Here is a 66,193-nt window from a genome sequence, read left to right as displayed (position 1 = left end):
CTCGGGTGGCAGAGCTCTCACTCAGTTAATGTCAACCGCAGTATCTTGCAGCGACCAATGGACCAACTAACTGAATGAGAGGAGAAAAATTCAAACATAATTACTAAGCAAAGCTGTCCGTGCTATGTTGGCTAAAGCCAGTTAATACAGAAGGGATAACTAAGGGAAGACAGGAACAACGAAAAGGGTCATAATTGATGGAGTAGTTGTGCACCCCGTTTGTCTAACAGTTTGAAGAATAGGTAGCTACAGAGAAAAGGAAGGAGCAAGAAAGTGGGTGGGGGGGGGGTTGGAAAAAAAAATTGAGCAGGAGAATGAAACACTTGTACACTGCTTTCTATCACCTAGACTTTTTCTCCCGAAAGTTTTTTCCCTTTGCATACTCCTCCATCCAATGGATGTCCGAAGCCAAGCACTTAGGAGAAGGTGGAGCCTGATCCAACAACACGATGGTACTCCCTCTGCCTCACCCTCCTCAACAAGGCGAAGCGCTGCCTATTCCTCTGAATCTCGATCTGATCCAGGTCCGGCATCTGGCGACGAAGGCTATCCGAGGGTCTAGGTCTCGAGCGCCCATGGTCGACATTGGCAGTGACCGCGGTGGTGAGGGAGGTAGGTGCGGGGACCGGGGCGGGGGAACCCCCTCCCTGGATGGAAAGGACGGGACCCCCTGCTTGGATGGGAAGGCCGGAACCCCCTGCCCGGATAGAAAGGACGGGACCCCCTGCTTGGATGGGAAGGCCGGAACCCGAGACTGGACCGGCAGGGGTTGTGGAGGAGATGGGAATCTCGATTATTGGTGCGGAGTGGTTGCCTCGGGTGGAGGAGAGGACTCTATACGGGTCGGGCATGGGGCGGTTGAGTAGCCCGGTGGTTTGGTCGTGGTCGAGTTCTGCCTGTGCCCCCGGGTTAAGCGTCGTCAGTTTTGTATTGTGGGTGGTTATGATGACGGCGAGACACTCACAAGCTGATTCGCCAAGAGAGAAAGACTACCGACAAGACCGCGAGCATGTCCCACCGCACGATTAATCGTAGCATCGGCAGCGCTCGCAGCCCCACCCTCCAACCTAGTGGGAATGGGCCTGGGGAAAGCGCCACCTGCGTGCTCGTTTCCGTAAGCCGAGCCCTGAACGCCGGCCCACCCGCGGCGCCCAATCATTGCTCGGTAGAGGTCCGCAAGCTCCCCGTCGGGAGATTGCGCCTCCATCATATGGATGACGACGGGGCAGTTGAGGTGATTGGCGTGCACTCCCAACTTCCCGCAGAAGCAGCAGGATTGAGCGGAGCATCTCATGCAGGTCCCCACGCCGCGAGAGTCGATGCGAGCTTGAGGGATGAAGGACCTACATTCGTAGATTGGGCAGTAGAGTGGGCGCTCCTGAAAAAGCCCCTCGTGGTCCGGACGAACTATGACCCTGCTAGACATGATAAATCTGTTTGTCCTTCGGGGGGGTTTTTTTTTTGAAGTTAGAAATTGTATCGCAATACGATAGGGTCTTTCAGAATGGGATTTCATACACTGAGTGAGAGAGTGTGCGTGTGCGAATTGGTGGAGCGGTTATATAATAAATGGATAATAGACTTTCTAAAGGAGCGGAGTATATGAACTCAGTCAAGGATGGTAGAGAGGGATGGTAGAGAGGGGTGGGGGTGGAGGTGGATGTGTCCAACGAAACCAAGGGAAGGAAGGGAGGAGGAAGACAAGTGAATTGGGGCGTAAATAATTTCAGGAGGTGGGGCAAAGGGTTTTTTCCCTTCTCCTCCTTCTCGTGTTTTGTGGCTAGGCTCTGCGAACGCGTGCCCTTTGCCTGATAGACAGTGGAGGCTATCTCTCGCGAATCAAGGCCTCACACCCATGGTCTGAGTGACAGCACGATCTGGGGCTTCACCACTGGGGCCTACTTGAGCCCCATTTCTCGCAATGTAATGATCTCATAGTGGAGTGAAGGCCTACTATGATCAAGGCTTCGCTGAGAGCTGGATTTTGTGAGAATAAGCCCACACCCGCCTGTGTGAACTTGTGTCAACGAGAGCAGATTACAGTAAATGGTGCCCCAATTCATAGTGCATAAAGGGAGCTTTGGAGCACGGTAAGGAGCAAACGGCAATTTATTTGAACCCTATTACCGCTATTATCCACGAATCGTCGTTTGCTGGCCTGGTTCATTGACGCTGCCTATCGCTGAGGCTCTCCATACATGTCCCGAACTCGGGGCCGCACCGCACAGCTTGACAGGCTCAACAGGCGTGAGGAGTACTGCACAGTTCAGATAACCGCGATGGAGGGGGCTTACCGTAGAAGGATTTGATTTGATTTGATTGCTGTGATCTTGTTGCGCATAGAATAGAGTATTCATGGATATCTGAGATTCTACCGTCGGGGCTTAAGCAAACGCTACCGTATGCAGGGTGTCTATTTCTTTGTCCTCTGGAAACCTCACCATTACCAGAACATCGCTGCACCAACCAAGCTGGAGTCTCGGTATGAGGAATATATCCTCTTCAGTTCATTCAGAACCCGTCCGGGGATACTCCGGCTCTAAAGTCCGTGTGCACGTTTTCCTCATTACTCCCACTACTTTATGATAATATTATTGCTACCGTAATCCGCAGCTGCCCTACCAATGATACAATTTTCATGTTTCCATATCTAGCTAGAACCACACCTAGTCCAACAGATGGGGGCTTCCGATTTTACCCGAGCGCACATCTGCGGCTGGCGCTTCACACAGCCCATTTCGTCATTCCAGAACAACAACACAATGTTACCGTTACTCTACAGTACTCTCACCCACACCCACAACACAAGGTCCAACCTCGCCTCATCACCACAACCCACGCACCCGCACCCCACGGGGAAGGAACAAACAAACGAGGAACAATGTCCCACCAATCCCCACCGGTAGAAACGGGCGCGCAACTGATCGCTCACTCGCTAAGATCCCTCGATGTGCGAATAATCTTCGGCATAGTCGGCATCCCAGTCATCGAAGTGGCGGAAGCCTGTCTAGCCCTGGGAATCAAGTTCGTTTCCTTCAGGAACGAGCAAGCAGCTTCGTACGCGGCAAGCGCGTACGGATACTTGACCGGCCGACCGGGAGTTTGTCTTGTTGTCGGTGGGCCAGGTGTGTTGCACGCCATGGCTGGTGTGAGCCGCCCATTTTCCCGCCTAAGAGTCTACAACGGGCGGCGGAGAACTAATTGATAAGCCGGCAGGTCGGGAATTCCATGGCGAACGCGACATACCCACTCCTGCTCCTCGCCGGAAGCGCGGAAACCAGCGCGGGGCCCACAAAGGGTGCGTTTCAGCAGCTGGACGCGGTATCGCTGCTAGCGCCGCACACGAAATTTGCCGTTCGGCCACCGAGCTTGGAGGGCCTGCCGCAGGCGATCTGGGATGCGTACCGACTCGCTTTCTACGGGAGACCGGGGGTTGGGTTTGTGGATTTGCCGGCGGACTATATCCAGGGTGTGCCGAGGGAGGTTGTGCGGATTCAACGGGTGGGGGAGCAGCCTCGGGTTCCTGGCGACGAACGGAGGGTAACGGCAGTCGCAGAAGCGTTGAAGGGGGCGGAGAGACCGTTGGTTGTCATCGGGAAGGGAGCGGCGTACGCGAGGGCCGAGGGGGTGTTGAGGGAGTTTATCGATGCGTAAGGATTTACCACCTCCCACCATCTATCTGTCTATCGAAGGACTTATGGGGCTAATGAAGACGACAGGGCCAAAATCCCCTTCCTCCCAACCCCTCAAGGGAAAGGCGTCCTCCCAGATGATCACCCACTTAACACCTCCTCGGCCCGCTCCGCCGCCCTTGCAGGCGCAGACGTTGTCCTCCTCGTCGGCGCCCGGCTAAACTGGATCCTGCACTTTGGTGAGCCGCCAAAATGGTCCGCGGGGGTACGTATAGCCCAGATCGATATCTCCCCCGAAGAGCTCGACCACGGCACAGCCGATCCCACACTCTCAATCCACGGGGACATAGCTTCCGTAATCGCACAGCTGAAAACCCAACTCTCGAACTACCACCATGTCTCCTCCTCCTGGAGCAACGCACTCTCCACCTCCGCTGCTAAAAACCTAGCCATAGCCCGGGTGAAAGCCTCGACCCCAACAAACCCACTAACATACCATCGCACCTTCGCCCTCATCAAGTCAACCCTGGAATCATTATCCCCGGGCGGCGCCGAGAACCTAGTCTACGTCTCTGAAGGCGCCAACACAATGGACATCTCCCGCAGCATCTTTACCGTGTCACAACCCCGCCAGCGCCTGGACGCAGGCACCTACGCAACAATGGGCGTAGGCCTTGGATACGCCATAGCCGCTGAAATGGCCTATAACTACACCCACGAAGCCGTTCCCTCCACCCCATCTATCAGAAAAAGGATTATATCCCTAGAAGGCGACAGCGCCCTCGGTTTCTCCCTCCCGGAAATCGAAACCATGTCCCGCTACCGCCTCCCCATCATCATTTTCGTCATGAATAACGGGGGCGTGTACCACGGCATATCCGACAACACGCCCACGTGGGGTGCGGACTGGTGGGACGGGGATAAGGAGGGGAAGAGGCGAGATGTTCTCCTCACGAGTACCGCGCTGGGTTTCGAGACTGGGTATGATGTTGTTGCTAGGGGGCTGGGTGGCAGGGGGTGGAGGGTTGTGGATGAGGAAGGATTGGTCGAGGCTGTGCGGGAGGCGTGGGATCATAGGGATGGGCCGAGCGTGGTTAATGTTATTGCTGCTTCCGGGGTTGGGGAGAAGTTGGAGTTTGGGTGGTTGGGGAAGGAGAAGGGGGGTGGGAGTAAGTTGTAGGATTGAGGGGGTACGTGGTTTATATATGGGTGGAGTTTGTCTCTAGCCCTCACTCTCTAAGTGGTAATTGCTAGTCACCATCCTGCATATGATCTCGCCCTTTGTATGATACCATGGTAGAAGAAATCTCGATACTAAAGTTTATTGAAACCGCCATCCCATATAGAAATATTCATCACACTAGAAGAGAGGAAACATCACCGGTATAGTACTCCCAGAACTTTACACGACCGATAAAACATCACCTACAAGCACAAGTAGAACCAAAGGAAGTGGCAGTCCGAAAAACAAAAAAAAACCCAAAGCAGAGAAGAAAAGCAAAAAGTCGACGATGCGTACAATATAAAACTACACTCAAGCAAACCTACTCAAGGCGCCAAAACATCACCAAATCCTGAGGTATGGCACGTGACAATGAGCACCACCCACACCGACAGCTTCAACTTTCGCACTAAAGCCATGCTATATATAACTAGGGTTGCAGTGAGGGGAAATAAACAATTCAAGTCAATCAGTATCCGTCACCCCTGTGATGGGAGCGGGTACTGAACAGCGCGGCGCGAGGTGAGGGACCAAGCCAGCCAGACAACCAACATTGCCAAAACAAATCGAGACCATAGGGGCAGCGTGAAGGGTGATAAATAGTGTTGGAAAGGGGGAGGGATTTCACAGTAGAGCAAAGACCAGACGATAACTACGGCGGCCATTAATATGGCAGCAGTGCCGGCTATGGGGGGAATTAGGGGCGTTCGGGAATCATGAGGGTGAGGGTTTGCATGGCCTTGGAGCAGCTTTACTATTCCAGGATACCCATTCTTTTCAGCCAACAGGACCGGTGTGGAGCCATACTGATCCGATGACTTGGGGTTGACCTCGCTCCGGGCTAGTAGCAGCTTCACTATTTCCTCATGTCCATTCTGGGCGGCCAATAGTAGGGGTGTATAGCCATACTTGTTGGGCGAACCGGGGTTGACTTCGCTCCGGGCCAGTAGCAGCTTCACTATTTCCTCATGTCCATTCTGGGCGGCCAATAGCAGGGGCGAATAGCCATGTTCGTTGAATGAGCCGGGGTTGACTTCGCTCCGGGCCAGTAGCAGCCTCACTATTTCATCATGTCCATTCTGGGCGGCCAATAGCAGGGGCGAGTAGCCATACTTGTTGGATGAGCCGGGGTCGACCTCGCTCCGGGCCAGCAGTAGCCTCACTATTTCCTCATGTCCATTCTGGGCGGCCAATATTAGCGGTGTATGGCCATCCACATGCCGTGAGTCGGGGTTGACCTCGCTCCGGGCCAGCAGTAGCTTCACTATTTCCTCATGTCCATTGCGGGCAGCCAATATCAGCGGTGTGTGGCCATCTACATGCGATGAGTCGGGGTTGACCTCGCCTTGGGCCAGCAGCAGCTTCACTACTTCCTTATGCCCATGCTGGGCAGCCAACAGCAGCGGTGTATAACCATACTTGTTGGATAAGCCGGGGTTGACCTTGCTCCGGGACAGCAGCACTTTTACTGTTTCCTCATGCCCATTCTGGGCAGCCAATAGCAGTGGTGTGTAGCCATCTACAGGTACTGAGTTGGGGTTGTCCTCGCTCCGGGTCCGCAGCAGCTTGGCTAGCCAATTCTGGGCAGCGAACAGTAGTGGTGTGTGGCCACTCACTTCCAGCGGGCCGGGGTTGACCTCGATCCGAGCCAGGAGAAGCTTCACTACTCCCTCATGCCCATTCTGGGCAGCTAATAGCAGCGGTGTATGGACTGACTTATGCGATGAGCCGGGGTTGACCTCGCTCCGGGCCAGTAGCAGCTTCACTACTTCCTCATGCCCATTATGGGCGGCCAAGAGCAGGGGTGTATGACCTAACTTGTTCGGTAAGTTGGGGTTGACCTCGCTCCGGGCCAGGAGAAGCTTTACTATTCCCTCACGTCCATTCTGGGCAGCCAATAGTAGCGGTGTTTGGTCATACTTGTTTGGTGAGCTGGGGTTGACCACGCTCCGGCCCAGTAGCAGCTTCACTATTTCCTCATGCCCATTCTGGGCGGCCAATAGTAGCGGTGTGTGGCCATTAACATGCGGTGAGTCGGGGTTGACCTCGCTCCGGGCCAGCAGCAGCTTCACTATTTCCTCATGTCCATTCTGGGCAGCCAAGAGCAGCGGCGTTTGGCCTGACCTGCTCAATGAGCTGCGGTTGGCCTTGCTCCGGCCCAGTAGCAGCGTGACTAACCCATTCTGGGCTCGGCCATTTTCATCCGATGAGCCGGGGTTGACTTCGCTCCGGGCCAGGAGAAGCTTCACTATTCCCTCACGTCCATTCTCGGCAGCTAATAGAAGCGGTGTAAGGCCTAACTTGTTCGATGTGCTGGGGTTGACTTCGCTCCGGGCTAGAAGAAGCTTCACTATTCCCTCATGTCCATTCTGGGCGGCTAACAACAGAGGCGTTTGGCCATTCTCATCCGATGAGCCGGGGTTGACCTCGCTCCGGGTCAGGAGAATCTTCACTATTCCCTCGCGTCCATTCTGGGCAGCCAATAGCAGTGGTGTATGGCCTGACTTGTGCGATGAGCCGGGGTTGACCTCGCTCCGAGCCAGGAGAAGCTTCACTATTTCCTCATGTCCATTCTGGGCAGCTAATAGCAGTGGTGTATGGCCATCTATATGTGGTGAGTCGGGGTTGACCTCGCTCCGGGCAAGCAGCAGCCTCACTATTTCCTCATGCCCATTCTGGGAAGCCAATAGCAGGGGCGTTTGGCCACGCTTGTTGGCAGTGCCGGGGTTGACCTCGCTCAGAGCTAGGAGTAGCCTCACTATTCCCTCATATCCATACTGGGAAGCCAATAGCAGCGGTGTAAGGCCTGACTTGTCCGGTGATTCGGGGCTGACCTCGCACCGGGCCAGGAACAGCTTCACTATTTCCCCGTGTCCATTCTGGGAAGCTAACAGCAAAGGTGTTTGGCCATTCTCATCCGATGAGCCGGGGTTGACCTCGTTCCGGGCCAGGAGAAGCTTCACTATTCCCTCGCGTCCACTCTGGGCAGCCAACAGCAGCGGTGTATGGCCTAACTTGTTCGATGAGGTGGGGTTGACCTCGTTCCTGGCCAGGAGCAGTTTCACTATTTCCTCATGTCCATTCTGGGCAGCCAATAGCAGCGGTGTATGGCCATCCACGTGCGGTGAGTCGGGGTTGACCTCGCTCCGGGCCAGCAGCAGCCTCACTATCTCCTCATGCCCATTCTGAGCAGCCAATAGCAGCGGTGTTTGGCCACGCTTGTTGGACGAGCCGGGGTTGACCTCGCTCCGGCTCAGGAGCAGCGCCACCATTCCCCCATGCCCCCTCTCGGCTGCCCATAGCAGTGGGGTGCGGCTGAAGGAATCCGCCGTAGACGCATCACGACCCTCCGCCTCCAACAACGAGGTGGCAATATCTCCAAGTCCCAAGTATGCAGCACAGTGCAGCCCAGTGAAGCCCTTAGGGTTTTCATACGACCCAAAACCCTCCCGGTAAAATAGAAGCCTGGCTGATATATGTCTATCGAACCCATCAAGAAGCCGAAGCGTGAGTAATTTCACGCCTTCTGTCATTCCACTCCTTGCAAAGGGTCCCCAGTGACTGGAGGCGTATTGGAGGAAGGAGGCCTCTCTGGGGGCGTGGTTGAGAGTAGGCGAAAGTTTTCTGATGGAATCATGGTTAAGATATGTCAGGCAAACTTCCGCCATTGTTGAGTAAGAGTTCTCGAAGTGTTCGGAATGGTTCTTGAGGTATTCCTGGAGAGTGAGATGCACCAAGCGGACCACGGATTCCTCATCCACAGTGACAAGTCCCAGGCAAGAGTCCAGCAATGTTTTTATGGCAGGGGTGTTCTGAAAATTGATATCTTTTGAGCCAACTTCCATGCTAAGGGCGACGCATAGCTCTTCGGTCGTCATTGCTCGCTCCGATCGAGAGACCCACATCAAAGCATCCATGGCGAGTTTCGATTGACCGTCACCTTTATTCCTTATCATATCCAACGTCTCACGATAGGCGTTGTCCAAACCGTGACCACCGCTTGTCATCACCTCGAGCTTTTCCCGCCTCTTGTCGATAGTTGTTTCTCCTAATATCGCAGCCATGCTCAGAGAAACAAGCAGAAATCTAGGAACATTGTCAGTGACTCCTCCAAGCGTTTGGTGTGAAAATGGCGATCACATACGAATCTGAACATTTTTCCGGAATAAGTCTCATAATCTCGGCCTCGAGCGCAGGGTTCATTGCCTCGGTTGTCGAATCCTCCCCCAATGCTTTCGTGAGATGTTCCCTTACATCCTCCCTGGTCAGGCTGATAGGGATAACTTGCGCACTCCCCGGAAAATATTTCTCCAGCGCACCCTGAATATAGGGTCTCCCAGTAACGAACAACCGGACGCCCGGCAACCCTTGAGAAACGGCACGCAATGAGCTTAGGAGTCCGGGCAAAGCCTCCTCCGGACATTGATCCAGGGCATCAATGCAAATGAAGGTCCGCAAAAGGGGAGCAAGGGCGGCCCGCAGGAGATGAACAACATCTGGAAGTTGAAAGCCACCTCCGTCACCGAGTTTTTCTTTCTTGAACGCTTCATCGATCCCAGCAGGAACCGTTCTCAGAGCACGCACAAGTTGCTTGGCCAGAGCTCCTATCATGTTTGTAACGGTTTGCTCCTTTTGGCCCAGAAAATCGCAATAGAGGTAAGCGACGGCGACGCTATTCCTCTCGACCTGATCGCATAGCGTATCAATTACTAGCGAGCTGGGATCATACAAGAATTAGTTGGCGGCAGCCGTCACTCGTAAGGAGTCTCCTACCTGAGGTAGGTTTTCCCAACACCTGCATCCCCGGAACAGAACAGAATAGCCTTGCCCGATCGGCTTTTGCCGTCACGCCATTCGATAAAATCATTGTTTTGCAAAAACCAATCCCCTAAACCATCCTGTCGGCGGGCGCGCAAGTCCCGGTGACGGATATGAGGTTCTAGCGGCGATAGCCATCTCAGGACGCGGAGCTCCTCGTCTGTATGCGTGGTGCTGTATGGGGTGCTGTAGCGATCTGTTGCGTCGGAACTGCTTTTATGGCCCGCTCCGGCAGCACTCGGTCGTGGGTTTCTTGAGTGACTCATGTTGGTGGGCAGAAGTGTGCTGTGGTCGTTGTACTGCTAACTGTCGGAAGGTTGGGGGGGGGGATAGAAGGATCACAGAGTTGTTGGACTTGATGAAAGCGGGGCCATAATGCTGCATTATCTAGCATGGTGTGAAAATTGGAATAAAGTCGGGGCTGAAGTAAAACATTCGATGTAGTATGGGGGAAGTCCAAAATAGGGCTGTTTTTGGCGATAAAAGGTTTAGCTTAACTTACCTATGGCTCGTCCGGTCGCGCAAGGCTGAGTGTTACACGGGGTGAGTTGGTTTGGGTGCCAAGACTCCACCCTTGACAATAATATTATCATCATAAAGCAAGGCATCACGGCAAGGTTCCGTCTCCTTATAGACTATCAAGTCCCGTGCCAAAATCAAACTGACCAAACACCAGTAGAGTACGAGTATTGTGCTTGTATGATAGCACCGCACCGTACTTGTAAGAGCCCGCATGAACCCACCATGTGCTATGCGGTCCAAAATTTCCTCCTCTGGGAAAGGGGCGAAAAGCACATCGAAAAACCTACTTCCTGAGACAAAATTTAATTGAGACCTTACGAGGAGAGGCAGCTCCAACGTCCTAACACGTGGTCCGATTATTCGAGCTTCTTGTCGTGTAATCGGGTTATTGAGACCTTTAATCGAGTTACCGCGAAAAAAACAACTACATCGCTCTTCCTAATATCCCCCAAGCTGTATTGTAGCGATGTTTTCAAACCCATTCCTTCCTTCATTTAGCGGAAGTGTAGAATGGATTGAAATCACTAAAGATCCCCGTGTATTAATAGTTTTTGGTCCACGGGAGCCATAAGTGGGGGACGCTTTATTGGGAATTCGAGACTGAACGCGTGGGTGACGCTTCTCTCAAAATAAATACCAGCATTTGCAGTCTTTCCAGGTACAGTACAAGGCGCTTGTGCGTCTTTATTGGCAATGAGAATGTACCGTACGTACAGCACTTCGGGTGGCTTACTTGTATGTAACACCCTAAAGCCTCAGAACCGGTGTTGTGGCAGCACAAGGGTGCTGATTTGGGCCTCATTCGGCACACCAAATTCATGGATAAACACTATCCCGGTACCGGCACATTAAAAGACCATCAATCTGATTCAGAAGAGAGAAACGATCAGCCCTTGCGTTCTTGATGGCAAAAAGTGTACCCGAGTATGTATGGTAAGAATATTTGGGGCAGCGAGAGGTTTTTCATTGCTATCATAAACCAGGTATGACACCGTACCAGTTTACTACAGCCTTAGAGGCATTCAGCCGCGCCGGCTTTTCAAGTTGGGACAACTTGGCACGGTTATCATCCACACGATACGTATGATAAGTTACTCGTATTAAAACTCAACACATCAACCTAGGCTTGGCACTCGAAAAAGCGGCTTTTGGCCCTTCGCAGACCCATGCCGATTACCATTGGACTATGATACCCATCCCTCCAGCCCAAATGAACGAACGCCTAGGCTCACAACTCCCAACCTCGCCCCAACTTGAGCCAAGAAAAAGAGTGCGAATAAAACCAAGCAGCACCCGTACGCCCCCAGTTATACCAACCTCTCCTCCCGATTATGACCAAAGAGATGCCACAAGATAAATTGCGCAATTCCCTTTGCACACATCACCCCATTTTAAAATACCAGGCTGAGTTCCAATGGAGTGAGCTAATACGGTATGGTAAACCACGTTCGCCTTACCAGTACCATACTGTGCTTGGAGATCCATAAAACCTGCGGACATCCGGAAGGTGAACTCTATTATACCGGCACACCTAAGGCCTAGGGTGAATGGATATGATCCTTTATTATTAACGCCGGGTATGAACGATACCCACATATATACTGGGGACGCTTGGGTTTCCCACTGCAGCAGCACTCACTGGTCGGTACAGTACATGTATTCCACGACATAAAAGTAGCGCGAGCGAGGCCGATGCAGATTCGAGCGGTACGTACGATACCGCAGGAACTTGAATAATTGGGAATCTCGCTTGGACGTTGGAGTTGCCTCCTTGAGTAAGGTGTGTTGCCCTCTCTTCTCGGAAAATTGAGGTAACGACCACGAATCCGAAAGCAGGGGCACTCACTACCCATCATGAGACACGGCACCGTGGAGCGTGGGGAGTACTATTACCCTCATGCTCGGTGCAGTAATAGTGTGTACGAGTAGTAAGGCGAACAGCATGCGCCCGTTCCTATGCCAGGGTGCCACTGATCGATCAGCCAAGACAATGAGTGGCTGTTCACGATCGTGGTAGTGAATGGACACAGACTCCCGACACGAGAATGAAATGGTCTATCAAGTACTATTAGGCGGTCAACTCATTCTACGCCCTTTTTTTTTATTTGCTACTCTATCCCTCACCCAGACCTTATATGGAATACTTGTTTTTTCCGCTCAATTGTGACTTGATTTTTCGACTTAACTTTAAAGAGGGTTTCTCCATCATTTCTCCCCCCCACATTCTTCGTTGTCCTGGATAGCGCTCAGGATTTTGACCACTCAGGGCAAAGGGGGTACGTCTGTAACTAGTATTGTTTTCTTTGATTCCTATGTTTGCTATATAAGCTAATTGTCACTCTTTTTTTCTCCACAGCCCCCATCTGTCCACCATTATTCTTGAGAGTTGATCATTAACAGCGCTCAATGCAACCCGCCGGGCACCTCATTGCGCAATCGCAATTAAATAGGTCCCAGATCGCGAGAACCGCTGCCGGGTTTCTGTACCAGCCGCAAGCGTGTCTTAAGCGCAAAGGAGAACAGCACAGCCGGTGAGCTCTTCGGGTGGGCACCAGTGATCGCACCCATAACGCCCTGTTTTGCGTAGGGAATTGATGAGGTGGGAGGCTTGGAGGAAGGATTTATATCCTCGTATCTTTGGTGCGTCCGTCCGCTTCAATACAGTTCACTACCCTTGTACTCCCGACCCGGCCACCAAGCAAGGAACCCACATCCAGAACGAGTACGCCCTTCGGCAGGGCGATGGGTTTAAGAGCTTGAGTAGCGCAATCAGGTTTTTTCCTTCCTTTTTCTGTTCTTCAGCAAGCAATACAAGGTTGGGATCACAGGATTATAGAAGGGGGTGAATTGCGTTGGTAATCCCTGAGAACGGTGTCCTGTAGCTTGCTTGTGGAATGCAATGCATATTATAACTCTCGCCCAGAGGGTGTCTTGTGTTGTATAACATGTTGGTTTACAAATGTGCGTCCTTCCTCGTAAGAGCTCATTTTATGGCCTACGGAATTGCTTGGGCGCTATTGGCCTCCGGTATGGGTCGTGTAGAGCGCCGGGCAGAGTTCACCCTTTAATTGCGATAGCTGCGCTTGTTGTTGACCCCTGGTACACTTTTCTAGAAGGTCTATAATAGTCCCTTTCGTGGTAATATGTAGCATGTACCTGAGTCTACTTGAGGAGCATTGGGTATCGTAGAAGGCTTCTTTACATAGCTAGCACCGATTCGTGGCTGAGTGGGAGAACACCACCGCCTTACCCATGTATCCGACAACCTCCATCTTACAAGGATAGACGGTGTGAAGAAAACCGTTGGTACAATCGACCCTGGCTAGTGCGTTAGGCTATCGGCGGGCCCGTCATAGTGCAAATCATTGGATCCCTAATTAATCCAATTTAGCTCTAGTCAAAGAAATTGAATTACTTAGCACCACCAAGAAGCAAGAAAGTATCATATGATAACCGGACGTTATAAAAGCTAGATATTTCGGAAAATAAAAATAAAAAAGTAAGGAATCTGATGTATAAGGAAATGGCCAATATGATTTCATTCCTGAGTAAACTTAAACCCTTCATTTCTGTCATGATGCCTCGCCCGCGGCACTCGTCGCCCGGGCCTGGAGAAATATCGAGAGGAGGTTAAAATTTTTTAGGGTGGTAGGGTGGCCTTGCCCTAGAGCTCTCTCCGCCTCCGTAACTGCACGTCGATACATAATCTCCGCTTCACCGTACTCCCCCTTCTCGTGCAGTACAGTGCCTAGCTTAATGAGGCTGCGAAGGGTGTGCCGATGACCCAGCCCTAGAATCCTCTCTCGTCCCGTTAGTGCACGGCGATGCATCATCTCCGCCTCGCCATACTTCCTCTGCTTGTGCAACACCCCAGCCAGGTTATAGATGCACATTAGAGTATCTCGGTGGCCAAGCCCAAGCGTCTTCTCCGCACCGATCATTGCACGTCGATAACTAATCTCCGCTTCGTGGTGCTTATTCTGATTCCTCAGTGCCAAACCAAGGTTATTGGCACTTAATAGGGTATCTCGATGATCCGGGCCAAATTTCTTCTCTCTACCCACTAGCGCACGTCGGCACACAACTTCGGCTTCGCTATAATTTTTCAGATCGAGAAGCGTCTCGCCTAGCGTATTCACGTTGTCGAGCACATCTGGATGATCGGGCCCCAGAGCTTTCTCCATAGCCCCTAGGGCATGCCGATACACGACCTCAGCTTCTCCATACTTTTTCCGATCAAGCAGCGTCACCCCTAGGCAAACGGCACTTAGTAGGGTATCTGGATGATATAGTCCAAGCACCTTTTTTCTACCGGCCTGAGTAGATTGAAATATCATCTCCGCTTCTTCGTACTTTCTCTGATGATACAGCGTCCGGCCAAGGTTATTGGCGCTTGTAAGGGTGACTGCATGATCTGCTCCTAGAGTTTTCTCTCTGCCCGCCAATGCAAGTCGACACATAGCCTCCGCTTCGTCATATCTTCCCAGATCGAGCAGCGTTTCGCCAAGCGTATTCATACTGTCGAGGGCAACTGGATGATCCGGCCCTAGAGCCTTTTCCATAGCCCTTAGGCCATGTCGATATATGACCTTAGCTTCTTCGTAGTTACTCTCAGCGAGAAGCGTTACAGCTAGTCCAATAACACCTAGTAGGACGTCTGGATGATTTGGTCCAAGCGGGTTCCCCCCACCTTCTGCTCCATGTCGATGCGTATTTTCCACTTCGTTGCTCTTCTTTTTCTGATCATGCGGCGCCGCACCTAGAGTATTTGCACTATGTGACCCCAGCGTTTTATCTTTTCCCGTAAATGCGCGTCGGTGCATAACCTCCGCTCCGCCACGCTCTACCTGACCCTGCGGCGCCACACCCAGGTCCCCAACACTCCGCGTGGTGTCTCGATGGCCTTGATCGATCACCTTCTCTCTGCTCGCTAATACACGTAAGTACATGATCTCTGCTTCTTCGTGCTTTCCTTGACTTCGTAGAGTCGTAGCGAGATTTTCGACACTTCGCAAGGTATCTCGGTGATCTAGCCCGAGCGTTTTCTCCGTACCCGCCAATGCACGTCGATGCATAACCTCGGCCTCGTCATACTTTCCTTGCTTATGCAGAGTCGTACCGAGATTGTCGACACTCTCTAAAGTATCTTGATGATCCAACCCGAGAGTTTTCTCTCTACCTGCCAATGCACGTCGATGCATAACCTCAGCCTCGTCGTACATTCCTTGACTGCGCAGAGTCGTACCGAGATTGTTGACACTCCGTAAGGTATCTCGGTGAATTGCCCCGAGCGTTTTCTCTCTACCTGCCAATGCGCGTCGATGCATAACCTCGGCTTCGTCGTGCTTTCCTTGACAATGCAGCGCCGCGCCGAGATTATGGACACTCTCTAAGGAGTCTCGATGATCGAGCCTGAGCATTTTCTCTCTACTCGCTAATGCACGTCGGTGCATAATCTCGGCTTCGCCGTACTTTCCTTGACGATGGAACACCGCACCGAGATTATCCACACTCTCTAAAGTATCTTGATGATCCGGCCCCAGCGTTTTCTCTCTATCTCCCAATGCACGTCGATGCATAACTTCGGCCTTGTCGTACTTTTCCTGGAAATGCAGCGCCGTGCCGAGATTATTGACACTCTCTAAGGTATCTCGATGATCTGGCCTGAGCGTCTTCTCTCTACCCACCAGTGCACGTCGATACAAAATTTCGGCATCGTCGTACTTCCCCTGACAATGCAGTGCTGCACCGAGATTGTTGACACTCTCTAAGGTATCTCGATGGTCTAGGCCAAGTGTTTTCTCTCTGCCCGCCAGCGCGCGTCGATACATAATCCCGGCTTCGTCGTGCTTTCCTTGAAAATGCAGCGCCACACCTAAATCGCCAACGCTCCGTAAGGTAAGTGGATGATCTGACCCGAGCATTTTCTCTCTGCCCGCCAATGCGCGTCGATGCATAATCTCGGCTTCGTCGTATTTTCCTTGACTGCGCAGAGTCGTTCCAAGATTATTAACACTCCGCACGGTATCTTCATGATCCGGCCCAAGCGTTTTCTCTCTGCCCGCCAATGCACGTCGATGCATAACCTCCGCTTCGTCGTACATTTTCTGGTAATGTAGCGCTGTGCCAAGATTATTGACACTCTCTAAGGTATCTTGATGATCTAGACCGAGCGCTTTCTCTCTACCCGCCAATACACGCCGATGCATAACCTCGGCATCGTCGTACTTTTCCTGGCAATGCAGCACCGTACCGAGATTATTGACGCTCTCTAAGGTATCTCGATGATCCAGACCGAGCGTCTTCTCTCTACCCACCAGTGCACGTCGATACATAATCTCGGCATCGTCGTACTTTTCTTGACATTGCAGTGCCATACCTAGGTCCCTAACACTCTGTAAGGTATCTCGATGGTCTGGCCCGAGAGTTTTCTCTCTACCGGCCAATCCGCGCCGATGCGCAATCTCGGCATCATCGTGCTTTCCCTGACAGTGCAGTGCCGCGCCGAGATTATGGACACTCTCTAGGGTATCTCGGTGATCTGGACCGAGCGCTTTCTCTCTGCCCGCCAGTGCACGCCGGTACATAATCTCGGCCTCATCGTACTTTCCCTGTTGGTATAGTGCCACACCTTGGTTATTGATCCTCTTTAAGTTATCCGGATGATCTGGGCCCAGTATCTTCTGCACTCCTGCCCGCATAAACCGACGCATGCTCTCTAATCTGCGGTACGCCCTCTGAGTTATTATCAAGTCTCCCCTCTACTACTCCCGGCTTGCGCTGAACGTGTTATCGCGGTCGTCCCGAAAGCGAATTTCCTCGTCTATTAGGGGACCACTGTTGGCTTGTTTCTCTAAAGTACTTGAGTAGGCCTTAGGCACGATCGAGAGTTATCCTTGCTAGAGCTTGACGTTTGGTACTATAAAGCACAAGTTTTAGGGACTAGCTAGAATCAAGGATTGCTCTCAGTCCAAGGTCTACACTTACTTAGTTCGCACGGTTATTCCTCGGCTTATATTGTTCTGTTTCTTTCTCAGCTTATTTCCGATTTTCCTGATAGTTTTTCACTCGAACCGGGAGTCTATTTGGCTTGCAACGTGCCAACACCTAGCGTCAGATATGAGTGGGATCTGCATCAATAGTGAGGACCAAACCTATTAAGATGTAAAAAAGAATCCGAGATTTTTCGCATAAAATAATAGAAGGGGGGAGAGTTCTGGTAAAGAGCGCGATGGATATGAAAATCGTTGATTAGGATTAATATTGACTGCTTGACATGCTAGGCTGAGGCTGAGAGGTGGGGCGCAACAACCAAAATCAATCAGGTGATTCTCCGCTTATTCTTCTGATAGGCTACCAGCGTCTGATTAAGGCACACAATATAATACCTAGTTGGTTTCAACCTGCGAGAACAACGGAAGGTGGTAAGCTTGTTAGAACGGCAAAAGTAAAAAATATTAAGGTCAAATGAGAAACAGAAATTTGAGGAAACAATAATAGCCAATTGTGCGATGTTCTCAATCGCTCGGAAGATCTTGGAGCTGAGGGGGGATGGTGGGTAGTGGTCGGTGGTTGTGGTTATGGGAGTGTTGTAGGTGGTCCCTTCTTTTCTGAAGTTATTGTGATTTATGGAGGAGGTTCTCCAGATCTGTCTTTTCTTTGTTGTCACAGGAGTATATACAAGGAAGTGGGGACATGCATGGAGGAAGAGAGATAATTGACTCGGGACATCTGTGTTTCTTATTTTGAAAGGGATGGGAGAAAGTGCGAATAAAACAAAAAACACCTTACTAAGAAGGGAAACTTAGACGTCCCGAGGCAAGTGTCTCTTGTTCAGGGTAATACGGTACGGTATTCGCGGAAGGACCAGGATGATTTTGCTATGGCATCCTCTCATATATTATGCTCCTGTATTTGCTGTTGGTTTAGAGAGTGCCGAACAAGGGAGCGAAGCTTATGACCATACCTTTCCTATATCTACTCCGTAATGCTCAATCCCCCCCCCTTTTTTTCTCCGCTCACTGTGCTGCTGCGCTACCGATATTCGAACGAGGGTGCCAAGGGAAGAGTGGTTTATTCAGAAAGAAGATTATAAAGTCATAGGCGCTCACATGCCCGGACCAGAATATTTTAACTACTTTTCAGGGCCACCCAATATTTCGAGCAACTAGGGCAATTTTCTGGAGGAAGAAAAAGAAAGTAATTAAACTCTTAGTGGCAGCCATGCCTCTTATGGGTGTTTTTGGAGTTTATGTTTCGCTACATACATCTCTAGATCCATTATCTACTATTGAGGGGAAGAATAAGGGTGAAATGGAGATTAATTGACTTGGACACTTGCACTATTGCTAGAAGGTGTGGAGAGAAAATCACAATCAATTTCGTCAGTCGAGGATTTTCGAGAGGTATGATAGCTTAGGGATGTGAGACAAGTTTCATTAACATTTCTGCCGGGTGGCTGTATGCTGATAACTGATATGCGAAAAGCCTATATAATTTTGGCACTTGTCCCGTGCATTAGGCGGTGTGGGATACCTAAAGTTTGCCATCATCTTTCTAGTATGAAATCTAATAATGCTAAGATACTGTAGGGGAATTCCATTATTATTTCTACCGAAACTAGCTTGGTGTTAGTTATCTTGGAGAGATTATATAATAAATAGAAGATAAAGGATAAAGTAGAGAGATGGTGGGCGCTCGGAGAGTTTGGTGAAACGCCAAGTAGCTGGTGTACGAAGGGTTTCTCGGGAGTAGGCTGGAATCAAAAAGGGTGTTGAGTTTTGGTCTTGGAAATAAAAACCTGCGAGTTCATTTGGAGGCGGGTTGAGATAGCTCTTTCATTTCAGCTCAGATGGGCACTGTTATTCCCCCCTATCCGCCAGTATGGGATGGTAACTCTTACATTACAAAGGCGCCTTCGCCGCTCTCCCTTCGTGCCTACTTGTTCGCGGTGATAGGACAGGGGAATACATCCATAACCCGGAGAAAGGATTAATACGAGTCCCCAATTCCCGAAATCCCGGGGATTAATTTGATTAATTCACGTATCATACCTAAGCCGACGTGAGTGGATATAGAGAAAAAACGACGGGAGCGGAGATAGAGCCTTAAGGGAGCCCTGGAGCAACTTCTGAAATCTCGATGCTAGTGATTTGAGCATATGGGGTAGCTCTTTGAAGATGGCTCAAACTTGGGTTTGTGAATGGGCAGGAATGGACATATCATATCGAATGAGCCATAAAGGTAAGGAAACTTCTCAGCAGGTTGATCCTTAGCCAATCCTGCACTATCGGAATTATTAGAATATCATACAGGTTTGCTACTTCCCGGGTTTATAGCTCTATTCCCTACTACATGATTAGGGTCTTTCGGCCCCCCGGTATTGCGTAACTCCTGTTGTTTGGAATGGATACGTTTGGGACCACCTGGCGCATTGGCTCTCTAATCGCTTGTATGCAAATTTGCAGCCACTGTTCATTTCCCTCAATAGTAATATTCGTTTCTTCTTTTCTCCGGTCGGTCCCTGGATCGTCGTCTGAACTTGTGGTGCTCTCAAGTGGGGATTCATAACAAAGCCGGTGGACTATGCGAGTGATCATTTATGAACTACACACTCCCACAGGTACTCGTGGTGTAGAAGGGAACTGGATAATTGAGCCCTGATGGGCATGAGGCTCTGGAGAATTTATAGCTGGACTATCCGGTAAGAGTCAGGAAGTCGTGATCCCACGGATCAAGCCCTGGAAGACTAAAACTTTGAAATCTCATGTGCCAAGTAATTTGGCGTCTACTCGACCCATGGCTGCCCCCTTCCGATTGAATACCGGTATGGTAAAACTGCATCTATTGTAGCCAGTTTCGTGCCTAGAAATGTTTCTTCCCTACGAAAATCAGCTGAAACCCTTGGTAAGACCTGTCCTACTTTCATCCACGACATCCGGTTGTTGTGGGTTGTAGGGATGCTGCTTATGAATTCTCTATGTAGAAACTCGATCAAGGTTCCATGGCTCAGTTGGTTAGCGCGTGGTGCTAATATTCTTCAGATGTTAACGCCAAGGTCGAGGGTTCGACCCCCTCTGGAACCATTAAACTTTTATCTTTTTTGGCCCTTTGTACTCAAAGGAGGGGAGGGATGAGTCATTATTGTCTAGAAGTTTCTTCTAGGTGACGTTTGCACCGTATTTATTGCTGGGTATTGGTTGTGGGGAGAGAAAATGGACGTCAACAATTAGCTGGCATTTTAGTGGTAGGGAACCAGTATTATATATCCCTCCGGGAACTCTCGGAAAAGAGTAGTGAAGGCAACAATTCTCTTCAGAACGCAATCACAATCATCAGATCTCTCTCTACCGCTCCTTTCCTTTATTTCCTATTCTTTTTTATTTCCGGGGGTTCTTTCTCCCTTAAACTACCGCATGCTCTTCTCTATTTATGGTATTGGTGGTAGCCTATCTGCCCTACCTTTTCATCTCTAACCAACCCTGGGGGGCAGGTACCTTTTGTTCCTTGGTCGGAAAAATTGCCCATCACACAAATTGTGGTACTGTACACAGCTTATCCCCTTGCTAATACTGACAAATAGACACATCCGGGACAGGCCTCCGACAGTATGCCCGGGTGTCAGGTGGCCCAGTAGCTCAGAAGTACGCAGTCGACTCCATGGAGGCTATCAGCCGAATTGAACCAAGTGCATCTCCGAAAGGTAGTCCACTTTCTTCCGCGTATGATACTACTAGGATACGCTACCGGTTATCAAACCTATCGTCCCGCCATACCCTGCAATCTGATATTGACAGTAGGTAAGTATGCTTGCCGATCGAAAAATTCTGGATTCTACATAAATCTTGAAGTGCAACCACAACCTTACTCTTCATCACATCACCCCCCCCTCCAATAAGATCCGAAATGCCACTTAAAAGTGCTCGAATACCGCTCCCCGTAGCTCCTATCCATTCACCCACCATCCAGCACCCATTGCCTCTGCTTTCACGATCACTAGTCAAGTCGAGCACAACCCCGGCCAAGATCTATCCTACTCTACTAAAGCTGAAAACCTCAGGGAGCACACCACCTAAGCTAAGCCGTCCCAGAGGAGATAGTAAAAGAGGAAAAGGGGAATTTTTTTTTTTTTACTCCGTGCCTTGTGATGTGCCTTTCGCATATCACTCGCCCGTTTTGTCATGCTTGGAGAAAGGGATTGACTTTGGTTGACGATCCTGAGCGGCGGGGACACTGTAGGACAGTGTGGGGGTGAGACTCGGAGTAGGAGGTGAGGAGGTGAGGTACTGGTGAGTGTGGTGCTCATATGATAATCTATACACACGGTGAGGTGGGCCGCCGTAGGAGAAAGTTTTGAATGAGAATTTAATTTATCCTAGCGCAACTACCCCATTGTCGAGAGGAAGGAAGCAAAAAATTTCTCACGCTTGTGTTTCTCGCCCAGGAAGAAAACCTCAAATCGTACTTTGGATGGAGGGAGAGGGGAGGTAATTTAGTACAATGCGGTCGGTTATTCATATCATATTTCCTGGAACTACGGTAATTCCAAACGGACTCTTAAATTCATCAGCGCAATCCTCAGGAGAATACGTGTTTACATCTAATTTCCATATCATTTGTATACCGTTTCTTGCATAATATCACACTCGGATCTAGAGGGGCCGCCTATTCCCCGGGTATTGTAGTGGCAATAGCGAGGCGGCGGCGAAACACCCTTCTTATACAATCAACACAACCCCATTGGGGAGGTTTTGCTAAGGCTGTCGTATCCTGAACTCTCCCTAGTACAAGTACCACTACTTGTAGAGCAACGACACTAGGCTAACCTTTCCAAATGTGCGCAAGTGCCTAGTGGCTCAACTTTTAGTGTCTTGAATAGGTAGGCCTATTAACAGGCTTTTGCTTACACCCCCTTTCCACCCAAGATTGGTATGGTTCGCACTACCATCATGAGCAAAGTTTACAACCCAGGCTTAGTTTTACAAAACAAGGTGCTTAGCAAAACCTCAGAGGTTTGGTCTTGTTATGGAGGTTTTGCTATGTGTGTCCGCTGTTCAGCTTAAATTATTACTGGAGCAACGACGATATCCTTTCCGCCTGTGGTAAAGTGTGAAGTGGCTCAACTATGATTTGCACTGCCTTACGAACGATTGATGGTTTGGGCGATCGTATGTAGCTAGCCTCTGTTTTTTTTATTCTATTATTTGTGTAAAAAAGCGGGGTTTGCTTACCACGTTTCCGTCTCCAATATGCTCACACATCCATATATTTATCCATCCATCCATCCATCCGCTCACTTGTATTAAGGCGAAATATCCCCCGTTAGTAGTTGGCTGGTGCTTGTAGAATATGCCTTTGCTTTAAGAGTTCCTGTTGTTTTTCTCGTAGGAGAGTTTTCTTTGGCCAATAAAAGATACCTCCACGACCGGCGAGATAGTGAGCAAAACAGAGCAGGACAGGAGGGTGAATACCGCAGATGTTAGGAAATGGGATACGTCGCGGTGGCGGATGCTTTATTTACTTACCCCCTCAGTATGAGGGCGGTGATTTGAAATCTGACATTCGCGATGAGTATCATATGGTATCATAACTTGCAAAACTCGATTGCACCACGCTTAACAAAATCACCGAAAAAAAAAAGCCCTGTGCGCCACCGTACTCTATCGGTATGATATGATATGATACTCTGCTTAGTTCAGTGAGGAATCGGCTTAGCAGAACCCCTCCCTGGCAACACGGGTAGCTTAACTCGCCGCAAAACCTCCCTATTTGGGAGGGAGCACCGTACCTCTTTTTTTGGCCATGCCCTCGAAAGGGCGATGGTTTGAGAAACTTTGATGGATCCCATCTGAAAAACCTGCACATATCACTTTCGGAGCCCGAGTTAATACACCGACTATCACTCGATTTACCTGGCGTAAGTAGGAACGGGTCTACAGCGTACGTCCTGGTCGGTGCTTTGTAGAGTTAGTACGATATGTTGACATGCGCCCAACGGGGAATTCTTAGACTGATTCAGATGGAGATGTAGGGGTGCGCATGAAATATGAAAGGTATTTCATAGGAGTGTATTTTTAGTAAAATAATCTACAGTGCAGTACAATGGACAAGTCACCTATTCACTTTTGCGCTGTATATCTCGGCAGAAGCATCAATAACAAACAGGTTGGAGGGAAAACAGCGTGTTGCGGGGTTAGGCCGCTTGCAAAAGACCCGATACACCATCAAGGAAATAGAACAATCCCAAAATGAAACACCCGAGAGAAAGAGAAAAACACACAGAAACTTCACATTTAGGTCCTCCAGCTGCTGGTGGTGGCAAAGACCTCTTCGTTGGCATTTTCCTGGATGGGGACGCTCCCGGTCTCGATCAAGAAACCGGCAAAGTATTCGGCAAGCTTGTCAACCTCATTGGGGAAGGCGCTAATGCCGGTCCACATATCAGGTCGGACAACGACCGCAGCACCCTTAGCATGATCAACACCGTAGCAAGTGTGGGCATCTTCATCGGGGGCTCTATCGTCGTAAAGAACGGTTCCGATCTCTCTGAAAGGGGCAAGGTCTGAGCCCTTCGCCAACTTGGGCGCGGCCTCTAGTGGGGTATCCTTAACGACGAGAACGATGTTGAATCGCTCCGCACCACCGAACCGGTTGTAGAACGATACGGGGTCGGCGAGAGCCTTTGCGAAGGCTACCAGACGCTTGCGGATTGGGCCCTCAAGGTCAGAGCCCCAGACTATGATGTTGATCTTTGAAGGCCCTGCTAAGGCGTCGTAGAGATAACCAGTCTTGGTTTGTGAAAAGCAGACACGAGGGTTGGGGGCACGGACACCGTTCTTGACAACAGCAGGGTGAGGAGAGGTGGAACGGGGAGGGTTCAAGACATTGTTCCCGTACGCTGCGTCCACGCCGAGGAGGAAAGGCCCATTCTGGGCGTAGAAGCGCTTGAGGAAGGCAATATCTTCATTCTCTTCACCGGCAGCTGGGTCGGGTTTCTCGGGCCTGTTGAGTTCATCCTCGCGAGGATCGGTACCAACTCCCTTGAGATTCACCGGTGGGAGGGTGGAATTGCAGGCGAAGCGGAGGTATACACCTGATGTTTCAATGATGCGGACAGCGTGCCTGCGCCGCTCATTTTCGTAGGTTGGTAGAAGTTTGTGAATTGAGGCTTGGTTATTGGCGCAGAATCCCAATTTCCACGCTAGGTTGGAAGCATCTAAGATAGAGGCGTTCAGACCAAAAGCACCCATGACAGAGTGGACGTGCCTAATTTCAAACTGGGTGATTAACGGTGGTTTTGCTTCTCCGGGATGACAGAAACTTACGCAGCATCCCCAACAAGATGAACACGGTTCTTGTATGAGTAGTTGGCAGCAACACGCTCTGAGATTTTCCAGATTGCAAACCAAGAGAGAGTGCTGCCAAACTTGAGCTTGTAGGGAGCGAAGATTCTGTTGGCTTGCGCCAAAACTTCATCAGGAGTAATAGAGTGGACATCGACTTTGCCCCCGGCTTCGGCGAATGTGGGATCTGATTGTTGGCGAGACTTTGCAAGTTCTCCAGTAGCAGAGGTGTCGAGCTGGGTGTACAGACGGATGTATCCATCCTCACGAGGAATTATGACACATCCACCGTGTTTGGAATTGATGACCAAACTATTTGAAGGTCAGTCAATTGGGAATGAACATAGGGCTGTGCGTGGGGATTCATACCCAAACATCCAAGCATGGGGATAATCGGTTTCAAAAACACAGTCCATAATGCCCCAATAGATATCGGTGCTAACACCATCGAAGGAGATGTTCATACTCTTTCGAATCCTACTTCCAGCACCATCGCTGCCGACCAAGAACTTGGCTCTAACTTCCTCTTCCTCCCCTGTCTTTTCATTGGCCAAATTGACCTTTACTGGATATTCTCCTTTATCCTCAACCACAAAGTCTTTGACAGTTGTCAAGCGTTCCACAAGCTTGTGGTGTCGATATAAATCTCTGATAAAAATTCTTTCCACCTGGCCTTGAGTAATAATGTGAAGTCCTCGGTAGCGAGAATCAGATTGATGAGAACGTCCGAAAATAACTTTCTTTCCATCCCTATATACGGCAGTACGTTCAATAAGCGGTCCCTCTTCGTGGACCTCCTCGGCAAGGCCCCATTGGTGTAGAGTTTCCAAGAAGCGAGGCTGGACACCATCGGCACGCCCAGCAAGTAGCGGCCCTGGAGCTTTATCTATGTGATATTAGCTAGGAGATTTTGGGGGGGGTTGTCATAATTTACTTGCCGACAATACGGAAGGAAACACCCTGACGGATCAAGCTCAAGGCAACCTCGAGACCACTAGGACCAGCTATGACGGAAGGTTATTAGGCAAGTCAAGAATTGGTTATGTTTTTAAGGAATATTTACCTCCACAAATCAATACATCAACCTCCTTTTCCTTCTTATACCATTCCGGGACTCCGTGTGGGCTATTTGTACCATCGGCAAGTGTAGGCCAAACTCTTTGAACGTTTTCCCCGAGATGGTTGTGCACGGTGCTGCTTAGAAGGTCGACCGATGGAGGAACAACATAGGAGGGCGTCTCCTCGCCCGGTTGATATTCCTTAATCCATGGAGTGCCCGTAGAGGGTTCCCTGAATCCATTCTCGTAAGTGACAGGCTTGACAGCTGTGGCCATTTTTCATATATGTCGCGGAATTGAAGTGGGGATTAGACGTATCGCCGATGTATAGCGAGGAGGGAGGGACTTAATAGAATGCTTGACGGTTATGAAAGAGAATAGGGGAGTATAGAGACTTGCGCGTGCCCACCCGTACCAAAGCCCTTTACAGATGGAACCAAGTATTTGTAGGTCTGGGTGTTGGTGGACGGAATGACTTCCTAGCTACGACCATGCCTACTTAAAGGGAAATACATATATGCCAAGCCTCCCTTGTACAACAACCAAATCCTATACAACCCCAACACCTCTAAGGATAGCTTCCTGCATCCACTGCTCACACTATTCTCCGTTTCCCAATCAGAAAACCGCACGACAAAAGGGTGACGGATCTCCGGTAGCTTGAATAACGTCCGATAAAGAGCAGCCACCGCAGTAATCTCCTACCCTAATTCAATCGGAAAAAAAGACTTGTCATCACTCGGGGCCTGTGTTACATTTTGTAGCCGTTCAATGGAATAAGGCCATCATCGTTGATATCAGGAATCCCCACCACATCGGCCATTAGGACGCAAAGACTAGTATGGCTAGATAATAGGAAGAAAAAAATTATGACTTCTAGAATGGCCAGCCCACATTCTCGGAGTTGTGACACTTGATCGACAGAGGGATTGATGTTGAGTTTTTACTCGGTTTCCCCACGGTGGTGGTATCGGGACAGGGCTCATTGCCAAGCCTTCTGGCAAGTCCCTTGCATGGAAGCTTGGACCTTTGCTAGTTGAGGAAATTTTCAACCTCACATCGTGGGCCACACTAAGACGCGAAGCGTGACATAAACAACCGAGGGGCAACATCAACCTCGCGTTTTTCTACTGGTAGCCTACCCTTAAATACGTTTTCCTAAACTGGTATATATCGACCTATTTGACGCTGAATAGACGGATAGGGCGATCATGTCTCAATCAATCGATTTGTTTTTCTTTCAACTCCTATGCAGCAGGACCCGAGCGTGGGTATTTTAACGTGCCCCATAACAAGTACGACCAATGCCCTTTCTTTCACCGGTTCGGGATAGTCCAACGAAAGGCTTAGCTACAATGCAGTGCTCGGGTACCCCTTAAATACTCTCGGGCCTTCATGCGCGATGCCGATCCATGATCCAGAGTTACTTTGCCCTCCCATTTTGGTTATAGGCTTTGAGGATCTCATCTAGAGTCGAGTCGAATTCTTGCCTCAAACTCCGAGATCTACTGAACGATTTCTCGAGTTCCAATAATGCGTCGAGAGGGTCTGCTCTTCGATGAAACCACCTTACCATATGATACAAGTTCCTTTCTTGGCATGATGGCTAGAATTTGGTTCTTTATCAGATTGACCTGACCGCCTTAACCCGCCTCAGACCAATTCTTATATAAGTCGAATAGGGACTTCTGGCAATTTAGAAGCGCCTGTATTGGTCTAGAGGGGCTATCATTCATATTATGAGGTTGTGGGATGGGTCGGGTGTCATGTTTATTTCCATTACTGTCAATTATTCCTAACACTCCAAAGCCCATGTCAAGACCCTTATATATTGTCGGGCTTGGCAAGTCCCTTATGTAGTCATACTAGGTCAAGGCAATTCTTTATCAAAAGTACTAGTCATGGTGAAAGGATTTGCAAGCTGTGGCGGTAACAGCCCCTTCTGTCGAACTTCAAGTGCTTTGGGCCGAGATCTTCACAAATTTTTGCGCTGTTGTGCTCTATTTGACGCAGGATTACCAATACACCTCCAGGCCCTTGCTCGAGTACATTCAACATGAGATGACCAGCTGATTGGCGGTTCACGTGTCCGTCATATTTTACATTTTTAAAACATACCGTTACTTCCGCCCAAAGAAATTTTAGTCCCAACTTATTTTCATTATTCATTGGATATTTGTTTAACTGCGGCAGTGATTCCACGGGAACTCGAACAACCGGCCCGGGTACTTTTCCGGAGAAGGGAATTTTGGGCTACATAGGATACGGTCCGATTAATCGAGTTTTTGCGGTATGACAGTTCACTCTTAATGGTGGTTGAGGCACTAGTCGCTTCATTTGTTTTTCAAACTAAGGGGACCATGCCGAAGCCGTCGTGGGCCTAGTTTTTGAGAATGTGTGATGCTCATCGCCAAGAACCAGGGCCCTACACTCGCGTGGCCGAGTTGAAGTTGGACACCCACAGAGGGTAGGGATCGCACGGCCAGTAAATTGACATTTCCAAAGCGCCAGTCAAGTGATATGATTCTATGATACACCGTAGAAGATAAGTTAAGTGGCAGTATATGGGGCCAAACAGGGGCTCGTGAGCGCTTTGGGAGGCTCTCTCCCTCAGGCTGTGGTCGACCAAAAGTCTTAAATACTTTATGAGAAGCTCCAAAGAGTGATACCTGGTGGTTGAGCGGGTAATTTCAATGTCTAGGTTCCAGATTACCTGAGTAAATGGTAGTTTGCCAACTCACGCACGAGCTGGGTGACAAAACTCGTGCCCCCCCTACCCCACACCGGAAATGGGTATTTTCACATCGTAAAACCTCAGTCCTGTTCCTCTACACAAAATGGGAAAATCCGGTAAAGCGTTTAGAGTCAGCTAGGCATTACCACCTTCAGCGACAAGCTCTGTTAGTAAATGTCCATGGTGTAAAACCAGAAATAAAGATGGTAAAGATGGTGGGCAAAAGGTACTTGCAATTTTATGAGTGCCATACATAAAGTACTGTACATTGCAACAATATCCAATCTGGACCCTGAGATCTTAGCCACTATGGTGAGTGGGAGGATTCTCATAATTCCTACCTAGAGAGTAGGGGTAGTTTCTACATTATGGCATTAATTTCGTTAATTCTATAGGTGTAGAGTGGAGGGAGGGGGGCACTAATTTTGTCGCCAAGATCGTACAAGTACCCGGAGGGGGGGGGGTGCTTTCGTACGGGACAGGGTCCGTTAACCAGCAAGATAATCCCTGCTCTGCACGAAAACATCTCCCCGGGTACAAGTACTCTCTATAGAAGAACGGATTATGTGGAGCTGTTTGTTTTGTCTATGATTATTAATTACGTTAGCCTGCATGGGCTTGTTATTGGTTGGGCGATCACTACGTTTTGTGGGTGTCCAACTTCCACTCGGCCCGCGAGTAACTTATGACTAGATAACACCATTAACTCAAGAGCTTTTTACGCTATATCACAGTAGGGAATTCTCTGATCAAAACGCGACATCCTGCCGGCAGAAAATCCTGCATCCAGGATGATTCCACGTTGTGATAGGAACGGGCAACTACGTGCCACTATAAACTTCTTAGTCCAACTTAAGGGATTTAGTTGAGCGGAGCAAGCTTTTATGGAAGAATCTTTAGTGAATATTCCAAACTAGCGCCAGCCCTGAATTCAATTTTTGGGGGGGGGCAGGGGATATAATAAACGAGGGAAAAAGTAAATACATGATACAGTAATAATAATAGCTCCGCATCCCAGCACAAAAGAAACCTTATCACCGTGTCATACCCATATACTTTCACGACAGGTGCCCAACACTCCTCCAGTACTTGACATATAGGTCTACGTGTCTTGATTCAATACCCCCACTGCCTGCTAGGGTTCTAGATACTCGTCTAGCCTTCCTTGTATCAAGAACAACTGCTCCAGAAGCCATTGCTGTAAATTCTTCTTCCAGAAACTTTACAACTTTACCTGCTGGGTTCTTCTCTGCGTCTGTAATTGACCGGACTTTATCCAACCAGGCTTCGAATGGGATGATTTTTGATGGCAGACCCAGTGCTCGCGAAAGGAGCACAAGAAGATCAGACCAAGGCTGGCGCATTGGGTTTTCGAGATGATAAATGGGATCCGGAGGGGAGGACTGGAATAAGAGTTCAATAACCACCCTTGCAGCACGGTCTACCGGAATCCAAGATAGTGTCTAAGTGGTTTAGCTAATTAGGCATAGAGTCCAAAAAAGAAGGTGGGGAGGGAAGGGAATGCTTACGCCCTTGATATCCGGAAGACTTCCAATAGTCTGTGATGATTTAAGAATGGAGGGAAAATGCTCTTTCGGACTCCACGCCCCGCTGCTCTCCGATCCGGTAAGCTGACCGATACGAACGCTTGCTGTTTCAATTCTTCCCGGGTGGATTCTGCCAGCCTCCTCAATGAGTCGCTCGCAGACCCATTTGGCCTCCGGGTAGCCGAAGTGGTCTGTCACCTGTGCATTGTGCATGGGGTCTTCCGGGATGAGCGCGTTTCCTGTCAGTGCCGGATATCTTCCTACAGCTGCGACCGAAGAAGTAAACAAAATTCGGGGCTTGTTTTGCGGGTTGCTTTCGTTTGCTAACAAAGCCAATGAGACGATATTTTGGGTTGCATGGAAATGGGGCTCAAATGACTCGAGAGACCTGTTAAAATCCATAGGCCAGGCATTGTGAATGATGTGTGTCACGGATCGAAGAGAATTGTAATCGGAGTCCGGTAATCCAAATGACGGTGCTTTCAGGTCGGCCTCGTGGATTGTTATCCTTCCCCAGGATGAAGTTGGGATCGTGATCCCGCCCTTGGAAAGAGCAGCCTCTTGTCTAGAACGAAGGTCTTTGAAACCGGGTGAGCTGATCCGGCGGTTAAGACATATAACCTTGTCGACATGAGGCAAGGCTGTGAGCTGCGCCAAAAGAAAGGAGCCCAAACTCCCAGTAGAACCCGTTAGGAGGACTATAGCGGTTGGAGCCATCGTGGGGGGTGGCAAAGACCTGATATTGGACACGTATTTACGAACCATCTCGTTCATGCGATCAGCGCGTTCGCGACTCGAGTCAGATGCATTGCCGGAAAGCAGCCCATGCAAGGTATCAATTGTTGGGCATTTGAAGATGAAGTCTGGTGACAACTCCTTGAACTCCCGACCTGATTTGGTAATACTTGCCAATATCCTGCGGCGTAGAATGGTAGCTTGGAGAGAATCCATTCCTAGCTCAAAGAAATCATCTGAATCTAACCAAGTGGGGTCGCCTGGAGAGATCTTGATAATGTCTCCTACTAGGGTTTTAAGCCACGCTTTTGTATCTTCCACTGAGCCTGGCATGGCTTCTATTCCCTCCATCTCGGCTTTCTCATATGCGGCATCGATCTCTTCGGCGAAATCTTGGACAATCGTCTTCCGAGTTAGACTCCCCTTATCCGTACGGGCAAGCTGCTTGTACGAGGGAGTGGTAACAACTATCATTCCTTTGGAAGTTATCTTTCCGTGATTGTCGGTAAACTCGTTCCCAGCTTGCACACTAGGCCATATCTCTTCAACGTACGCTGACACTTGTTCCTTATCCTTCATATCAAGATCAATACTTGCCTCAACAATCAGGCCGATGTTGAAACGCCCGTCGCCGAAAGCGATGGCCTCCTTGACCTTGCAGTCGTTTGCGACAGTCATTTCCATCATTCGCGGGAGCACTTTCTCTCCGGTGGCTAGGACAATCAAATCATCTGCTCTACCGAGAATCTTGAATTGACTGTCTGGTGCGTGAGGATTGCATTGGAGTAGATCTTGCACCGGAAACTCCTCACTCCACCCGAACGGTCTCCCTATAAGCTTGAAAAGGCCGCCCCCGTCACCGGGATCTTCTAGGCGTAAACCGATATCTTTTCGCAAGAGGAGGTACCGCCAATCGTAGTCAGGACCAGGGAGAAATATTGGCGCTATTGCTCCGATCTCGGTGGCTCCCATATGGTTGAGTAATTTGACACCTGCCTCAACAAGCGCTGCCCCCACTGAGGATTTAATAGGCCCACCGCCCACTACAACAAAATCGAGGGCGCGGAGGGCACTAATACCCTCTGATTGCGGAAGATAAAGGAGATCTTCAAGGATTGAGGGAACCGACATCAAGGAGCGAGCATTCGAGAGGCGAAGTAGCGACAAAGTAGATGTCGCAGTAGGAATTATGCTCGCCGGGGGTATACAGAAAGGCTTTCCCACGGAAAGCGCGAGCGATGGCGAGAGCAACCCGAATCCCTAAGAAAGAATGTAAGAACCATATTCCATTCCGGCACCAGAAAACGCGAATGCTCACATGAAACAACGGCAAAGTCGAGCAATTAACACCATCGACCCTGTCATTTTCCTCAAAAAGGTGACAAGCAGCGTACCCCAACATATATTTGTGGGGGTGGTATATTGGCTTTGGTAAGCCAGTTGTACCAGAAGAGTGCAGTATCAACACGTTACGGTCCATCTCTTCCACTATATCATATGCCGGTGGTATCTCAAGGGAACCCCATCCCTCATCTTCCAAAAAGCGATCATACGAAATTGGTTCATATATATCTGGTACTTTTTCTGCGCTGCCGTAGGATGCAACTGCCTCCAATACGGCACGCTGGCAACGTTGTGACACAATTACAGATCCAGCAAATGTCGACTTGAGAAGATGTGCAATTGCAACAGGAGTCAAACGAGCAGAAAGTAATACAACCTTGAGAATACGCAGTCAGCAGTTATTCTCGCTATTCTGTTGAGCAATTACCCACCGGAACACCCAAGGAGAGCAGAGCCATCATATATATTATTACTCCAACATCACTTCCCATTAGTATCCCAACGGCGGCGGCCTTTCCTACCTTGCCGTCAACCTCCCGTGGCGAATGGATACCCTCTACGCTTTTGGAAAGCCATCCCATACAGCGCTCTACTGATAGCTGTGCTTGGGCAAATGTGATTGGAACTGGTGGCGCATTATGATCTTTCACCCCTTGGAGACAAAAGATGTGGGAGGGATTATACTTCGCGTTAAAAGCAAGAAGCTCGGGGTATGTGCGGATATTATCGTCCTGGTCTGTAGGGAGCCGCTCGAGAAGAGAGAAACGGGGACGGCGAAACAAAGGGGAGGAGACCATTTTCAAATTCCCGTTGCGCAAATAGAGGTTGTCCATTGACCTAATGGGTGTTGGGAAGGACTCGGCTGGTTCCAGAAAGCAAAATATTCAAAATTGGGTAATCACTGGATGAAGTAGTTTACAGGATATATGAAGTCTCTGGTGGACAAGGAGGACCATGTTTTTACTGCATAGAGCTCAACTTCTCCGGGCAGAAACTAACAGAAGACGGCCAGGAAATATCACACAAGTGCTTCCCAAAGCTTCCGGATCGTAGTAGACAAAGCCGCAGCACCACCCCGACTCCGAAGAGGACCCAGGTAAATAGTAATAATCTCTTTCCCGAGAAAGGGCGTTAGCTAACGTACGCAATCTGGCACTGGGTGCTAAGGTATCCGGCAGGGTCTTGGCATTGTCGGAGTTTCGAAACACTCAAGTGCTCGTACTTCGTGTTTCGGAGAGCAATAAATATTCCGGGTTGCGATCAATACTATTGCAGCTGAGAGGGGATATCTCCGGTGTCGCTACGTCTCAGAACCCATCCACATGCTACTATTCGACCGGAGTAGATATTGCACTGCACTGCCTACCGAACTGCCGTATAGATAAGGTTGACCTCTAATCTATCAGTCACAGCGATCTTCCCTTGCGCGTCTGACAGGAGAGGGATGCAGGGCAAGCGTGCACTACCCCGGGTTACATCAGGGTTAGGGTTTTCACTACGATTTATGAATTTCTGCCCCCCCGAAAAGCATACCGCAGAGGCGATCAGGGAACATGGTAAAGCACAGGCGGTCCCTCACATACAAGCCGTGGTACTGGTAATTCCGATATCTTTTCGGGGCTGCCAATATGGGAGCGGGGGTATCAAGAATACCGTTATCTAATGGATACTGCTCCAAACTTTATGAAGTATTTGATCACTGCGATCTGCCCCCGACCCTTCCTTCCGGGCACTCGACGAATTTTCTACTATACATCGCCTTATTTGATCTAGATGGAATACCTCCATGACGCTTACGCGTACGTATGCATTCGCAAAAATAGTCTGAGAGGAAGCTGCTAATGAGCTCTTCCAACAGGACCCGACATCACCTCATGGATAATGTGGATAGGTTTTCCGGGTGGGATCGCCAAAGGCAACCATTGCCATGGTGGAAGGTTGTTTGGACGCAAGTTGGAGAGACACATACAGGCAGGGCTCGTGCGGGCCGGGAACACGACCCGTGGCATCAGGCTGCCCCGGACACTATCCAGTTCTTTTCCTCTCCACCGGATATGAACATGCGATCTTCCGGGGGACTGACATATGGTCGAGCGGGGCGGACATCTTTGCGGTCCCTGCAGAGGAGAAGCAAATTGATTGAAAAAAGCGCAAATATGGGAATTCTCTGATCTCCCCCCAATGTTCGAGGATAATTGTACAACCATCCACAAACACGGACTTTGCAAAATCCCCGATAAAGGTCCAGCGGAGAAAACTACGAGTTTCTCCCTGGCTACACCCTGGAAAACCCAGCGGAATGGAGCGGACACCTTTGCGACTACGGCGGCAGAGAAACAAATTGATTAAAAAAAAAGCGCAAACTCGGGAACAAGTTCTCCAGCCTCCCCGCAATATTCGAGGTAATTGTACAGCCAATGCACAAACCCGGGCTTTGCAGGATCTCCGATAAAGTTCCTGCGGAGGAAACTACGAGTTCTTTTCTTGCTACACCCAATCGTCATCTCAGCTGCTATGTGTTCCGGGAAGTTAGCGGTGAGAAAAAATGGGCTCGGGTTTTCGGTATACCGGTAATGGAATTTTGCGGGGGTTTTGTACCAAAGCAGCTAAGGAATTTATCATAATCGGAATATGGGTCTGGAGCATGCAATTGGGTAATGGCGGTTCTATGTTGTTTTCTGTATTCGTGGTGCTTTTTATGGAAATTTTATTGGTTATAACTACGAAACAAACTCACGTGAGCCTAGCTGAGGTTCAATTATGCTTTGTGCTTTTCGCATGGAGTCCCCCTTTCCAGGAAAAATTGAGAATTTCTTTGGCTTGCTGGTCAAGTTTGTCAGGTCTATCGATATAGAAGAGGCTTATTTAGTAACTGCTTGCTTCAGCACCTACCGAATACCGAGCAACCGGGTCTGGCTGGCCTGGGTCATGCAAAACTACCACATGGATACTTTTTTTGTAACCCAAGGGACCGTAAGGAAAATCAGATCTAGGACCCTGAGCTTACTCGGATCTCTCCTACAATGCCAAGATTAGCGGGGCCTCACCTTGGGACCTGGCGCAATGGTGCTGAATCACTACGATATTTCGTACGCTTCCTTGAATTTATTTACATATCGTTAATCTTCCCCTAATAGCGGTTTTGGTGCAATTATAGTTGAGCACCCTAAAGATTCTTGGTTGCGAGTGCTAGTCCATGTCTAAATGAGAAGGTAAAGAGAGTAAAGAGTACTAGGGCAACTCATCCACAACACGCGATGATTGTGGGGAATGTTTTTGTTTACCTTCTCGGTGTTAAGTGTACTGCACCGAGCTCGGAGTAACCCATTGATAGCGCTAATCCATATCGCCAGACAATTTCTCTTCCTTCCCGGGAAGACTAATATTTTCCACACCCGTCTAGGTATGGTGTCACTGCGTTTGATGCTATGACTAGGACGGGCACTAGGAATGAGCGGCCTCTCTGACACTCAAGCTATTTGGGGTAATCTCGATAGAAGTACTTAGAGAGCTCCCCCACTACCCATGGGAGCTTGGTTTCATTAATAAGTCTACGCTTTAAGTCTTGTGTACAAGTCTCAGAAATAAAACATTCCTCGTACGGCACATTACGAAATTTTCCACATATCGCCCCATACTTGATAAAAAGCCCGCCCCGGTATTCAGCACTCGCGGTACATCCTCCGGTTGTGCATCTGATCTTGAAGCACACTCCTTGGTAACACACCAAGAACGTCCTAGCACGCCCCCAATCGTGCACATCCCTCACGGGGCACTTAATTAATCACACTAGAGTATCCCTATCGACAATACAAATTAGTCTTTCATATCTCCCTTCATTTCTGCCTTTTACACCTTTTCTTTTCTCTTCACTGAGCGAAGAACCACTGCGCTATATTCTTTAAGGAATCATTTTTTTTTACCTTACAGCAATGAAGAATACGAGTATTCCAGTCTTCTCGGGCCAGGGCTCTCTTTCAATCTTTTCGCCCAAAGCCCAAGCAGTGGCAGCCAAAGATTCTAGCTCACCAACTGGATCAATTTTCCTGGATGCGGTTTATCACGCATTTGGCGAGGAGCTCTCCAGCTTGACTGCTGAGGAAAGGTCAAAATCGGGCGTCAATATTTCCGATTTCCCCACCCCCAAGAGCCTCCTCGAGCCGAAAGAGAAATATCAAACGAACGCTATTATACAAGGTACAACATTATGCCTGTTTCAATTGCTACGCTACCTCTCATATGTCGAAAATACACCAGACCTTGTATTTGAAAACCTACCTTCAAAATTCTTAGAGGTCTCTGGTTTCTGCTCGGGATCACTACCAGCAGCGGTGGTCGCATCGTCACCTACAGTTGTCAATTTTCTTTCAAATGGTGTGGAAACATTCAAGCTGGCACTATGGATTGGGTATAGATGCGAGCTCTTTCGGATAGCAGAATCTGTAGCGGAAGAGAAGGAACCCCTCTCATGGGGACTAGTTGTCTTTGGGTGGACCAGAGAGACTGCACTAGATCGAATAGAAGCGTTCAACACAAAACAGGTTAGTCCAAAATCCCTCTGGTCTATTATATGGTAGTGGCAATTTTACTGAGTGTGCACCGTAGACTAGTATTCCCCTGCATCTCACAGCGGTTACTGCCGAGAAAGTTGTAACTATCTCCGGGCGTGGCGACCTACTGGCTCGGTTCCAAGTTGAAGAGGTTGCTGGCACATGCAGCTCGCGTTTCACAAGCGTTCATACCCTCTACCACGGTGGCGAAACCCTGAAAAACGTCAAAAGCCAACTAATGAACGACCTGCGGAGGAGAAACATCAAGTTCCCCTCTCTATCACAGACCACTATCCCTATGCGGTCAACGGCAGATGGAGAGCTTCTTTCCCCCAGCACTTGTTCTGACAAATCGCTTCTCGAAATCGTAGTTGACCAGGTTCTCATTAACTGTGTCAATTGGGACAAGACTGTGGGGGCTATGGTAGCTGCTGCCACTGCAAGGGCAGAGCAGTCGGATGACGAGCGGGTCATTGTGGTCAACTTTGGCCCAGGAACCGGGTCTGTATTTCAGGCTCAGAAGCCACCCCACCCAAGAATAAGTCTTCTCGACTTGTCTCACACTTCGGACGCCGCCATTACTTTCGCCAACAAGAAACCTCTTAGGTTCAAGCCGGAGGACGGCATCGCAATAGTTGGAATGGGGGTCAATATGCCAGGCGCGGCAGACCCCAATGAGTTATGGAAATTACTAGAAGAGGGGCTCAACACTGTATCAGAGGTAACCAACCCAGCCCCATCGTTTTAATATCATTTGAAGATTCCCGAAAATTATTCGCTGATTCGAAAAAAATTCCAAAAGATTCCTTCCGATCGGTTTGACGTTTCCCAGTTTTACGACCCGTCGGGCAATTCAAATAAGCCGAAACGGTCCATGGGAACCAAATTTGGTAACTTTATTTCAAATCCCGGTAGCTTCGATAATAATTTTTTCAATATCTCCCCCCGTGAGGCAAAATCCCTAGACCCTCAACAGCGCGTCCTGCTGCAGACGGCGTATTCAGCCATCGAAAATGCAGGGTATGTTGCTGATTCCACGGACACCTTCTCCCGTGAAACGTTTGGATGTTATGTTGGTGTTGCAACCGGCGACTACGTTGAGAACCTGCGCAATGAAATCGACGTATACTACAGCACTGGCACTCTTAGGGCATTCCTTAGTGGAAGAATCTCTTATGCACTGAAATTAGCTGGACCATCTATCGTCATTGACACTGCCTGCTCCTCTTCCCTAGTCGCCATCTACCAGGCATGCCGAGCTTTAGAGAACGGCGATTGTAATGCTGCCGTAGCTGGGGGTGTCAACGTGATCACAAGTCCAGATGTATCCCCTCCCAACCAGTCCCACCCCTTACCCTTTTGGGAAAAATCTACAATAAGAGGTCTAATCATTTTTTTTTGTGCAACGCAGATGTATCTTGGCCTTGATCGAGCTCACTTTCTTAGTCCTACCGGTCAATGCAAGGCTTTTGACGAGTCTGCCGACGGCTATTGCAGGTCGGAAGGTTGTGGCATGTTCGTTTTGAAGCGGCTATCCGATGCCATCGCGGAGAACGATCAAATTCTTGGTGTGATTCGAGGCGTTCAAGTTAACCAAAGTGGTGAAGCACACTCAATCACTCATCCCCACGCCGCAACACAACAGAGATTGTTCAAGCGACTGTTGGAGGAGACGGGCATTGACCCTCTGGATGTCAGTGTTATCGAGGCACATGGCACTGGAACGCAAGCAGGTGATCCGATCGAGTTGGAGAGTCTTAGGGGAACCTTCGCCAAAAACAGAACCCCGGACAGGCCCCTCCATATTACTTCAGTCAAAGCCAACATTGGCCACTTGGAAGCAGCTTCTGGATCTGCCGGTCTTGCTAAATTGTTGTTGATGTTACGCAATAGCACAATTCCCAAACAGGTGTCTCTCAAAAATCTCAACCCAAGAATCGCCCCATTGGGCCAGGACGGAGTTCAAATTGCGCGCAGAAATTTGCTATGGAAACCTCACAAGGAGGGGGCACAACGTCTTGCTGTGCTCAACAACTTCGGTGCAGCAGGGTCAAATGGGATACTTCTTTTGGAGGAAGCACCTGCAAGACCGGAAGCCAAGATTCCCCTCTCTCGCAAGTCCTACCCGTTCACAGTAACGGCCAAGACGAAGAGCGCCCTCGAGTCGCTACGCGTGAAATATCTCAACTACCTGAACGAGAAATCCGATACCCTTTCCCTCGAGGATGTGTGTTATACCTCAACTGCTCGTCGCCAACCGTTCAATCACCGTATCGCAGTTACCGCAAATTCGTTTGATGATCTTATCTCACAACTCGGGAAGGCAACCCCCACCCAGGTCACCCCCGAGAAGGGTACCTCTAAGACAGTGTTTGTTTTCTCTGGCCAGGGTAGTCAATACTTGGGAATGGGCCGCGGGCTCATTGAGTCTTCCCCCCTCTTCCGTGAGATTGTGGAATGTGCTCACTACTCGCTTGTTTCCCTTGGATTTGTTGGAGTGCTACAGGTGATGAATGCCGCGGAGGGCGAGAAAATTACCTTGTCTGAGAAGCAGAAAGTAGAGGCTTTCCAATGCTCTATCTTTGTGTTGGAGTATGCTCTCGCGAAACTCTGGGCCTCTATGGGTGTTCAGCCCGACGCAGTCCTTGGCCACAGGTACAAACATTTTTTAAAAATACTTGATCTGCTTATCTGCTAATACGCTGTGTCCAGTCTCGGGGAATATGCCGCTCTGGCCATATCTGAGGTGCTCAGCTTCGAGGATGCCTTGAAGATTGTTGCCGGTCGCGCCCGTATGATGGCCAATAATTGCGAGTTTAAAGCCAGTGGCATGTTGGCTGTGAATGCGCCGCCAGAGAAAGTTGAGGAGATATTAAGGTCTCGCTCTGATACCCCAAATCTGGTCATAGCCTGTCGAAACAGCACTGCCGATTGTGTTGTTGCTGGCCCTGTCCAGGAACTGGATACCTTCCGCGCATATCTCAAAGACAACGCTATTGCCAAGAATGTCAAACTCGACGTCCCATTTGGTTATCACTCGGCAGCCATGGAACCCATTCGAGAACCACTCACCGCGCTTGTGGCCACTGTCAGAATCAACCCACCGAAGATAGTCACGGGATCCAACGTGTTTGGGCGTTCCATCGGTCCACAGGATATTGGTTCTGAGTACTTTGCTAAGCACGCACGACAGCCTGTTCGTTTCGCCGAGGAAATTCAAGACATTGTTAGTCTTCCAGGCTTCTCCGGTACCGTGCGGTATATTGAAATTGGTCCTCACCCAATCTCCCTACCTATGATCAGATCTACGCTCGGTAGCACCGCCGGTAGCTTCATACCATCAATGCACAAAACCAAGGATCCATGGGTAACTCTTTCAGAGTCACTCACGACTCTTTTCTTGGGAGGCTTCCCCGCCAAATGGCGTGAAGTGTTTGCCGGCACATCTGGCAAGGCTATCAACCTCCCATCATACCCTTTCTCGGACAACAAATATTGGGTCGGCTACGAAGAAACTGCTATTGAGCCAGCTAAAGCGAAGGCTACGCCAACGAATACCGTTATCAACACTGGCTACTCAATGATTGCTGCTTGTCTGCAGCGACCATCAGAGGGAGTTCCAGGCATCTTTGAGACTCCGATTTCTAACCTCGCATCTTTCATCAGTGGTCACAATGTTGGCGGATCTTCTTTATGCCCAGCATCCGTCTATCACGAGCTCGCCATGGCCTCTGCACGCTTTGGAGTGCAAGAAAACGCTGCTTGCTTACATACCTTAGGCAAAGTTAGGTACTCTCACCCACTGGTTTATGAGGATGGGTCGGACAAAATGGTACGCGTCACATTGAGTGTCGATAGCCTGACTGGCGACAGCGCCTTTGAGGTTTCCTCATATAGCGGCGAATTATCTACTGGCAGAGTCCATTGCTCCGGTGAGATTAAACAGACTCCCAAGGTCAGCATTGAGCACAAATTCCGTCGCAAAGCACTCAAGCTTGAGCTCAATAAGGTTAAAATCTTCTATTCCAATGGCTGCGAAGGACCTGAGACTATCCATACCCGAATGCTGTACGAGGTCATCTTCCCCCGCGTCGTTTCCTATTCGAAGCCTTACCAGACTGTTCGCACAATTACCATCGATCAGACCGGGACTGAGGGGTTTGCTGTAGTGAAAATGCCAGCTGGATACAAGAAGGGCAAATACGCCGTGCACCCGGTCTTCATGGATACTCTTCTCCATGCTGCAGGCTTTATCGCTAACAGTGGAGTCACCGCCGATGACGCCTGTATTTGCAATGAGGTCGGTCAGGCGAAGATTCTTTATGACGAGATTGACTACGATGATACATTCGGCGTCTACTGCAACCTTGTCTACTTTCCAAAGGAGGCTACCTTTGTGGCAGACGCCTATGCCATGAGCTCTGCTGGGAAGATTGTCGGGTCTATCAAGGGAATGCATTTCAAGAAATTAAAACTTGCCAAATTTAGAAGCCTATTGGCTGCTGCGACGGGAAAGAAGATACAAAATAAACCCATCCCTGCTACTCTGCCACCCACTCAGAGACCTCTTACACCAGTCTCGCGTGAACCCTCTCCTCCACCAATGGATATCGTGGATCAGGTGGCAAAGGTTGTGGCCTCGACCTGCGGTGTCCCGATCCACAGCATTACCTCTAGCACTGAGATGGAGTCCCTGGGAGTTGACTCCTTGATGATCTTTGAGATTGCCGATAAGCTGAAATCTACGTTCAGTTCTCTCAAGATAGGATCTTCTGAGCTTGCTGCATGCCATACCGTTCAGGATCTCGAGGATGCCATCCGCAGCAACCTCCCTACCCTTTCCCGCCCAGTAGAAAAGCCTACTACTCTTAGGGAAAATCAATGTCCAGCACCAGATGTCATGACTCCACCCCCGGAGCAAGCAGCATTGGATATTAAGGGATTTTTGGAAACTATTCTGGGTGTCAACGCAAGCGACATGCAGCCCGACACCGAGCTCGAGTCGCTTGGCTTAGATTCCTTGACTTCCATTGAGGTTCTACACTCGCTCAAGACGAGCATTGGTCTCGACATCTCTCCCGATACTTTTGCCGAATGCCGCACAGTCCAAGAACTCGAAGTTCTTATTACTAGCAAGAGTGCACGTCCATCCAATACCCCAACTGCTGCTTCTATTACAAACACTCACCAGTCAGAGCCCGTAACCGATGAGAATAATCAGCTAGCGAAAATGCTTCAGATGACATCGCTCCCGGTCTCCCTTCAGCGCTGGGAAGGCGCCAATAGCTCTTTATTTCTCATTCATGACGGAAGCGGTCTCTGCAACTATTATGGACGCCTTTCTTCTCTCAACCGTTCCGTTTGGGGATTCTACAACCCTCGCTTCTTTACTCAGGAGCCGTGGACTGGTGGACTGGTTGAGACGGCAACCGCATACAACTCCTACATTCAGCAGACTACATCAGAGCCATATATCCTTGGTGGCAAGTGACTACCATTCCCTGGCCTGCGCTTAGTATCTTACTATCAGAACTGACTTCATTCAGGTTGGTCATACGGAGGAGTTGTCGCGTTCGAAGCTGGCCGGCAATTGCTTCAAGCCGGCAAAAAAGTAATGGGAGTCGTCCTGATTGATTCACCGTGCCCCATCAACCACAAAGGACTTCCCTCCGAGGTTATCGCCGCTGTATCCAAGTCGGCACGATCTGGCCCCGGGTCTCGCCAGAAGATTGAGCAACTCATCAAATCTCAGTTTGAAGCCAACACCCGTAACCTCGTCAACTACAATCCGACGCCGTCAGACAAAAACCCCAAGCTCATCCTCTTAAGATCGCGCGAGGGATTCTCTACTCGTGGCCTGAACTGCCAGCCTCACGCTTGGTTAGAGGACAGAAGCGACCCTTCGGCAGCTACTGCAGGATGGGAGGAGCTTGTTGGTTCCCGCGTTCGTGTTATCGACATCCCGGGGAACCACTTTGAACCATTTGATAACAAGAACGTAAGGTTTACCTTAGAACTTTCTCTTTTTTCCTCCCCTAGCTCTCTACATCTCTTAGCCGATCACTCGCTCACATTTTTTTACCTTAGGTTCATGCGGTCTCTGGCAGTCTCAGCGAGGCCTGCCGTATCCTTGAGGGCTAGCAACCAACTACTGGTTCCGTCACTCGCTTCCTCTCCCGGAGGAGCACATCTCATTTGCATACTTTTGACTTGCTGTATTTCCTTTTTCTTCCCCGTTAAACTGTTGGCTTCTCATACATTGCTCTAAAATGGTCCGTTTTTTGTTGGCTTCGATTTTTCGCGCGGGGTCTCATAGAACAGTTGTTAGGACAGACAAGTCATTTCTGACAGAGGCACAACTGCTTACCTTTATCACAACTGCTTACCTTATCACAACCCTGTGTGCTCTCTTTGAAATTTTTTTTTTTTTTGTTCAATTCTCACTCACCCCCCCCTATTATAAATGATTTATCTTCTAGGTCGATTTTCACTTTTTCTTTCTTGCTTCCTTTTTTCTCCTCTGAAAGCTGTTTTCCAAAGGCGCGTTAAATAGGATTTTGTCATTTCTTTCTTTTTCTTTTTCTCTTTCTCATCTTTTATGGCTTCCGCGATTTTACATATTTGCAACGCCTTGCCTTTTTTTACCTTAGAAATAGTGTACAGTACAGTTTTAAATGGATGACTATGGAATAAATTTGGACTTTTACGTTTTTTCCCACCTTTGAGCTTTACCTCGGGAGGTGTTTCTCTGATACTAGTGCAACTATTATTATTAGGACCGATACCCCCCGATTCAACGACGCCGCCGGGGGGTGAGAGTTTACTAACAAAAAAAAAGAAACAACCCTCCACGAGGCCATCATACAATCAAAGCGCCAAGTAACTGCTCGAGTAGGTAGCCGTGCATATGCATAGAAACGTGAGCGGAACAACCGCCCAAGTCATCCAACGCGCTGATTTCCTGCTTGTTCCGCTCGGACTCCTCCGGCACCTATCCCGCAGCCTTACTAACCAATTGAGCGCTTACACCGGCAAACCCAACGATAAGATGTCGTAAAGGGCCCACCTCGCCGTTTTTCCCATTCGACGAAGGAACACATGAGGAGGGAGGAAGAGGAGAGGGGGTTGTTTCGCATTTCAAAAGATTATGGGTTAGTGGTCTGTACTAACACTTTAGCGGTGTGGTAGTGCCCACCTCTGCTCATAATAGAAGAGCAATCCCCACTCCTACCCCCTTACTTTGCCTATCCCTTGCATAAGCGTAGCCGTACAGTATCATACAAGTACCGGTATTAACAATTTAGCTAGGACCTCATGAAATCTTCGGAGATTCCCTCCCTCGATCGCTGGCTAGCAGGAAGATTATTTCCAACTAATGACGCTCGAAAGGCAGAATAGTCAACCCTCTAAGACACTATGAGGTATCTACGGCTCTGTGGAATTTGTACTGCCGTTTCTTTCCACCATCCAGTCACCACGAGTGCTAGAGCGGCATTCGGCCTCCGGGGTGGAAAAAGCGTTTTTCGAGTTCTAAGTTTCGAGTGGGTCTACATGATTAATATGCGAAAAGCCGTTACACACACCAAAGTCCTTCAACTCGAACACCTTGGATAAACATTTCTCAACCCACGGGGCTGAGTGCCCCTACTGACAACCTTCCTCTTTCTATGGGCGGGGGCCACGTATTGTACAAGTACCGGGGGTACTTACGCTACCACAACAGTACCGAATTTGTGATGGGAGAGAAACACGAGTGCAGTAGTCTTACTAGTATGACGTTCGATTATCTCTCAGCTTTTCAAGCATCGACGACCATCAAAGTGAGCGGAGGGAGAAGAAAGAGACCGAAATTTTCGATATCACATCTGGGAGGTTGACGGCGGTTGGCTGAATACAGTATGAGGGCCACCAGGTGGGAATGGCCCATATCAAACGCAATCAGACACATTTCCCAGGCCCAATGGAACGACACAAAGTACAAAACTCTCACAATTTCCCGCTAGTCTCAGACTCCAGTTCCTCAGAATTCCCAATACCTGAGATTTGGTATTATCTACGTTGGCTGGGTTGTCGGTAGAGGACAGATATTCCAACTGTTTTCTTTTTTTTCTTCTTTCTTCTTTTTCTTTTTTTCTGGCCCCGTCCCCACCTTCATCCCCTTTCTATGGGGATGGGTCAGGGCACTGCACCTCTGAGTGGCCTTTCCCTCCTCTTAAGCCTGTGTTGTGGGTACACCTGACATATATGCCGGGGTGCACCCAACACAAGGTCATTCGGAGTGGAAACAACACAAGGTCGTTGGTTGGTCCGTGCATCCATTCGCCTTCCGCGATGGACAGGGGAAGGAAGTGCAAGGATTAGTGGGAGCAGATTGGACTGAAGCAGAACGCTTGCAACAAGCCCACCCCTCCTCTAACCGTTTTCTCCACTCAGTTGGTTGTTATGTCTCACTCCATTGTTACTATAGCTAGCTTAATCCGGACTAACTTCTTTTCTTGTAACTAATAAATTACTTGTTTTTTTTTGCCGCCTTCTGTTTTCCCTACTCGAGTGCAAGTACCACCTTTTAGAAAAAGCAAGTTCGAATACTATCGTTGAGCCTCTTACTTCCAAACCGGGCCAACCGGAGAAGTGATCAGTAATACCTTTGGCCTTGCTTTACTTAAGTCATTCTTCTTGAGGAAAACAACTTGGGCACTTTCCTGATCTTGAGTCACTTGTAACCCTGCCTTGCGGTACTCCAATACCGGAATATCCGCGACCTGCCGTACTGTACTGTACTGGTCCTAATGATTGGATTACATGTAAAATTCCTATCTCGCAGTTTCCCACCAACCGAAGCAAGGATGCGATGCGCCCCCCCCCTCTCACCTGCCCATGCCCACCGAGGAGAGAGGGTTAGGAAGGGGGGAGAGAGCACATGCTTCGCATCGCTCATCTCTCATTCATCCCTCATCGGTCCTTGGTTCATCAAAAACCTTTGCAACCGTAAATTACCGCACAGTACCTGACACATCCACAAACTTCATCTATCACCTCCCGCCGCAAAACTGGAAAGACAAAAAAAAAGAGAGAGAAAGAAAAAGGAAAACAGACAACAAAAGGAAGGAAAGGCAGTGGTGGAAAAGCAATCAGGGCGCGGCAAAAAAAACCTTAACCAATTCACCGAGCCACCACCCAGCAAGTCGGACGACACATGGACACGGTGCACGGTATTCGTTATTCGTTATTGAGTTCACACATGATGTATCCCGGACCCTGGGATTGGAAAATTTGTCGATGACCCTTCTCTCAGGGACCAACCAGGTAGATTATAACTTTCTCCCCGAACTCGGGAACGACACCAAGGTCCGGCGAGGGGGGTTATGGAACAGTTAACTCGTGGGCTACTAGCAACGTATGGCCTCCTCCGTTCTGGTTAATGAGTCCCACCCTTGTATCTGCCGGGATGGAAGTTTAAGGGGGGGGGGATTCTTCCTTTTCTCACGAGAGCAACAAGCTGAGTTGTGAAGTGAGTGAGAAACCCCGCACGGGTCATACAATTGCATCATCATGCGTGGCGCACAGGGCTGTCTGATCCCTTTTTTTTTCTTCCTTTTTTCCTTTTCATCTGTCATCCTTCGTCACTCGCCTCGGTGAGAATTGCGAAAGGTTTTGACCGTGAGGTCGTCTAAAAGGGTGAGGGGAGGGTGACCTCGGGGGCTCACATCTACTCCGGGATAGTTTTACCGAGGCTATGTCGTCGTGGTTGTAGGGGGGTCATGAATTATCACACGGTTTGGCTTCACCGGCCCTGATGATCTCGGTGTTTTCTTTGGCGAATGGGGGGATCTGAGGGGCTTCCTCGCGTTGTCCTTGGATTGTATTTTCACTTGCGCTTGGGAGAACAAATCATCGCAGGGTTGATTTGGGTTTTGATGTCAGAATCACGGAATCATACTCGGTTTCTTTCATGGGAATTGGTATTTCGTGATGTGTTTGTGATCAAGATCCTGTGTGAAGAGGTATAGTTAGACATAGGAGCGTACATGAGAAGCATCTCACTAATATGAAATTCTCTGGGCTGGTGACACCCAGCTTATCCTTTAGAGTTAACCACCAGGGCCCTAGGTAAAGGGCATGATACTAAAGAGAGAGCCTTTTTTTATTCATCTGACTATATTTCCATTTCCAGGCAATGGCTACAATAAAACAAAACATATGTTAACTGCACTCTCCGTGCACTAATCTCCGGCAGTACTCTGCAGTGATATACGCCGGACCAGTCATTCTTGTCTCCTCTCAACCAAAACCTGTTTGCAAGCCTTACCGGCAGAGACTAAACATGAGGTTAGGGGAAATGATCGTATAGTGACGACAGCCAACAGTTTTCTCCCTTAGGCACTCCACATCCGACCTGTATTTTTTATTTCAGAAGGAAATACAGGAATCAGGTTGCGGAGAGTTGAGAAACGCGAGTCGGTGCCGGGCAGGTAGTTATGCTCTTAGGTCCTACAGTTATCTTTCCTAAAGCTGTTTGCACATTTTCTTCAGCTCTCCCAGGCCCCTGGCGGCCGAACAGGAGATCGTGAGTGTATTGGGCGTGTCGCTTTCACAAAACCTCACTCGCTCTTTGATCAGATATAATATCATCCACAGATGCTAAAGAAGACGAGTCTGGAGACCGGGAAGTAGCTCGCCTGGATATCTTTGAAGGGGGGAAAGTCAAAGGTGTAGGGTTGTGTTCCGGAAAGCGATAGGCTTGGGGACATTTCACGGTCCCCCGAATTTACCATCAAGCACCCGGCACTGGGAGCTAGATGTTCACGGGGGACCACTACTTTGCAGGGTCAGTGAGTGACCGATTCAAAACAGGGAGGGGGGAATACCTGACACAGGAATTGACCTTGCAGCTCGGCATCTGGTTAATTCCTGGGGGCCGCCCGGTAAATATTTTTCTGCCTGCGGATGATAAGGGTTCTGATTGCAAAGACTCGATCACTTTTATTCCATCTGGAATCAGGATGCTACGGCTCATTGACAGTAGCTGAGTTTTCGCTCTGCGGGTCGCTCTTTCAAAACCTACTTGGGTTATTTTTCTGGGCGCGGGTGTCCGGGGTGAGAGGGTGAGAGAGTGATGAGACGTGATGGCAATGATGAATAATGAAGGAAACTTGCCTCTCCGGAAGTACACCCTCCGAGAGCATCAAAGAAGAGAAGGCGCATCTCCTTTCCGGTGCACCACGGTGTACAGAGAGGGCTGCGTTTCCGCCTTCCTTGAAACATTATTTTTCTTCCTCCAAAACTCAAATCATATTGGTGAGTACTAACTTGATCTGGCGGGAGTCGCAGGCGGTGGAACAATATGTGGGCAGGAAAACTGCCTTATGCTATCCTCTCGAAGGGGACATCTAGCTAACTGATAGAGCAAGATAATCAAGATTTTATTGTTAATTTCCAAATACCTGCTCGTTCCCTCCATGTTTACCGACGAAGACAAACGCCACACGTAACACGAGAGAAAATATACAAGTACAGGCTGGGGGACTCCCTCCAGGATCGCACGGCATGTGTCCGGAGATCAACTTTTCAAGATGCATACCTTATCTCCCTTCCGACAAAGGTTTCTATCAAGGGACTAGTTAAAATGTTTCTCCAAGAGATCTGAAGCGTGTATGGACTCCTAGAGTCGATTAACACAGATAAAGGTAGCTAGTTTACATCTTAGTTTTGGATAAGCCATATAGGAGTTCTTCAGGTAAAGCTCAATGTATATGGTGCATTCCATTCAGGGACTAATAGTAAGACACAGAAGGTAAACCAGATCCTCGAGCAATACTTGAATGGTTACTACTTTTATCAATAGGATAATTAGGTGTTCTTACTACTATCGGTATAGTATGCATATAGTACATCTACTTATATGTCTACTAGGCTTTTAACTTTTAAGAATAACTATGAGTTTTCATGCAGGACATACTAGCTTGGACTTATACCTACTCCTAAGTATCTCAAAGAGATTCTTGAAGACTATTAGAATAGGAGGAGAAGTGTCTATGGAATTCTTCTTTAATAGTGGTAGCGCTGAGGGAAATATAAAGTGACTTTTCAACTTGTAGTATATTTAGAAGAGCATTCTGGTGAAGCTTGAGAGACTAAATCTTAAGGGATTGTAGTCTTCATTAAATATAAAAAATTTTAACTAGGAAACATAACAACGCTAACATATCCGGGGAGAATATTCAATAGTAGTAATATATTGGTGAAAGAAAATCAATCAAAGTTCTAAAGGAGAGGACTTGAAGTAACAGGATAAAACTAACAAAACAAGTAATAGAATCCAAATGAGGGAAAACAAGTGATTACTATTAAAGTACCAAGTCAGTAATAACAGTAGTGTAAGCAAATGCCTAGCTAGGTATTAGCAGGTAATAATCTTAATCTTTTTTAGTTTTTCAACAGGTAATAACCTTACCTATTCTGTTCTCTCAATGTCTCAATAGCTCAGAGAACTCTGATCTTGGCTATCACTTCTGATAATGATGATCGTCTCGTACTCTTATTATTTCTTGTAAGTGAGACCTTTTTCTCATACAGCGTTGTCAAAATATATGGAGTATTGATTCAACTTATAGTATAGGAAAGAACTTAAGTAGTTGTACCAAAAGTCTTTTTTTTATTTTTATTTTTTATCATCATTTAATTCCTTGTTTAAGGTACAAGAACATTGCAGGCAGCGCTAGATATGGCATTAAGAAAACTCCTCTGCCCTGGACCAAGAGAAAACCAGTACCTACAAGACCCTCTAGTATGGGCCTAACCGTACACACTCTAAAGGTGATCAACTCAGGTGCCCGGTCAGTAGAGCTCATGACTTGAATATGAAGGGGTCTCGTCTAGAAGCCAACCATATGCCTAAGAAGATTTCTCACCTAAAAGACCTCCTTCTCACTAACTACATGTAGCCAACAGAATAAAAACCAAATAAGCTAGGCAGGAAAGCATAAGGAAAAATGCTACCCATAAACTACCTGACCTAAAAGGCCACAAAATAAAGTAACTATTGTCCACTGAACTGCCAGCTTGTTGTTTATAAAGAACCGCTTCTGAAGTGGACAGCTGGTGATGAGCCCTAAGGCCAGATGCCCCTAACCAGCTAAACCACAGATATAGTACAATATTACAACCTACCAATCGAGAACAAAGGCCTCAGTGCCAGGCTTAAGGAGTGGATGTTTGGCAGAAGGGATACTGCCCAGCAGTAGGGTGCTAGCTAAAGATCGACTGAGGGAAGGCAGCAGGCCAGAGCCTTAAAATACCATGCAGTGGAGGGAGGAGTTAGTAGAGTACTAGCCAAAAGGAGAGGAGGCAGTAGAGTGCAAGCTGATGCAATTAAAGTGGGAGGTAGAGAGATGGCCAAAGGCCCCAGAGCAAACCTGACCTTAGAAACTGAACTATTGCCATTTTACAATATCTCACATGTAGTTCCTTATTCTGGGAGAAATAGTATCACTTAGAGGAGAGAATCCCCCCAGCGGTAGGGATTCGGAGGAGCAAGAGAAGGAAGGTAATTGTAACCGGTACGGGTACTCGGTTATTGGTTTTGTTTTATGTTTTGTTTTAAGTATCATTTGATACTTGGTTTGTTTTAAGTATCGTTTGATACTTGGTTTTGTTTTATGTTTTGTTTTAAGTATCACTTTGATACTTGGTTTGTTTTAAGTATCGTTTGATACTTGGTTTTGTTTTATGTTTTGTTTTACGTATCGCTTTGATACTTAAGAAGTTTTACCAAAGTGAATGGATTGATATCTTTGATTAGTTTCGTTCATGCTAGAAATGAACAGATTTGTGTATTTAAAGACCGCCTGTTTCTACGATAGAAAAGGCAGACTTCGACAGACAGTATTTCAATATAGTTGGTTGAACGGTTACTTCTTTGTTCCCCAGTACACCTCTGAAGCCTTATTTATTTCTCAGCTCTTACCTTCTCTCTGGAAGAGCAGGCCACCTGCTAACTATCATATCTATTACCGATAAAGTGATTAGCACCTTGCGAACACGTTATATATTTTTAACCTCAGCAAGTGGTTAAGAACCTGTCCTCGGATTTAGGCCTGATCAATCTATCGATATCCACCTCAGAATACTAGTGGAGAGAAGCGGCGGAATCACGGCACATTTGGCTTCATCTCAAATCAAAGAAAGAGTCTTTGGCAACCAGGAGTGGGAAGCAAATCCCATGGCAAGATCTTACAAGAAAGAAACATCCCTGATTCTCTGCTAAGGAGCTGGGCGAACAAGCAAACATGGAAGACATACAACCTCCAGGAGAATTCCCTTCTACTCCAGCAAAGAAGCCTTCCTTTGAACCTCCAATCGACCATGAATCCAGTAGCGAATCAGACATGGCTAGCACAGGAGGAGGGCACTCTGGAGGAGGAAAATCTTGGACTAGGCAGGAAGAAGAGGAGGTACCCGCAGCATTTGAACCTCCTAAGTTTAAACTCCACCTCTCAGCAAAGTTTATGGGAGAAGGAAAAGACCTCAAACCCGAAGCCTTTGACCGATGGGCGATGGAACTCACACACTATCTTCTCCTGTAAGGGAAAGATGTGGAAGGCCCTACAACTGGACTATACATTGGATTATTCTGCGAGGGAAAGGCAACCGACGCATACCACCAATGCTATAAGGACTATGGCGGAAATGTGAGACCAAGAGGATCTACAGTCCTCGATTACCTGAAAGGACAATTCCAATCCTCTATTACCAACGACCTCCTATACAACAAATTCAACCAGCTCTAGCAAGTTAATGGAATGCATGTCAAGAGGATAACAGATGTAGCTACGGACCTATTAATGTATCAGGACCGAATGAAAAAGGGAAGCATTTCCAAATACATTCTTAGGCAACCATTCTATGACACTATGCACCCTACCCTCCGGCGAGAAGTAGAACCACTCGAGGAAGACGAAGACAACGATGATATTGTAACAATAATTGCAAGAGCAGAACGTAAGGATGCCATCCTCCATGAGACCAAGGCATACAAGATACAGACATTCTCTAGCAAGAACAGCCAACCACGACACAAATCCTCCAGTAACTCAGAAGACAATACCCCTCGGGTTTTCAAGAAGAAAACCAAACCTTCCAAAGAATCGAGATGGCAGAAAGGAGAATGCTTTGAATGTGGAAAAACAGGACACATGGCAAAGAACTGTCCTACAAAGAAAGGAAAAGGAAAAGTGATTAAGCAAGAAGCATCGGCTAACAATATTGAGAATAATAGTGATGATGCCCAATCCAGTGAATATGAGGAGATTCATATCGGATATATCGATGTGGAGTGCAATAGTGTCCGGCCTCCGGCTACATTTAAGGCACACACTGTCTTGGAAGGTACTATTCTCATCAATGGCAAGAAGGCTCGAGTCCTATTCGACACTGGCGCGATCGGAAGAGACATGATCAGCAATGCCATTGTTTGTGTCCATGGACTCCCAACTCGAGACCTCAACCAACCCATACAAGTCAATATAGTAGTAAAGGGATCACGATCCACAAGCTATAAAACCTGTAGTGCTACTATTCAACTTGGTTCTGCCATCCTACCCCCCCAGGAAATGCTGGTTGGAAACCTAGTCAAATACAATATCCTCATAGGAATGCCATTTCTGAACCGCCATAAAGCTGTAATCAGGTGTAGGGACGCAACCATCGATTTCCCAGATCAGAAGGTCAGAGTTTCATGCAAACTAACAAGTGGAGAGTACCGAGCCGCAGTCTGTGAAGTAACTGCCCAATGCCTATTGGATGAATACTCTGATGTTTTCCCTGATCAGATTCCCGAAGAACTACTGCCTATGAGAGAAGTAAACTACTACATTCGCCTTCGAGACCCCTCTAATCTTAAGAACCAACCCACCTACTCTATTCCTGATACATACAAAAGTCCACTTTGTAATTGGATCAACCAACAACAAAGAAGAGGAGTCATCTACCGAGCAGAAGCGCCAGGTGCCGCTCCTATGTTTGTTCAACCCAAAGTAGATGGAAAAAGAATCCGCCCCTTGGTTGACCTCAAACTACGGAATGAAAACACGGTTATGGACAGCTCCGCCATCCCAAACCAAATCTAAATCCTGAATACAGTTAGATAGGCTAGATTCCGAAGTAAGAGTGACCTAAGCGATGCCTACTTCCAAACAAGGTTAGATCTGGAATCCAAACGCTACAATAGTTTCAAAACACCCATCAGAAGTTTGATTAGCTAAGTTATGTTGCAAGGTGATATGAATGTACACGCCACCTTTATGCGAATTATGGAAAACCTCTTAAGCGAATACCGCTATCATTTTGTTTGGGTCTATATTGATGATATTCTCATCTTCTCAAACACCAAAATAGAACATGCCTACGATATAGGTTTGGTTTGTACCAAGCTAAGGGAAGCTAAATTCTACGCTAGCAAAAACAAATCTATCCTGTTCGCTGATAAACTCGATATCCTAGGACATGTTATAGATGATGAAGGAATACCTGCAGTCCCTGGAAAAATATCCTGTTTAATGGAATGGAGGACACCCTGGAGTCAAAAAGAACTCATACGATTCCTAGGACTAGTCAACTATATCTCCCAGTTCCTACCACACCACGCTACTGTAACAGCGCTGCTCACAGACCTTACTGGCAATGCAGAATTTGTCTGGACCCACACTCATGACCAAGCCTTTAGCAACATCAAGGAATTGATTAAAGACGCCAATGTTATACAACCTATTGACTACAGTAAACCAGAGCCCATATGGCTAATTACTGACGCATTGGATGTTGGAGTTGGAGCATGGGTTGGGCAAGGAGCCTCTCATAAAACGGCAAGACCGGCGGCATTACACAACAGGAAGTTCACTAATTCACAGATGAACTATGGAACAACAGACAAGGAAGCCATTGCTGTGATTGATGCTCTCGCCGCTTTCAACCACATCCTGATGGGCAATACCTTTACCATTGTTACTGACTACCAACCTCTCACTAATCTTAAAACAGAAAGAGTACCTGGAAGGAGAAGAACAAGATGGATAGGTGAGATCAGCAAATATGATGCAAAAATCATCTATACCCCTGGAAGAACGAACTATTTAGCTGATGCTCTCTCCCGCCTATATGAGAACCAAGAACTCGCAAACTCTCCTCTTGTTCATGACCACACAAGACAAAGCGAAGACAGCCCTGATGACACCTCCTATGAACAAGAACCATCGATGACTACCGCCAGCTCTGCCGCTCCCTCCAATCCTTTCTCTTACACCATGCACAGAGCTGCCGGAACTGAACGAGGAAAGGACATTGATGACAAATGGAAAGACGATTGCACCCTCCGCAGCATACCTCCTCATGAACTTGAACAAAGTAGACTCCACTGGTCCTACTGCTACCTCGAAACCTGCCCTTTTCACCAAACTGAGATTAAATTTGACAACAGATACCAACGACTGTACTATATGTCTGCTGATGATTCCAAAAACACCAGTTTTGACACCGCAGAAGGAGTAGAAGAGGTGATGGATGAAGATGATTCGACCCAACCTCCTCATACTGTTAATCCTGTCCCAACACGATACTAAGGTCCTGAAGAACTTGAACAAACAGCAGCCTATGTGGATGTAATATCCTATTTACATCCACCACAGTCAGCCCCACCATCCTCTCTTCCCATAATCGATTCAAACCCACTATACAGTGGACCCTTACGAGTATACAACAATGAAACCATTGTTTCGGTCATACCCCCCATGATTCCCAAGCATCACCGACAGCTCTATGAAACCTTTAAAGAAGAGGAAACCTCTATCGAACTGACAAGAGGATTGCTTATTGAGGATGAATGAGATGTTAGATTAACTACTGAAGAACTAACCTCCTCTTTCCGAAGCCAAATGATAGCAGGATATCGCAATGACCCGATTTACTTTAAAGCTATGGATAGCTCCAGGCATGGAGACCTCGCACCCTACAACATATCCAACGGAATGGTCTATACTAGCACTCGTTATGGTGAACACTGCCTTTACATCCCAAAAGGCCATATGTTCAATGGAATGACTATTAGGGAATATGTCATCACCGAAGTCCACAACAAAGGACACCATTGTGCGGACCGCAACCTCCAATATGCCTCAGAATATGATTACTGGCCTGAAATGCGAAAGGACTTCCGGGATTTCGTCAAACAATGCGAACTCTGTCAGGCAAATAAGGAGCGAATACAACTACCTGAAGGGAAGGCACAGACCCTCCAACTACCATGTGAAATATTCAAATCCTAGGCCATCGATTTCGCAGGACCATTCAACAAATCCGCCAGATATGATACCATCTTGGTAGCTGTGGATCGATTTTCTGGATATACCTGGCTCATACCAATGAAGGTTACCGATTCCTCCAAAGACACCTGGAATAATCTCCAACGATACCTATTCACACCCCATGGGTACCCTTTATCTATTGTCAGTAATGCTGATCCCCGTTTCACGGCCAGATTCTGGAAGCAAACCTTGACCTCTCTCGGAATCAACCACATTATGGCTGCCCCTGGTAATCATGAGACTAATGGCCAGACGGAACGAAAGATTCGCAAAGTCAAAACCGGAATTAGTAACATGATCAATGAATGACAAACCAACTAGGAACCAGCCCTAGTTGAGTTGGCCGCATATATCAATGCCCGATTTTTAGACACCGTGGGAATGTCCTCATGTAAGGCAATCTTCGGCCGTTAATACCCTCTTCTACCGACAACCCTATTTAAGAACTCCTCAGTCCCTGCCTCCTATTATCACCTGAACTGTAACCGGTACAGGTACTTGGTTATTGGTTTTGTTTTATGTTTTGTTTTAAGTATCGTTTGATACTTGGTTGTGTTTTATGTTTTGTTTTAAGTATCGCTTTGATACTTGGTTTGTTTTAAGTATCGTTTGATACTTGGTTTTGTTTTATGTTTTGTTTTAAGTATCGCTTTGATACTTGGTTTTGTTTTAAGTATCGTTTGATACTTGGTTTTGTTTTATGTTTTGTTTTAAGTATCGCTTTGATACTTGGTTTGTTTTAAGTATCGTTTGATACTTGGTTTTGTTTTATGTTTTGTTTTAAGTATCACTTTGATACTTAAAGAGTTTTACCAAAGAGTATCAATTGATACCTTTGATTAGTTTCGTTCATGCTAGACATGAACAGATTTGTGTATTTAAAGACCGCCTGTTTCTACGATAGAAAAGGCAGACTTCGACAGACAGTATTTCAATATACTTGGTTGAACGGTTACTTCTTTGTTCCTCAGTACGCCCTTGAAGCCTCCTTTAGTTCTCAGCTCTCGCCCCCTCTCTGGAAGAGCAGGCCACCTGCCAACTATCGTATCTATTTATCGATAACGTGATTAGCACCTTGCGAACACGTTACATTTTTTTAACCTCAGCAAGTGGTTAAGAACCTGTCCCTGGATTTAGGCCTGATCAACCTATCACTATCCACCTCAGAACGCTAGCGGAGAGAAGTGGCAGAATCACAGCACATTCGGCTTCATCTCAAACCCAAGATAGAGTCTTTAACGACCAGGAGTGGGAAGCAAATCCCACGGCAAGATCTTACAAGAAAGAAATAACCCCAGAGCTCTGCCAAAGAGCCGGGCGATCCTGCAAACACGGAAGACACACAACCCCCAGGAGAATTCCCTTCTACTCCAGCAAAGAAGCCTTCCTTTGAATTTCCAAACGACCCAGAATCTAGTAGCGAATCAGATATGGCTAGCACAGGAGGAGGGCCCTCTGGAGGAGGGAAATCTCGGGCAAGGCCTGAAGAAGAGGAGGTACCCGCAGCATTTGAACCCCCTAAGTTTAAACTTCACCTCCCAGCGAAGTTCACAGGCGAAGGGAAAGACCTCAAACCTGAAGCCTTTGAACGATGGGCCACAGAACTCTCACACTTCCTACTCTTACATGGAAAAGATGTGGAAGACCCTACAACCGGACTTATCATTGGATCATTCTGTGAAGGAAAGGCAACCGACGCATACCACCAATGCTATAAGGACTTCGGGGGGAATGTAAGATTAAGAGGATCTACAGTTCTCGATTACCTGAAAGGACGATTCCAATCCTCTATAACCAACGACCTCCTATACATCAAATTCAACCAGCTCCAGCAAGTTAACGGAACGCATGTCAAGCGAATCACCGATGTGGCTACGGACTTGATAACGTATAAGGACCGAATGGAGAGAGGAAGCATCTCCCAATACATCCTGAAGCGACGATTCTACGACACCATGCACCCTACCCTCCGGCGAGAAGTAGAACCACTTGAGGAAGATGGCGATGATATTGCAGTAATAATTGCAAGAGCAGAATGAAAGGACGCCATTCTCCATGAGACCAAGGCCTACAAAACACAGACTTCCTCAAGTGGAAACAGCCAACCAAGACACAAAGCCTCCAGCAACTCTGGAGATGACACCCCACGGGTTTTCAAGAAGAAAACAAAATCCTCCAAAGAATCGAGACGGGAAAAAGGAGAATGTTTTGAATGTGGAAAAACAGGACACATGGCAAAGAACTGCCCTTCGAAAAGAGGAAAAGGAAAGGCAATTAAGCAAGAGGGATCGGCCAACAATGTGGAAAGCGATAACGCCCAATCTAGTGAATATGAAGAAATCCATATCGGATATATCGATGTGGAATGCAACAGTGTTCCACCTCCGGCTACATTCAAGACACACACCGCTCTGGAAGGAACAATCCTAATTAATGGTAAAAAGGCTCGAGTCCTATTCGACACTGGTGCAATCAGAAGAGATATGATCAGTAATGCCTTTGTCTCTGTCCATGGACTCCCCACTCGAGACCTTAACCAACCCATACCAGTCAATATGGCTGTAAAAGGATCACGATCCACAAGCCATAAAACCTGTAGTGCAACCATTCGACTTGGTTCAGCAGTCCTACCCTCCCAGGAAATGCTGATTGGAAACTTAGCCAAATATGATGCCCTAATAGGCATGCCATTCCTGAACCGCCACAAAGCTATAATCAGGTGTGGGGAATCAACCATCGATTTCCCAGATCAGAAGGTCAGAGTCTCATGCAAGCCAACAAGCGGAGAGTACCGAGCCGCAGTCTGTGAAGCAACTACCCAAAAACTATTGGATGAATACTCTGATGTTTTCCCTGATCAAATACCCGAAGAACTGCCACCTATGAGAGAGGTGAACCACCACATCCGCCTCCGAGACCCGTCCAATCTCAAGAACCAACCGACCTACTCTATTCCTGACGCATACAAAAGCCCACTTTGCGATTGGATCAACCAACAACAAAGAAGAGGAGTCATCTACCGGGCAGAAGCCCCAGGTGCCGCTCCTATGTTTGTTCAACCCAAAGCAGATGGCAAGAGGATCCGTCCCTTGGTTGATCTCAAACTACGGAATGAAAACACGGTCATGGACAGTTCCGCTATCCCTAACCAAACACAGATCCTAAATGCAGTTGGACGGGCTAGATTCCGAAGTAAGATTGACCTAAGCGATGCCTATTTCCAAACTAGGTTAGACCCAGAAAGCGAACGCTACAACAGTTTCAAAACACCCTTCAGAAGTTTCATTAGCCGAGTTATGTTACAAGGTGATATGAATGCGCCCGCCACCTTTATGCGAATTATGGAAAACCTCCTAAGCGAATACCTCCACCATTTTGTTTGGGTCTACATTGATGATATTCTCATCTTCTCGAACACCGCAACAGAACACGCCTACCATATAGGTTTGGTTTGTACCAAACTTAGGGAAGCTAAATTCTACGCTAGTAGAAACAAATCAATCCTGTTTGCTGACAAACTCGATATTCTAGGACATGTTATAGATGATGAAGGAATACATGCAGCCCCAGGAAAAATAGCCTGTTTAACGGAATGGTCAACACCCCGGAATCAAAAGGAACTCATGCGATTCCTAGGACTAGTCAACTATATTTCCCAGTTCCTTCCACACCATGCTACTGTAACAGCGCCGCTCACGGACCTTACCGGTAATGCAGAATTTGTCTGGACCCACACTCATGACCAAGCCTTTACCAACATCAAGGAATTGATTAAAAACGCCAATGTTATCCAACCGATCGACTATAGTAAACCAGAACCGATATGGTTGATTACTGACGCATCGGATATTGGAGTTGGAGCATGGGTTGGGCAAGGGGCCTCCCATGAAACGGCAAGGCCGGCGGCATTACACAGCAAGAAGTTCACTAACTCACAGATGAACTATGGAACAACAGACAAGGAAGCCCTTGCTGTGATTGATGCTCTCGCTGCTTTCAACCACATCCTGATGGGCAATACCTTCACCATTGTTACCGACCACCAACCTCTCACTAATCTTAAAACAGAAAGGATACCAGGAAGAAGAAGAACAAGATGGATAGGCGAAATCAGCAAATACGATGCAAAAATTATCTACACCCCTGGAAGAACGAACTATTTAGCTGATGCTCTTTCCCGCCTATATGAGAATCAAGACCTCGCAAACCCTCCCCTTGTTCACGACCACACAAGACAAAGCGAGGACAGCCCTGACGACACCTCCTATGAACAAGAAACATTGATGGCTGCGGACAGCTTTACCACTCCCTCCAATCCTTTCTCTTACACCATGTACAGTGCTGCCGGAACAGAACGAGGAAAGGACGTTGATGAAGAATGGAAAGACAATTGCACGCTACGCAGCACACCTCCTCACGAACTTGAACAAAGTAGACTCCACTGGTCCCATTGCTATCACGACACCTGCCCTTTTCACCAAACTGAGATCAAGTTCGGCAACAGATACCAACGACCGTGCTATATGCCTGCTGATGATTCCAAAAACACCAGTTTCGACACCGTTGAAGGAGCAGAACAAGTGATCAATGAAGATGAATCAACCCAACCTTCTTATACCCTTAATCCTGTTCCAACGCGATACCAAGGTCTTGAAGAACTCGAACAAGCAGCAGCCTACGTGGATGCAATATCCTATTTACACCCCCCACAGTCAGCCCCGCCATCCTCTCCTCCCATAATCGATTCACGACCACTATATAGTGGACCCTTACGAGTATACAACAATGAAACCATTGTCTCGGTCATACCCCCTACTATTCCCGAGCATCGGCGTCAACTCTACGAAACCTTCGAGGAAGAGGAAGCCCCTACCGAACCAACAAAAGGATCCCTAATCGAGGATGAACGAGATGTTAGATCAACCACAGAAGAATTAACCTCCTCTTTCCGAAGCCAAATGATAGCAGGATACCGCCATGACCCGATTTACTTCAAAGCCATGGATGCCTCCAGGCATGGAGACCTCGCCCCCTACAACATATCCAATGGAATGGTCTTTACCAGCACCCGTTATGGAGAACATTGCCTATGCGTACCAAAAGGCCATATGTTCAACAGAATGACGATTAGAGAATATGTCATATCCGAGATTCACAACAAAGGACACCATAGTGCAGATCGCAACCTCCAATATGCCTCAGAATATGTCTACTGGCCTGAAATGCGAAAGGACTTCCGCGATTTTGTCAGGCAATGTGAACTCTGCCAGGCAAATAAGGAGCGAACACAACTTCCTGAAGGGAAAGCTCAGACCCTCCAACTACCATGTGAAATATTTGAATCCTATGCCATCGATTTCGCAGGACCATTCAACAAGTCCGCCGGATATGACACCATATTGGTAGCTGTGGATCGATTCTCCGGATACACCTGGTTAATACCAATGAAGGTTACCGACTCCTCCAAAGACACCTGGAATAACCTACAACGACACTTATTTACCCCCCACGGGTTCCCCTTATCTATTGTCAGTGATGCTGATCCCTGCTTTACCGCCAGATTCTGGAAGCAAACCTTAACCTCTCTCGGAATAAACCACATTATGGCTGCCCCAGGACACTATGAGACTAATGGCCAAGCAGAACGAAAAATCCGCGAGGTCAAGACCGGGATTAGGAACATGATCAATGAACGACAAACCAACTGGGAACCAGCCCTAGTTGAACTAGCCGCATATATCAATGACGGATTTTCAGATACCCTGGGAATGTCACCATATAAGGCAGTCTTTGGCCGCCAATACCCTCTCTTACCTACAACCCTATTCAAGAACTCCTCAGTCCCTGCCTCCGATGACCATCTAAACCGCCACCAAGCAATTCGGAACGATGCCTTCCAAGCTGTTAAGGCTGCCCGATTCCGAAGCACCACTACTGCCCAGAAACGACATCGCAAACATGTTCCCATCTCACCAGGAGACATGCTCATAGTACACGGTAACATGTTCATTACCAATGTCGGACGCAGTAAGAAACTACAACCCCGATGGCGAGGACCCTTCAAAGTCATATCCTTTGACGAGCATATAGAGAATTACACTGTCCAGATGGATGGACGCATGTACCGCCGCAATACTGCAGTCTTCCACGCCTCAGCTGTCAAACGATTCCATCCCAATGACGACTCCAAGTTTCCTGGGAGGACCCACTCTCGGCCTGCACCTATCATCATCGAGAAGAAGGATGAATGGGAAGTTGAAGAAATCAGAGACCACCGCATTTGGCATGGAAATGATCAATTCCTAGTCAAATGGAAAGGATATCCGACGAGCGAAAACAGTTGGGAACCACTGGAAGGACTTGAGCACACTATGGATATGGTGAACGGATGGTGGAAAGACAACATGCCAAACGAATCCCTCCCCCCAACAATCAATTATATCACCATGTGCTGGACACCTACAATACCAGAAACCGAGCGATGGCACGCAGAACTCGAAACTAGAGATGGATTTTGTGCACCACACTTTGAGTCAGAGTTCGAAAGTAGCGATGAGGAGAATCAAGCCATGGAGCAGGCTCTCGACAACTTTATCTAGTCACCAATCACCATCCGAATACCATAACGATGTCAAACTATGTGGAGCTCAATGTGAGGCAGCGACAACAGGTTGTTGGACTGTTGTTGAACCGCGATGTTATCCAACTTGAGGACTACTTCGAAATCCTCTGGATTGACTACTGTCCTGATTGCGATCATGCTTGGGTTGATGTACAGCACGAATCTGGTATCCGTGACTACTGTGATTTAGATTTCTTTGAGTCTAAGTGTTTCCTTAGAGTTTCCGTTTGTTCTTGGTGCGATACCTATGATGAAGAGTTTTTGCCGGAAACTGAAGCCATGAGTTTCTCGAAATCCGCCTTTGATGATTATTAGGTTTTGTTTGTTTAAACAGTTGTTTTGTTTTGGGGAATGTAACCGGTACAGGTACTTGGTTATTGGTTTTGTTTTATGTTTTGTTTTAAGTATCGCTTTGATACTTGGTTAGTTTTAAGTATCGTTTGATACTTGGTTTTGTTTTATGTTTTGTTTTAAGTATCACTTTGATACTTGGTTAGTTTGAAGTATCGTTTGATACTTGGTTTTGTTTTATGTTTTGTTTTAAGTATCACTTTGATACTTGGTTAGTTTTAAGTATCGTTTGATACTTGGTTTTGTTTTATATTTTGTTTTAAGTATCGCTTTGATACTTGGTTTGTTTTAAGTATCGTTTGATACTTGGTTTTGTTTTATGTTTTGTTTTAAGTATCACTTTGATACTTAAAGAGTTTTACCAAAGAGTATCAATTAATACCTTTGATTAGTTTCGTTCATGCTAGACATGAACAGATTTGTGTATTTAAAGACCGCCAGTTTCTACGATAGAAAAGGCAGACTTCGACAGACAGTATTTCAATATACTTGGTTGAACGGTTACTTCTTTGTTCCTCAGTACGCCCTTGAAGCCTCCTTTAGTTCTCAGCTCTCGCCCCCTCTCTGGAAGAGCAGGCCACCTGCCAACTATCGTACCTTTACCGATAACGTGATTAGCACCTTGCGAACACGTTACATGAACCGCCATCAAGCAATTCGGAATGATACTTTCCAAGCTATTAAAGCTGCCTGATTTAGAAGCACCACTACTGCTCAGAAGCGACGATGCAAACACGTCTCTATTATGCCAAGTGATATGCTCATGGCACATGGAAACAGGTTCATTACCAATGTTGGACGCAGTAAGAAACTACAACCCCGATGGCAAGGACCTTTCAAAGTTTTATCCTTTGACGAGCATACAGAAAACTACACTGTCCAGATGGATGGACGCATGTACCGCCGCAATACTGTAGTCTTCCACGCCTCTGCTGTCAAGCGATTCCACCCAAATGACGACTCCAAGTTCCCTGGAAGAGCCCACCCTCGACCTGCACCTATCATCATCGACAAGAAAGATGAATGGGAAGTTGAAGAAATCAGAGACCACCGCCTTTGGCATGGAAATGATTAGTTCCTAGTTAAATAGAAAGGATATCTAACAAGTGAAAACAGTTGGGAACCACTAGAAGGACTAGAACATGCTATGGATATGGTGAATGATTGGTGGAAAGACAACATGCCAAATGATTCCCTCCCCCCAACGATCAACTACATCACCATGTGCTGGACACCTACGATGCCAGAAACTGAGCGATGGCATGCAGAACTCGAAGCTATGGATGGATTTTGGGCCCCATACTTTGAGTCGGAATTCGAAAGCAGCAATGAAGAAAATCAAGCTATGGAGCAGGCTCCCGACAACCTTATCTGATCGCCAATCACTATCTGAATACTATAACGATCTCAAACTTTGTGGAACTCAATGTGAGGCTGTGACAACAGATTGTTGGACAGTTGTTGAACCGTGATGCTATTCAACTTGAAGACTACTTCGAAATCCTCTGGATAGACTACTGTCCTGATTGCGACCACGCTTGGGTTGATGTACAGCATGAATCTGGTATTCGGGAATACTGTGACTTGCATTTCGTTGAGTCTAAATGTTTTTTGAGAATTTCCTGTTGCCCCTGGTGTGAGACTTACGATGAATAGTTTTTAGCGGAAACTGAAGCCCTCAGTTTCTCAGATTCCGCTTTTGATGACTATTAGGTTTTGTTTGTTTAAAATGTTTTGTTTTGGGGAATGTAATCGGTACGGGTACTCAGTTATTGGTTTTGTTTTATGTTTTGTTTTAAGTATCATTTGATACTTGGTTTGTTTTAAGTATTGTTTGATACTTGGTTTTGTTTTATGTTTTGTTTTAAGTATTGTTTGATACTTGGTTTTGTTTTATGTTTTTTTTTAAGTATCGCTTTAATACTTGGTTTGTTTTAAGTATCGTTTGATACTTGGTTTTGTTTTATGTTTTGTTTTAAGTATCGCTTTGATACTTAAGAAGTTTTACCAGAGTGTATCGATTGATATCTTTGATTAGTTTCGTTCATGCTAGACATGAACAGATTTTGTATTTAAAGACCGCCTGTTTCTACGATAGAAAAGTCAGACTTCGACAGACAGTATTTCAATATACTTGGTTGAATGGTTACTTCTTTGTTCCCCAGTACACCTCTGAAGCCTCCTTTAGTTCTCAGCTCTCGCCTCCTCTCTGGAAGAGCAGGCCACCTGCCAACTATCGTATCTATTACTGATAACATGATTAGCACCTTGCAAACACGTTACAGTAATCGTAACTTAAACTGAGTAACTAGGAAAGTATGGGTGAATCTTACTGTGAGACAGACCCCGAAGTTACTAACTGAGACGTTCCACAATGGAGATCATGCAAGTGAGAAGAAAGATATCTACTACTTCCAGTGCTGACCGGAAATGAAAAGAGGAAGCAGACTGTGCCAAAGCTAAGCAAGCCCTCTAAGCGAGATAGGACTACTAGGTGAAGCTTATAATAACTTCTTCTACAAGTGAACAGGAAGACAAGCCAGGCAGTAGTGGAGAGACTGCTGAAGAAAAACTGTACTCCAAGGTAGAAACTATTGAGGAAACTAAGGAGAGGGTTGATGGCCTATGATAGTTGACTGTAGTATTGTCAAACTATATGGAAGGAAAATAGGAGCAACGAAGCTTGTTGTACTTGAGGTCTTTTTTTTTTTGTCCTGTCATTTATTTCCCCAGTTTTACTTACAGTAAGTCTGGGGGTCATGTCAGCCATCATCATGTAGACCGGTGCCTCCACACATCTTGTTCTCTAACAGCCAGAAGAAAAACCGTGACCCTAGAAAGGCTAACACCAACAGCTAGCAGGTGCCTGATCCTCTGATCCCATAACTTGAGTGTAGAGGGGACTTGCTTAGAGCCACCGATACTCAACTAGTCCTCTGTTTAAAAAACTCTCTTGCCAGTCTCCTATAAGGCTATTTACAAACAGTAAAGACAGAAAGTCTAGAAATCTATTCTTTAAAGCAAGAAAATCTCCCATTCTGACAGTATACCCCCCACTGAATAGAAGAAAGCCCAAATTAAGGAAACCCCAAACTGCTAGCCAAAACCAACCCCTTACCTACAACAACCCGAATCCCGGCCCAACCAGTGGGACAGATCACATCCATAAAGTCAAAGTACTGAATAGGCATGCTGTATTGGTGACATGAAGGTATGTCTTGGGAATATAGCCCCTTTTGATATGAGTGGGAGAAACTGTAAGAAAATATATCCTGTGGTAAGCAGGAGGTATTAGCGAAATGAGAGTCCTAAGCCATCTATCCAGGAGGGCTGGTAGGGCTATCAGAGGTAGCAAAAGAGGGTGTGGTAGTACAATACTAGTCGACAGTAGTATTGTACGTTAACAAAATTAACTGCAATTCAACAATTAGTGGTAACCGACTGTGACGAATGTGGCTTGGCAGGAAAAAGGTTTTCACATGACACATGGTTATGAGTCACAGGTATGTTATTGTTTCACACATATGACTCATTCGAGTCATATGATTTGTTATGTATGGGATTTGTGATGCTTTCGTACTTGGCTCAAATATGAGTCATGAGACGTGCGCCTGGTGAATGTGCCTTGCGAGTGTGCCTTGCGGGTATGCCTTGCACATATGATTAGTTTGTTATGATTTGATTTCGCACATGTGACCACTTTGGGTCACATGACTATGGGCAGGAAGAGCACTACATATGGAGGATGATATGGCCAAGGAGGATAGGTTCTTCACCCTTTGTTCTAAGTACTTTTCCTACTTATTACTTTAACGAATATAAAACACCTCTACAATCTTTATGTTTATTGCAATATTATCATTACACCAAGGAAAGCTCTTCACGAAGAAGAGTTAGAGAAAGCTTATGATAGGCGTTCCTGATAGGGGACAGAGGTCTTGTACTATCGGTAATGTAGGCAGAGGCCTAGTGCTATCATAAGACCAAGGGAAGAAATAGAAGAAGAAGTGAAGTATCGTTCCCCATCTCTAAGAACTAACCATCCAAGTGGGGATCATTACATTATAAAGCGTCACGTAGTGTGATGCCAAACGATATAAGACAGCATTCTTCAACCCAGACAGGGAAGGAGATATCGACATCGACAATCAAAACATCAACCTAGGGGGATTCGGCGACGTCCTAGATCTCGTTTCAGCAGAACCCTCGAGGGCAGCAAGTCCAGTAACCCCAGAGAAAGGATCACCAGTCGATAGCTCTCCTGCAGGAACTCCACAACCTGAGAGAATGTGGGGATTAGCAGTACAGGGACCACCAGCCCCGGTCGCTCCCACACCAGGCACTAGCATACTTGGAATGA

At 47.6% G+C, this 66,193-nt stretch overlaps 5 protein-coding genes; 2 read left to right on the top strand and 3 right to left on the bottom strand.

The window, feature by feature from the left end:
- Positions 1–2,842: 2,842 nt before the first annotated feature.
- On the top strand, positions 2,843–4,962 carry GSTUM_00003438001 (uncharacterized protein). XM_002837088.2 has 3 exons: positions 2,843–3,148; positions 3,217–3,650; positions 3,720–4,962. Exons 1-3 carry the CDS (start codon positions 2,882–2,884, stop codon positions 4,810–4,812), a joined length of 1,794 nt encoding a protein of 597 aa, XP_002837134.1. The 5' UTR covers positions 2,843–2,881; the 3' UTR covers positions 4,813–4,962.
- An 8,713-nt stretch (positions 4,963–13,675) lies between these two features.
- On the bottom strand, positions 13,676–15,143 carry GSTUM_00003436001 (uncharacterized protein; the record flags this gene model as incomplete). XM_002837087.2 has 1 exon in its annotated part: positions 13,676–15,143. The coding sequence occupies one exon, from the start codon at positions 15,141–15,143 to the stop codon at positions 13,767–13,769; it is 1,377 nt and encodes a 458-aa protein (XP_002837133.1). The 3' UTR covers positions 13,676–13,766.
- An 8,343-nt stretch (positions 15,144–23,486) lies between these two features.
- On the bottom strand, positions 23,487–25,870 carry GSTUM_00003434001 (uncharacterized protein; the record flags this gene model as incomplete). The annotated part of the gene is made up of 5 exons (XM_002837086.1): positions 23,487–24,459; positions 24,519–24,848; positions 24,906–25,422; positions 25,484–25,540; positions 25,600–25,870. The coding sequence occupies 5 exons, from the start codon at positions 25,868–25,870 to the stop codon at positions 23,487–23,489; spliced, it is 2,148 nt and encodes a 715-aa protein (XP_002837132.1).
- Positions 25,871–29,386: 3,516 nt separating this feature from the next.
- Positions 29,387–32,751, bottom strand: GSTUM_00003433001 (uncharacterized protein; the record flags this gene model as incomplete). Its single annotated transcript, XM_002837085.1, has 4 exons — positions 29,387–29,791; positions 29,858–31,870; positions 31,929–32,330; positions 32,386–32,751. 4 exons carry the CDS (start codon positions 32,749–32,751, stop codon positions 29,387–29,389), a joined length of 3,186 nt encoding a protein of 1,061 aa, XP_002837131.1.
- A 3,135-nt stretch (positions 32,752–35,886) lies between these two features.
- Positions 35,887–42,772, top strand: GSTUM_00003432001 (uncharacterized protein; the record flags this gene model as incomplete). Its single annotated transcript, XM_002837084.1, has 7 exons — positions 35,887–36,495; positions 36,560–37,225; positions 37,307–37,828; positions 37,916–38,250; positions 38,398–39,159; positions 39,217–41,984; positions 42,051–42,772. 7 exons carry the CDS (start codon positions 35,887–35,889, stop codon positions 42,770–42,772), a joined length of 6,384 nt encoding a protein of 2,127 aa, XP_002837130.1.
- Positions 42,773–66,193: the final 23,421 nt, after the last annotated feature.

Source organism: Tuber melanosporum, assembly GCF_000151645.1.
Source record: "Tuber melanosporum whole genome shotgun sequence assembly, scaffold_170, strain Mel28".
NCBI classification, from domain to species: Eukaryota; Fungi; Ascomycota; class Pezizomycetes; order Pezizales; family Tuberaceae; genus Tuber; species Tuber melanosporum.
The sequence above is the reverse complement of the archived record's forward strand: the minus strand, read 5'-3'. Positions and strand labels throughout refer to the sequence as shown.

Excerpts from the sequence above, each read along its gene's own strand:
- GSTUM_00003438001 (XM_002837088.2), top strand. The coding sequence starts at position 2,882 with ATGTCCCACCAATCCCCACCGGTAGAAACGGGCGCGCAACTGATCGCT. Across the intron at positions 3,149-3,216 it reads TGTTGCACGCCATGGCTGGT|GTCGGGAATTCCATGGCGAA; the intron begins GTGAGCCGCCCA and ends ATAAGCCGGCAG. Across the intron at positions 3,651-3,719 it reads TTGAGGGAGTTTATCGATGC|GGCCAAAATCCCCTTCCTCC; the intron begins GTAAGGATTTAC and ends TGAAGACGACAG.